The sequence below is a fragment of the Cinclus cinclus genome, chromosome 2 (assembly GCF_963662255.1).
Source record: "Cinclus cinclus chromosome 2, bCinCin1.1, whole genome shotgun sequence".
Classification (NCBI taxonomy): Eukaryota; Metazoa; Chordata; class Aves; order Passeriformes; family Cinclidae; genus Cinclus; species Cinclus cinclus.
Window position 1 is genome coordinate 83,865,094 of NC_085047.1, and position 72,089 is coordinate 83,937,182.

Sequence of the window (72,089 nt, forward strand, 5' to 3'; positions counted from 1 at the left end):
CTCTTTTCAGATGATGTGCTGTAGGTGCCTCCTTGGTCCCTGCGAGGTCAGGGATCTCTGCTCCCTGCTGGCTGCTCAGAGCAGATAACAATCTTCAGAGCAAACCTGTTCTAGATAAACTTTAACAGCTAATCTGTAGCTCTTCTTAGGGTCCTCCAAAGCTTTAGTACCACTGAAAAGCCCTTCCCATGCCTTATACTCTGGCAAAACCCATCAGTCTTCAACACCCTGGAAAACGAAGGATTGTTGTCATCTGTAGAAAATACTTCTTGTGCAGCGCCTTGTGCTGTTTGCACAAAAGCATCCGTTTGTATTTCCTTGATATAATCAGGGGTACAAATCCACCATTATGACTGATGTGTTGTTTTATTTTCTCTGAGAGCAGCATCAGCATAAGGAGATTCTGTTCCCTGCATATTTCTCCTTCACAGTTCTCTGCTCTCATATTCTGATTCCTGCACTGCTCTGTGACTGGTCTAAAATATATGCTGGTTTTAATCTTAATTAAATTGATTCAGTATCTTATTTCAAGGTCAAGACAAAACTGTTGAAAGTATTTTTGATTTTACTATATTTTGTGCAAGAATTAAATTCAAGAGAATTAAAATGTATTTAAACAGTTATTGCAATCTAGAATATTTTTAGGACAGTGCCAACAACAGTGGTGGAATGTGGAGTTTTCAGGAGCAGAAAGTTAATGAGAGATTTAATCTGTAATGAAAATAAGAATGAACTGTTCAGTGCATCACAGGTTCAAGCCTCAATACTATCTCAGTAGATCTTCCTGTGACTGAATTTAGGCATGTTAGAGGTGAAAAGTGATGATTCTCAGTCAAAGTCCATGTGGGATAAGAATTGTAATGATATAAGAAAGCCAGTAAAAATTCTCAATAATACCAATGGAGATCAGGTCCACTTCAAAAATTAAATCCTATATTCCTTGCTCAGTAGTTTCAAAATAATGGAATTTTTAATATGCTGTAATTTTTGGGCAGCTATTTCTCACTTAAAAAAAATACAGAAGTCAATGCAATAAACTGTCTGAGGAATGAAATGAGTGCGGTACCGGTGTCTTTCAAAACAAATACCTGAGACAAGGATTAAAATGCTTTTCATAGATAAGAATCTGCAGTCATCTCAGTACATCCTGAGATTATTGACTACTGCATTATTTCACACCGTTATGTTCTTAAAAAAAAAATAAATAAAATGTTTTCTTCCTGATGCCACAAGTTTTTGCTGTTGAGCACAGACAGCATTTAGCCTGTTTCAACACACCCACCACCTGTCAAACTTCTGAAATACCAACATATCAACAATGGGGAAAATCTGATGGTGTTCAGCTTTTTCAAGGCTGTGTCAGAGCACGTTGAAATTAACATCTTGCTGAAAGGCTGTGAGCATTGATTTGCTGGTGCTGTAGCTTGCATGACTGTAGTCATACAAGAGGCTGCAGAAACAGCCTGTCACTTTTCCAATGAATATCCCAAAAAGTTGTAAACAATGAAAAAGATCTACTTCAATAATCTGACTCACAATGTTAAATTCAGCACTCAACAGCAGAAAAATCCAACAGCAGCATTTAGTCATAGTGTGAAAGTAACTGCATTCATAAGAAACTAGAAGTAGTATGGAAAAAAATCATTCTTAATGTCCTTATCTTACTTTTGGTATCTGCTATGCAACTGCATATGCAGATGCTTCTCCGGAAGAGCTCTTAAACTCAATCCTTATCTCCTCCCCATCACTTGTCTGCAGCAGTCAGGGGAGGAGGGGGAAGGAAGGCGGCTGGAAATCCCAAGGTGCATCTCATGGAGTTTCCCGACCATTTGGAACTCAGCAATATGTGCAGGAGCCTTCAACATCTTCAGCGAACATAAGCATGAAATCAGTGCCTGCCTGGTGCCCCACCTTCTCTGTGCCCTAGAGGTGGTGTACATGTTGCAGGCAAAACCCTTTTGGTTGTCACCTGCTTTCCTTGCAGTCTTATTCCTCACATGTCACCCTTGGGGACTGTATCTGTTCTCTACAAACACAGAAACAAATCAAGACCAATCTTATTCATTTCTTCCCATACCCCTTCTAATATCTTAGCTTTCAGTGGACTCAAGTTTCACACGAGCTTGCTACATGAGAACACAATGCCACTACGGACTCCAGGAACTGAAAAGGTGACATAGTCATGAATATCTGCAATAGATAGGTCAGTGTGGGATATCAAAGTTGATTTTCAGAAACATTGTTATTTCTCTCATGATTTTAAAGGCAGGCCAGGATTTCCATAGTGCAGCCCCAGTTGATAAGTAACTTATGGGAGAGGCTATGATCCAGTTTTGAAATGGTTATTTAACTATCAAATCTCCATTCATGCTGTGATTCCTAAGAGGTGTTTCACCATTTTACCTTGTGTGTTTTGTTGGATGTATTCCAAAGGAGTTCAAACTCAGAAAGATTAAAAAATGCTCAGACATACTCCTGATGTGGTCTCCTGCCCACTGCACACAGCAAGTGAGAAATGAGATACACGGGATGAAATAACTTTATGGTGGGAGAAGGGAAGATTACCGGTTTTATACCGGCTCCATTATATATTCTTTCTTTTTAGCCATGGAAAGACCAGTGACTAGTTTCAAGCTTCCTCTTGTCTCCTGTATTACTTGTTATTTAATGTGGGAAAGATACCTAAATAGAAGGATGTACTTTAGTAAAATAGAAATGTATTCCAAAATACAAATATTCCAGAATGAGTATTTAGTTATTTTTTTCTGTCTAATCCACCAATTTCCTACCTATTACAGCTTATATATTCTTTAATGCCAGACCTTTTTCCCATATATATATATATATTCATGATCACTTCCCGTTGCATCTCTCTCAGCTTCTTTACCACTTTAGGGAACAGGAATAAATCCCCTCACCTGCAATGCAAATTGTTGCAGGATGGCAGCAGCCCAGCCCTTTACCAGGATGGCAGATGTGCTGGGTGTTTTGAAAAGGAATGTGCCAGATTGGAAATCTCAAAAATAGGCCAAAATATTTCATCATGGCAGATGGAAAACAGCAGACTTCTTCAAAGAAGAGTAACTCACAGAAATTATATTTTGCCTCTAATTTTTCCTAGCATCACAGGACTGCAATACTGCAATTATATAATTACATGGTCTTATTTATTAATAATGCATATTAAGGTATATTAAATCAAGAGATTCCTAATCTTATATAATCTTATGGGCTATGCAATCAAAAGGTCTTCATAAATTTACTTGCACACAACTACTCTGTCCTCTACAGATTGTTTTAGAAACTGTATGGTAAAATTTACTTTGGACATTTTGACTTTTAATTGAATGACCCAACATGTGACATTGACATAAACAGATGGGAAAAGAGAAAGAGAATAGAAGAGCAAATGACTGTCAGGTTTCTATTTGATGCAAATCCCAAAATTGAGGATGCATCCCTGAATTTATAACTTCATTATTTTCTTCCCCAGAAAACAAAAGCACAACTTGAAGAACAAAAATGTATTACTTGTTACAAATGTTTTTAAAGATATGCACAGCAAGGATAAAATTCAACAAAGTAATGTAATAAAAAATGGAACTTGAACCGTTAACTGGTATAATGAAAGATTTTTTTCTAAATGAAACAGGCAATCCCATCCAACAAACAAACTGTTGTACACTCCCCATTATTTTTTTTCAATTATATTTCAGTGCTATCTAACTTCAACTGTTCAATTATTAGTTTTGTAGGGGTCCTTACTTGTATCTGATTTTTAAAAAAATATTTGAATTCAGCCAAAAGATTCTTTTCTCTTTTTTAAGTTCAGAATTGACATGAGAGGTTATTTCTTTACTGAGAGGGAAGTCAAACACTTACGGGACTTTTCCTACAAAGAGGTGGTCAATGCCCCAAGCCTGACAGTGTTTAAGAGGCATTTGGACAATGCTCTTAATACCAGGCTTTAATTTCTTGTGGGCCTTGAAGTGGTTAGGTAGTTAAACTAGATGGTCATTCTAACTAGCTAAGTCCCTTCCAACTGAAATATTATATTCTCTTCTATTTTTAAAAACTCGATGGAACATTTACATTGATACATTTTTGGGGGTTTTTTTGTAATGACCAAGCATGCTTATTCTTTTAGGTAAGGATTTGAAATTTATATGGAAGCAGTTAATGTCAGTACCAGACACTGACAAAGAGCAGAACTTCCATTGTGTGGACAAAGGCCCTGCACACCATAGGATACATTCAGCAGCAGGTTTGTGTCTTCCTTAGCCCTCCTTTTACTGTTCATACACATGTGGATGCGTTCTTGTTGCCTTTCACATCCTTTAACAGGTTCACCTCCACACTGGCTTTGACTTTTCTAACCCTGTCCCTGAAAGACCAACCAGATTCCACCTCATGTGTGTGGAATCCATTTCATGTCTGATTTTAGATAGGAGCTCCTTGCTTTCCACATAGCCAGCCTGCCATCTTCATTTGGTTTTTCTCCCTTTCACTTCTTTCCTGTCATTCATGAAAAAGGCTAGGAAAGCCATGATGATACAAGGAGAGACAACCAAAAGTGACACTTTCTGAAGTGACTGCATAAGAGTGTGAATTTTAAAAATTCCAGGAGCACTTGTAGATTGCTCCCCTAGGCTTTTTGTTGTGGGTAGAAGCTGTGCCCAAAGTATACAGTAGAGATCTTTACACATGCACATTAAAACAGGCAATCGGGTTCTCCCATCACAACAATGGGCTGCACTGTCTTAAATTGACTAACCTGATTTGTCACGGAGTGATGGGACTCACTCTTTTATATAAATGATTCACTGTTCCCTTTATCCCACTCACTTAAAGCACACTGAAATCACATCCTGTTAAATGTCAAAAATTAAAAGGGGTCATGTCTGCAAAAAGAGATAATCTTGCTATTCTTCAGGGCTTTATGTGGAGGCTGTGAACAAGGCCATGAATAAATAAGTAACAAATTAATGAAAATTACTCACAGACTATTGATTGTTTTGGCTCTAAGTGAAGGAAAAACTAAACTGGGACAATTTGCTTTGCTGAACTATGGGGTGATCCAAGAACCATTTAACACCACCAATGAAATTACAGAAAGGGGAATAAAAAGAGAGGAAGGAAACTGATGTAAGCTAGCAAGGGTGCTGGAAGTTGCAGCTGGCAAGTGCAGACACCCAAGACCTGCTGCTGTGGGTAGTGGAGCTGGGAGAGGGCCAAGATCTGTTTGCGTGGTTTGATCCAAAATTAAAAATTAAGTCAAAAGGGCTTCTAATTTGCTTGCATTACTTGCATTGTTTTCATCCTCTGTGTGTCTTGCTAAGAATTTTCTCTTCTGGCAGTCAGCATCAGAAGCCCTGGCTGCTACTTTTCAGCTCACCTTCACCATTTGCTTTCCCTATTCCTGCATGAATTTGCAGGGTGAATCTTGTTTTCTCAGGCCAAACAATCCAACACTGCACTGAGTGTGAGCCCTGAAGAGGGGCCACAATGTGACAATGCTCCGTCCTTGTCCTCTTGAGAGTGATGACCCAGAGGACATGAGCAAGGCAACCACGCACACTTCTGCAGGCAGGCAGAGAAAGCCATCCAGGAGAACAGAACCTATGGTATCACTCAGAGTGGGAGGTGGCAAAGCCCTACATCCCTCTAGTGCCTAATCTGGCATTTCTCTCAGCAGTAGCAAAAACAGCTCAACAGTGCATGACCTTCATACAAGTTTTTTTTGATCTAGACATCATTTTTATTCTCCAAGACCTCAGCCCTAGGTTCAGGTTCCACAATAGTAAAAAAGAGAGATTTTGTTTAGCTCATTTTTGTTAGACCTCAGTATATGAAAAATAAGACAAGACTGGTGGAAGGGATAATTACTTGTGGTACCAACACAGAAGGTATAAGGAAAAGGTGAGTGAAAATGTAGTGTTGATTCTTGAGAACTAGACCTTGTTTTAGGTGTAGTGTCTCAAAATCGAAATAATTATAATCCAGAAGGTATTTTGGATAGCTTTCCATTGTTTGTTGTCTTCCTCTACCCCTTTCCTTCTAGCAATGAACTACCTTAGGAACTTTGTAATCCAGTGTATTTTACCTGTGGGAAAAGCAGAAAGGGACAAATTTGGCTCTATCACACTCACATGTTCTCTAAGGACAGGTAAGACTTTTATTTTTTTGGGAAGAAAAATGTGTTTTTAACCCAAATGGGCACATGTGGGAATTGCCATGTCCTGAGTAACCAGAGGATTTTGGACCTTTGCCTTTAGCTCACTGAGTTTTGCAATGCTAACTCTGGAAACCATTATTAGCTTTCCATTAACTATCACCTATGACCTAGTTTAGTGTTTGACTTTCCTGTTACTTGTTACTTTATTTCCAGGAATTAATGGCTCCCTGGAGGAACTTGATCAAAGCAGGGACCAGACAGTTAAGAGGATACTGTATGTATGTCAGACAGTCATGCTGGGGATTCCAAGAATTTCTGAGATTTGAATGGGTTTACTTGGGACACACAAACTTTGATGATGTGACTAAGCTGAAAAAGGTCTCATTGGACAAACAATGCTGTTGGGTTAAAAAGGACAGAGAAATGAAAACAAGCCTTAAAAAAATGCATGGCAGCACTTCTGGGCATATTCCCAGCCATCTGTATCTAGCAGCAGACATCGCAGACAAGCTTCTACTCCTGAGAAATTTGCAGCAAAATGTAATTCAGGGGTCTCAGGCAGCCTGGTGAGTATGTCCAGGGCCCTTCACATGCACCATGACTGACTGGATCATCTGCCCCAGAGAATCCCTGTGTGAGAAGGTTACTGCACATTAAAGCTCAAGACCACCTACGAAAAAATGATCTGAGAACTGTCTGAATGGCAGATCCCAGAGGGTCATAATCAATGGTGCAGGGTCTAGTTGGAGGCCTATCACTGGTGGTGTCCCCCAAGGTTCAAAATATTGTTTAACTAATTTACAAGTGACTTGGATGAAGGGCCAGAGCATTTCCTCAACAAGTTTGCTGAGGAAGTCCTCCACAGCTCCAAGAGAGGGTCAGAGAAGAACTGTCTGGAATTCAACAAAGGCAAATGCAGAGTGCTGCACTTCATGAGGAATAACCCTGGGCACCAGCCCAGGCTGGGGCTGACCTGCTGGGGAGCAGCTCTGCAGGGAAGGACCTGGGGGTCCTGGTGGACAAGAAGCTGTCCCTGAGCCAGCAGTGTGTCCTGGGGCCAGGGCCAGTGGTGTCCCGGGATGGAGGATGGATGATGGATGTCCATAAGGAAGAGCATTGCTAGCAGGTCGAGGGAGGTATCCTGCTCCTCTACTCAGCCCTGGTGAGGTCCCATCTGGAATGTCCAGTTCTGGGGTCTCCAGCCCAAGAGATGTGAAGCTCCTGGAGAGGTTCAGCAGAGGGTGACAAAGAGCATAAGGTGACTGGAGCATCTCTGTTAAGGGGAAAGGCAGAGGGAGCTGGGCCTGTTCAGCATTGAGAAGACATGACTAGGAGGGGACCTCATCAATGTCTGTCAGTATCTGAAGGGATGGTGCAAAGAAGAAGGAGCCAGGTTATTCCTGGAGTGGCAAGCAATAGGACAGGAGACAATGGGCAGAAACTGATGCACAGAAAATTCCACCTGAATATGAGGAAGAACTTTACTGTGCATGTGGCTGCACACTGGAACAGATGGTCCAGAGAGGGTGTGGAGTCCCCCTCACTGGAGAAATTCAAGAACCAGCTGATCACAATCCCGTGCCAGGTGCTCTGGGATGAGTCTGCCTGAACAGGGAGGTTGGACCAGATGACCGACCCACTGTGGTCCCTTCCAACCTTGCCTGTTCTGTGACTGTGATTGATTCTGTGATTCTATGTCACACCTCTGCACAGCTTGTCCTGGTTTGCATCAGGGCAATGGTCTCCTATGATTGATACAGCTGTGAGAAGATAGAGCTGGAAAAAAAGATACTCATATTCTGAGGATTTTTTTTTAACATTGTATGAAGATGGTCCTGCACTTCTGATTTGTTTGTAGCTATAGATAAGCCATTTTTTTATTTCCTGTAGTCATTTCCTCCACTTCCCTCCAGCATCTGGTATAAAGTGATTAAACAGTAAATCCAGAGATTATGATTAATCATTTCTTCACAGTCTGGTGTGTTATGTCAACCATGAGACTCATCTTTCAAGCATATTCAATGGTCTTCATACTGGGTAACCTTGTGGCTTCTCAGTTACAATCTTCTGGTAAGTTCAAATTCCCATATATTTGTTTAGAAGTTGATGTATCAGCTATCAATATTTCTGTGTATATTTCACTTCATGTGTTACAATATTCAGTGCTTTTTTTTGATTAGAAGATTGAACCAAACAAAAATTAACATCTGGCATAAACGAAAGTGGTCACCTAAAAAACAAAAGATTCCTATGGAAGTTTTCTAACAGAGTAGATCGCAGCCAAAAGACTAGCCTTCACTGAACAAAAAAGGATGAAACATTCAAGGTAAGACTTCTGCACTTAGTACTCTGAAAGAATGAACACTATCGGAAAAGATCAGCAATACTTAGCTCCCAAGAAAGCATCAAGATAAAAATACTACTACACAGCAAAATTATTAAAGACCAGTTGTTTGGCTGCCTAAGAGCATCTCTGGTTTAGGTATTCGACTGCTATAGCTTGTCAAAGATAAAAACATTATTACAGAAATCAAATATAAAGCTCAACATCTACATCAAAAATCTAAATTTTGCTCTAGTTATTTCCCCATAAGTTCCCTGTCATTCATTTTATAAGGAAAAATAAATTATCTAAAATGATGATCTCATTCTATTAACCTATATAAGTCAGCTCTCTGTTCTGCCATACCTATGGTAAATATAATTTTTCACAGTGCTGCACCACCTGACTCCCCAGGGTTAATTGTCCCTGTGAGTCACTGGCTGTCCTGTGAGGGGAAGTGACCTCCCTGCCTTGAGATGGCAATCATCTGTAGCCATGCAGTGCTGATGGCATGCCTTTGTGGAACAAAATTTTAAAATTAGAGTTGTGATGCTTATTCTATGCAGTGTTGTGATGTCTGGCAATGGTTAGGGATCTTATGAGAAAAACCCCAAAGCACTCCATTCAGATTCTAAGAATTAGCTGTAAGAATTATACCTAGTCTCAAAATGTCTATAAAGAACTTTCACTTGCTGCCTTTTTTCTCTTCTCGAAAAGATGTCTTCTATTCATTCTCTGCCCTATGCATTCAATTCAGCAGTCTTGTGCACAAATAGTACTTTTGCCTATGTTTGTTCCTCTTAAAAAAATGAAACTCTCGTTCACCGACCAGTAGTATTAAGGGCAACTGAAGACTGTAAGTTCAGATCTGGGTCTTGTTCTCCAGTAGTTTCTGCACAGTGCACTGCAATATGTGGAAGTTCAACATGTGGTTAGTTATCAGGTTTCATCAGTGTAAGAAAATCAAAAGCGGTTTTTCTTCTTTGTTATGCATTGATGAGGTTGCAACTGTTCCAGTACATGCATGTTTCACTCTGTAATCTTTGAAGATTGGTAATTCTGCTTTTCCCTTTCTTTCTGTAAGTTTGTTCCATGACATTTATCCTTTTAACATGTTCCTTTTCAGTAGTATATTTTTCTCAGTAATAAACTCTGAAAAATAGAAAGGAGGTGGAATGCACTTGCTCATATTCTTGCTCATGGTTGTTTCTGCGTAATTTTTTGCTTGAGGAAATTTCTCCGTTTTTCCCAGTACTCCACACAGCATAGTGGTATTTTCCATGCTTCTCTGTCCTGAGATGAATTAGGTGCCTAGCAGGGCCTGTGAGGTTCAAGTCTTGTGCAGAACCTTACCAGTCCCTATCTGGGTTTACAGAAGGTGTAGGCTTGGATAATTCCATCTGAGGCTCTTTCTCCAGTGCACTGGTATGTGTCCTGCAGCACGCTGCATACCTAGGTAGACCTGTAGGTCATCCTCAGACAGAAAGTTGTGCCACCTCTTCTAGCCCTGGGACTGCCTATTCATAACATTTTTGATCCTTTCATCTATCCATTATTATAATAAAGAGAAGAATTATGAATGTGTTGATTTGGTGTATTGTATGCCTCCAAGATCATAATTAGAAGATGGCTTGAAATACTTGGAATTACTATAAGAGAAATGATGTATCAGCTGAAAATTATCTATGACATCACAGCTGAACTCAATAAAATTCCATCATAAATAAAGGGAGAGAAGTGGTCTCCTCTAATTTCTTTCTCTTTCCACTAACAGAAGATGCAAATGATTGTGCCTGCAAAAGTATATTTGCTTAAAACTCAACACCTTTTCATATCCTCAGAGGATTTGATGTCAATTTAACCTAAACTTTAAAGAAACTCGCTTAGGTTATGCATGCCTTCATGTTGAAATTTAAATAATGCAAGATATACATGTTATAATTTGAAAAGATACATGCAAATACCATAATGTACATTTGCAAAAAGTACAACTCATACTACATTCAAAAAGGCTTCACAACTCATGAAATTAGGAAGTACAGAAGAAAATTTCTCTGACTAGAGTTCTGAAAACGAAAGTCTTTTAATGATACAAGGTTGGTAAGATTCTGTCCTACATACCTACTTAATTATGTTGAAATTGATTTCTTACAAAATTCTTTAAAATTGGAGCACAGGAAAGAATATATGTATATATATATTGGTGATATATATCACCAAGTGGTTTATTTCTATTCAATTTCAATCGACTTTCAATAAATAATTTAATTATCGCCTTCCATTTTAGTACACAAATCACTGCACTTGTCGGAGTTTATAATTTTATGCTGAAGTCCCAGCAGTTAAATTCATAATATGTTGGGATTTTTTGCAGAAAGAAGGTTCTGATTAGATATATTTATTTATTTATGTTAAGGTGATACAATCTGACCAATCCTGCTGAAGCCAGCTACTCAAGATTTATGACCACAAATCACTGCAAGACTGGAGTCAAACAGATATTCTTTGTTCACTGCCAAACCCAGGATTTAGCCTTCACCTCTGAACTGCAGCCTCTAATAAGCAGTGCAGAGTTGTAATACATTTGAAAAAAAAGAGAGTAATGCATGCTGTTTTAAGGTTCAGAATTAATTGGGGTCTTTTGTCCTTCCAACAGTCTAGTCAGAACAGACAATTGGTTGTTAATTAGTGTCCGGTAACTTTGTATTGTGTGGAAATATGATGTGGTTCCTCTGGTTTCCTTACTAGTATCCATCCCTAGAGCCAGTCATACCTCAACTGAACCTCTGAGAGTCTGAAGAGATCAAAACTCCTTATTGGAAGAACTCTATGGGATTCAGGGCTTTAATGCTGGTGTCCTTTGCACATTGGTATTGAGGCAAAATGTGGCACCCTGGAAAGAGATTTCAAGAATTCACCTGCAAAGAGATGGAAGGGTAACTTACAGCTTTACCAAATCTTTACTTCTCTGGCATCAGACTGTAGGATATATAATCACAGGTTTAAGGAGATTCCCAAGCATACATCACCTATTTGAGAGGGAAAATCAGTCTAAATTTTGTCACTACATTTATTGTCAGATGTGTAAAAAAAAATTGGATTATCAATTTCTGTGTGCTCTCTCTCTCTCAAAAGTAATGAAAGAGTGCTATGCCTCTTAATTCTAACAATTTCCCCAGAAATATAATTTGCAAAAAAAGAAAAAAAGTTGTTTATATTGCCCAGTAAGATAAAATCAATTCAGAAAGAATAAGCATTATAATATTGTTTTAGCATACTGAACTTGGAGGGATAAAGCTCATTAGCATTGCGATTTTTTTCCTCTTGGAGATATTTAAAACAAACTTTTCCTCTCCTTGCCTCTGTTACTGTGTGTTGTATTTATGTTATAAACTCCTTTTCCCCTCTTCCTTCTTTTGTCTGTATTTGTACAGCCCTTGTGACGTAATTGACTGAACACCTCAAATCAAGTGTGATGGAAAGAGACTTTCTAGAGGGGGCATGTAGTGAAAGGACAAGGGGCAATGGCTTTGAAATGAAAGAGAATAGATTTCCATTAGATATTAGGAAAACATTCTTCCCTGAGAGGGTATTGAGGAACTGGAACAGGTTGCATAGAGAAGCTGCGGATCCCTGGAATTGGTCAAGGCCAGGTTGGATGGGGCTCTGAGCAACCTGCTCTAGTGGAAGAGTCAAAAACATGCCCTACAAACAGCATTTTGCTTTCTGTCATTGTGCCCAACTATTGTACACATAAAAACAGCACCAGAAATTAATTTTGAAATTAATTACCCTCAAGAATATGTAATTAAGAAAGCAAGTACTCTTCATGTTCATATTTTCATAACTGAAGCATTATCATTCGCAGTTCTTCCTCAAAGTGAAAATACAGGAAATTAGACTAATTATCCAAAAATAAAAAGTATGTATTTTTAAGCTTCTAAAGAGAATGGAAAGGATTAATGATATAGTAATAAAAACTATCTCAGGACAGTACAATATTTCTAACATTTATATTTTTTAATGATGTCAAATTTATTTAAGGATGAAGAACATGTAATTGTACACTTAAGACACATAAAACATACCTTAAACTACTTTTATGCAAAGTCTAAGTCCATGAAGTAAAGGTTTTCAGTTACACTGCACAGCACAACCATGCTAAACTAGTCCATAAAATTTAAAATGTGTTAGTGCAATCACAGACCAAGAATCCACTGTTAGGCACTTTGCCTACATATTTCTTAGTGGCTTTAGTAAAACACAAGATCATCTCTTAGACCTGCAGAAGGCAATTACACAGAGCTTGAAATATTATGAAAAATGAGCTACATAGGTACTTTGTTGCAACAGAAATAGAACTGGCTGGATAAACTCCACTTTACTACACCTTTCAAGGTTTTTCACTTCTGGTTTTGCCTCAGCATGTAAACAGGATTTTCTGTTTGAGAAAACAATACAAAACAAGCTTGCAGGCATTAGGTAAAAGATGGGGGAGGCAGTTTCAAGTCCTTTTCTTGAGTAAGAGCAGTAGCTTTTTTCCACAGGTCCATGAGTCACACAGCAGAAACCTGAAGGTGCATCTACCCAGTATGTTCTGGATTTTTGTCATAACTGTCTTGAATGGTTTTGACAAAATTACATGTTACAACACAAATACACCTCCACAAAAATGTTCTAACTCTAATCAGAGGAGTCATAAAGCACCCAGACACAGATAGAGGCATGAACATAGGCAAAATGCTAACTTGAACCTTTTTCTCACATTCTTCGTGTTGATTACAGAGTGTAAGACAGCAAGCATGAGAATAGCTATTCTTGATTCCCATGACATAATCAGAATGACTGATACAATAGAAAGCTCATAAGAAATATTTTGAAATTCTAGAGCCCTTCAAAAATCCAGAGAAGCATAAAATGTACATAGCAATCGGAGCTAACATCCTCTGTACTCCCTCTAGGCAGGAATATTCCAGCAAAGATTCTGAGTGGTAGATGCTTCACAGCTGGAAAGAGAAGTCTGAAAATTTTATCTTCAAGTGGTTTCTTGATGATACATTTTCTTCCTCTTTATTCACCCAAGTAAACACAATTTCACATCTTATAGAATGTAAAATAAATAGGGTTTTTTAATATAGAATGGATTTCTAATCCTTCTGTGTTCTTAATTTCTCCATTTTTCATAATTTCCATAATTTCAACCTAAGTAACTTTATTTTGTTGTATTTTGGATGTTATTGTATCTTCATATTTTATGATCATCTGAGCCTATTGCATATATATTTTAGAAATGCTGATTGCCTACTAATGTCAAGGGATGCTTTTCATACTCACTCCTGAAATCACATTCTCCGTGTATATCCTGAGCAGGTCGGGAAGATGCTGTCAACACCACAATAATCAACTTCAATAATGAGAAGATGCAGATCACGTGGGCAACAAGACAGCTTTTTCCCAATGAGAATGTGTCATTTTTTTACACGTGAGTATTGTCAGTGCCTTTTTTCTCTCTTTAAAGGATTTTCTTAGGGAGAATTAAATATCCACTTGAGTCTCCTGTGAACTGGAAATGCTTAAATATTTATTAATACCCAGCATGAAACCTGTTTATGTTCACAACTTATAGAAGTGTACAAACCAATAAACTTGGTGAGTAAATAGTCACAACATACATGATATGAAAGATTTGCCCTCTTCCATCATTGTGCTAAATGCTAATGCTAATTACACCATTAAAAGTGTTTTTTCCATGAAAGTGTGCATATTTTCCCTATTAACCAACATTGTTTTAATGACTAACAGAAGTGTAATATTTTGGTTAAATACAGTCATAGTGCTTTTCTTTCTGGGTTGCGTATGTGGAAGAACTTTCCACAATACAGTCTTGAAAACAGGCTCATGAGAGCACCTGCTTGAGCAAGTCATTCTCCTGTTAGAAAACAACAGCTTGAATAAAACTTGAGTATTTCAGACTGCATTTGGGACCTAGGGCTGGAGATTTGGTGAAGTTTGGGCAATGAATTGCCTCACACCACTATGAAATTTAACACATTGATAAAAACCATACACAGATTTTCCTCAGTGGATCATTTGAAAAAAAAAAAGAAAAAAAAAAGAGCAGTAAAAAAAAGATTAACTTATGTTAATTTTTAAGTTTTCCATTTACCAATATTATTTCATTTACAGATTTGATGAAGGCAAGCATGAAGTTTGGAAGCCATGTACCACCTATTTATTGGATCAAAATTATAATTCTGGATGTCTTTTTAAGACAGAAGGACCTACCCTTGCCATTTCTATCAGGAGCAGCAACGGAAGTAAAGAGCTTTTTTCTAAAAAATTAAAAGCTGATTTTTACAGTAAGTATGAAAAATCATGACTACTTCAGCAGATTTCCCAGTTCTCCACGTTTGAGGAGAAATCAGTTACATGGTATATATATGTAGGTGCTCTTTGTGTAGTGCCGGCCTGCTGATCAAAAAAATGAATAGTTTTTTTGTCTTAGTGCTGACTGTGTGATCCTTCTCACACTTTCAACCTTAATTCTTTTGCCATTTTTCATGCAATGTGAGGCAGCAAACTGCTTCTTGTCAAAGATGCCGTCACAAAATCATCATTGGATGACAACAGAAATTACCTGAGTGACTATGGTACAGTCTGGCAGAGTAAAAGGAGCACCCTACTACTAGCCGAGAGATGATGTTCCTGTTTTTATTAAATCTTTCCTGTCCCCAAATACGTATTTCACATCTAGTGTGAGATAAGTTTATCACTAACTTACGGAACTTCACATCCTTACATCATTCAAAGTGGAGGAATTTTTTTCTAACAGAAATCACACAGAAGATGTACAATGGAGAATTATCTGAAAAAATATATTCAAAATTTAGTAATAATTTTTTTAGCAAAAGGGATTAGACACAAACCTGTCAAGGCATGAAACTTTGAGAATAATTTTGTATCTCGTAATTTTACCAGTAGCTGTTAAGTTATAGAAAACTGCAGCCTAAATCCTCAAATTTTCCATTGTTAACAAAATTAATTTCAAAAGGGGATAGGTAACAAAGAACAAATATCAAGGATCTGACTCAAGTCTTTAAATTAGGAAGAGCTTTTGTAATCCAAAAGCAATTAGAAGGATCAAGGAAGCAGGTAGCACTCTTTTCACCCGTTTATTTCCCACTGCTGAAGACATATCAGCTGTGTAGATCAAACCACAGAGTTATCTTCAGACCCTCCTCAACAGTGAAGGGCAGATTCAGTTGTGCTTAGGTAGGAACCCAGGGCTTTTGCAGATGCCCCACCATATCCCATGTAACCTCCAGCAGCTGAAAACGTCTTGGAGGTTTTGTGGTACTGAATTTGTCACTTCATTTGCCATGAGAAAGCTTGTTTCTGGATTGCAGGGAAGTGTGAGCAGAATGGAGTCCTTTCCTTAAGTAGCTACAATAGGTTCCTGACGTGAGACAGTTGCTGCTTTGAATGTAGCACTTCAAATGGTGCACAGTGTCAGGGTCTCAAGCTCCATTTAAAGTTTAATAGGGAGGTCAGTTGCAAAACCAAAACCTCCAAGAAAAAAGTCCACCTTCTTCTCTTACTACTCAGTGAAATATTGAGCCATGGAAGGAGAAAGTTATTTTTGCTGTGAAGTGCTTTTTAGGATGCTGTAGAAAAACTTGTTTCTCTTCTTCTCAGTAAAGCCCAGTCCACCAGAAAATGTGACCTTCTTATGGGAAGAGGACACTGTTACTGTAAGCTGTAATAAACCAGAGAGAAATGCATGGTGCTTGAGACTTGAGCTTCAGTACAAAAGCAAGTTTGACAAAGAGTGGCAAGTGAGTTATATGTCACATTTTTAATTGACACTGAAAGCAGTTGGACATCACATTTTCAATCAACACTAGAAGGAATTCGAAGTAGCATATCCATAGAATATAAATTACAGCCATTTCCAAATTTTCTCCCTATTTTTCAAATATATCTGCTACCAAGAAACATCTAGATTTTTAGAACCCTGGGTTTCTGCCATGCCAGAAATAATTTACAAGTTAAAGGCAGTTCCCACCCCAAGAGCTGAAGGCAATCTTAGGAAAAGGCATACATTCAGAATAAAGGAGTTTGTGAAGATAGAAGCAGAAAACAGATTAGGGAGAAGAAGAGAGAAGAAAAAAAGAAAAACTGATGTTAATGGTATAAAAAAAGAAATTACATGGTTTTTTTATTTATTCTAAAATTAGCTGTTAAGTATTTCCAAATATTATTTTACTAACTTAAACATTTCCATTTTCCAGTATATGCAGTGTCTTTGTGTATTGTAAATATGCAACTGTAACATAGTGCACTATGCAATGATTGTTAAGACCTTCCACTCAATACCCTACAAGAAGAAACAGATATGAATAGTCAAAAGTCAATCAAGAAACAGAATTCCTCAAAACTGAGAGAAGTTAACATTTAGTTCTGAGGTTTTGCCTATCCCTAGTCCTAGCTGTGATCATGACTGAGTGCAGCATTTTGAAGCACTATCTTGAAAACAGCAATTAACCATGTTAAACCTTCTTTCTCAGTCCAGAATTTCTAAGTGCTGCCATGTTGGAGACCAAGGCTTTGATCCAAGGAAGTGCTACTCTTTCCGGGTCAGACTGAAGAGGCTAGTACCACACTGCAACGTAGTGAAATACAGCAGTGACTGGGAAGCTGAAACATTCTGGATGAATGGCATGCTATTAGGTAACAGCTAATATATGTATATAAATACATACAGATGTATGTACACACATACATATATACACATACATACATATACATACATATATATGTATTTAGTTTAAGTGCAAAAGAAGAAGGGGTGACTTGGAAAAGAAGCTGAGGACATGCAGCAAATGAATGTTGCACTATTGTTCTTCATCTTGTGTTATCGAAAAAAGTTCATGTGAATGTTTAATTTGGCCTGTTTAATTCAGCTCTGTCCACCTTGTTCCTGATGGCTCCTGAAGCTAGCAATTTGTATCATAATCAACAAAGTTAAGAGTGTTATTATTTATGTTAAAACAGCCATCGAGGATCCCCCAGCAACAGTGATATGATGCATGAGGGCTCTGTGTGTGTGGCTGTTGAAGAGAGGTGCCCACATATGGTACTTGGACATCAAATATGAACTTTTAAGAAAATCCCTGATCTATTTTTGAAAGCAGTGTGTTTTCCAAGTACATCCAGTTGAACTACAGGACAACAGATCACAGAAGTCTGATGCTCAAGGGTGCTGAATGGATCGAAACAAGGATCGGGAAAAGAGGTTGATAGGAATCAAAGCCACTATCCAAGCTTTCCTACTAGACAGTTGCATTTAACTGAGCATGACTGAAATTCATTGGATTGTCAATGTAAACAGCATTCCTACTGCTTATCAAAACCAAGCCCCAGATTTGCTGCAGGAGTATAAAAAAAAAAAAAAACAAAACAAATAAAAACTGTACACCATAACAATACATTTATATTACCTAAGCACAAAATGTCACCCACTAAGCTTTATCAGAATTACAAACACCTTAGTTGCCCAGCGTAACAAGACCCGAGTTCTCTAAAATGCAATAGGCTATCAGCTCACTTGAAGACAATCTATGTACATGAAGCTGAGTTGAAATCCTGGACCACAGGTAGCCTGTGCACCCATGGCCACAATGCTGACCTACAGATAAGACTCTTCCACTATCCAAATTGTGAGCCTGCAAGCATGTCCTCAGGTGTAGCTGGAAAATGCCCTTAAGAAGTAAGAAAGAAGTCTTCCTCTGCACCTCTGACAGCAGACAGCCCTACCTGAACCAGAGGCTACCAGCAGGTAGGACATCACAGGAGAGACAGTCTAAATGGTTAAGACATTCTGTACACCTCTGGATCAGAAGCGACAGCGACACACAGCCCCTTCACTGGGGCAAGCAGTTTTCTTCAGGACTTTAAAGAGTGATTGACTCCAAATCTATAATCAGACAAAACCATTAAGCGTCAAGAAATTTTATAAGCTCTGAAGACCTCACTGAGCAGGGAGTCTTAAGTTTCACTTGTGGCTTCCTGGCATCTAAACAAAACGAAGAGGTGGGAACAGGCTGGAGAATTGCTCCTGTATGAATAATTATCCAGGGTTTTGGCATTTTTGTGGAGACCAGAAGGCCAGTAGTAGGAGGCAGAGGTTTGAAGTTGCCATTACAAAAGCTGCAGAAAGAACACTTGAGAATGCAGAAAAATGCACAGATTCCTGTTAGGTGTTAGCCTGCCACTAGTTACTTTCTGGGTATCAACGCTTGTGATTTGCTGTCTCTTCACTGGGGTTATTTGTTTGGTGTTTTTTTGTTCGTTTGTTTTGTTTTTTTGTGTTTTTTTTTTCCTGGGAGATAAGACATTTGGGCTACATGTAAACTTGCATTTGCAGCTTTAGTAATTTTAAGTAGGTGTATGTAATGCAGATCTTAGCACAAAGTTGCTTTATCACCATAAGTGCAATGTGACGAAGGTGAGTAGAAACACTTAATTCATTCATAATTTATCTACACTGCCTATAATCCTCCTCAGTTGTTGTGTACCAGGTCAATTTAGATAAATAAAAGGATAGTTTTATTTTGTTGCAAGGTTTGGGGAAGTAGAGACTTTCTTTTCAGTCTCAATTGAACAATTAAACTTGTCTTAGTTGTCCTTAAAATTTTTTCTTCCTTTTTTTTTCCCTTTTAAAGAAAAGTCAATGCTTTAGTATTATTAGGAACATTTACAATTAAAGCAAAGAAACAGATTTCTGACATGTTCTTCTTGTGATTATTCTTAGATTCATGTGATGATGATGATGTAACTCCACAATCAAAAACAGTAATTGATTTAAGTTATTCGCTGGCAGTACTCTTAATGGTGCTTATCCTCCTGATTCTTCTGTGTAAATGGCAGAGGTAAATATAGTTTTATTGGTTTTCTACTAAATAGCCATGTCATGAAAATAGAGCTATCATTCTGGATGAAGACTTTTAGTGGTGAAATTCTTACCATCTAAATGAAGTCATGGTGAAGATGTAGAAGTCAGTAACTTAATAGCTGTTTAAGGAATAATACATCGTGGCTTTCCAAACACTCGGGCCTGTAATTTGCAAAATCGGAACAATTCTGGTAAAAGGCAATGTTTCAGGATGAAACTCTGCCTCTTCCACCTAATTTCTTCTATTTTTTGAGAAACCTACTTAAATCCTGAAAGGCAATTTTTCTAGCTTCTTCTCCTGAAAAGACATTCTTTTGGGCAACCTTCATCAATCAACCAAAATGCCTGTTTGCAATAAGATGAAGTAAGCTTGACTGCATTTAACTCTAGTAAGACTACATCAGTATTTAAATTGGCAGTTGAATAATGCTGATGACATTTAGAGTATACAATTTAAAAAAATCCTAAACAACTACCAAAAAACAAGCAAACCTGCAGACGCCCCAATTTTTTTATTTTTTTTTGTGGAAAAAACCCACAAAAATTATGTATATTCAGACATGGAAGTATTTGTGACTCTAGTTATCTTTTCAGTTCATAAATTGAGCTTTTTCTTCCGCACCTCCATGATTCACATTTAAGTTTGTGTTCACTAATTTAACCAATACATCTGGTTGCTACACCATCTTCCCTGTCTAGGGAAAGGTAATCAGAGAAAGCAAACTCTGGACTACTGCATCGAGCGGAGTAGCACATGCTGATTAGCGGGAACTTTGTGTAAAGTCTGGATTTTTCTAGACTGGGGTTGGGTTGAAAATTCGTAAAATAATTGTTGTAGCATGATGGTGTTATGAGACTGTTGCAACTGGTTTTTTACTTTAGAACGCATTTAAAAGAAATCAAGGACAAAGTACCATCATGTAAAATATACATGCGGGTACAGGACTGTGCTGAAGTGACACAGCCCACCAAAGCCCAGGCTAACTCTTTAGAGGTACACCAGTGCCACTCCAGGGGTGGGGAACTGCCCCAGAGCAGGATTTTCTGGAAGCAGAACCTGTACAGCTAGTTGCTCTTCAGTGTGGCCCAGATCTAGGGTTGGGCAAAGCAGACAAAGGAGGCACTCCGCTTCTGAACTCCCAAACAACTTAAGAGGATTGGCACAAGAAGCCCCAATCAGCGCTGTGCTCGGGATTAAATATGGGGGCAGCTCAGGGGGTGGGTACAAACAATTGACCAGTGAGGGATCCTTAGGGCAGGAGTGGAGGGCAGGGTCTGACAGGGTTACAACCCATGAGGGAAACAGGGAGGAGAAAGAGTCATATGGACAAATGGGGTAGGAGTAACAGGGGATTTCCAAAGGGGTGGGACAACTAGGGATGGGCCCAGGGTAGGATTGACAAGGAAAATACTGGGACAAGGGGCAGGGTTACAATGATGGACAGGGAAGGGACTGGAACAAGGGGCGGAGTTACAATGATGGACAAGGAAAATACTGGAACAAGGGGCAGGGTTACAATGATGGACAAGGAAAATACTGGAACAAGGGGCAGGGTTACAATGATGGACAGGGAAGGGACTGGAACAAGGGGCGGGGTTACAATGATGGACAAGGAAAATAATGGAACAAGGGGCAGGGTTACAATGGTGGACAGGGAAGGGACTGGAACAAGGGAAAGGGTTACAATGATGGACAAGGAAAATACTGGAACAAGGGGCAGGGTTACAATGATGGACAAGGAAGGGTCTGGAACAAGGGACAGGGTTACAATGATGGACAAGGAAAATACTGGAACAAGGGGCAGGTTATGCCAAAGGTAGTTTCAGGGGTGGATACAACTTGGGGAGAGACCAGCTGGGGAAAACATTGGGGTAGACAGGAAAAAACCATTATAACAATAAACTGAATAAAATAAACATGCACGACAACACTGAAGGAGATTTTTGTATGAATAACTGTGCTATTACAAAATATAAATTTTTATTTTTTTCCTTTTTGCAGGGTTCAGATGTCAGTCCTGCCTGCTATACCAGACCCAAAATATTCATTTGCTGATCTCCTCAACGATCATAATGGAAACTTACAGGTAAAAAACACCTTCTTAGCACGGCTGTAAACTCCACAACATTGAGAATAATTTGAAAGTAGCTACTGATTCGTTCTTTGCACCAACACTGCCACAAGGAGTCTCTGACCCAAAATAACAGCCCCAAAACTTTTCCCCTTGTACAGCATCACCAAGAGGATCCACAGAGCAAATGCCAGAGCTCATAAAATCAGTGCAGTGCCACTTTGGGACTGAAAATAGACACTTGCTATAGAGACAGGGAAACTGCTGGAGAAGACTTTAAGGGTGTCAAGAGGCACAATATCCACTGAAATGACATTGTGGTGTTTGCATCCTTTCCTGGACTTGATAGGTCAGGGAGCTTGCTTCAGCCTGATCTTGTCCTTTATGTTTGTGAAGTGATGTGAGTGTGAGCGCTGGCACAGTGATGGCACTCACACCTTTGGGGGCATCAGTCACAGTAGGAAACCTCCTCTCTTAGCCAGAGAAGTGCATGTTCACAAAGCCTTTGGACACGGAATGGGTATCAAATGAATAGACTACAGGTTTTGCTTTCATTATCTTGATGTTTTTTATGAGTCCCTAACAGCACATATGTGGTATAGTTTTCTGTATTAGATGTACTAATGTTTACCTTAATTGCTAGTATGTTCCCTCTAAAGGGGAAAGAGGTTAAGTATTTCCATTTTCAAACCCAATGGAATACCAAAAGTCAGTAGTAATTTTTTTCAGTGACAAACTGAGAACTTGTTATATAAAATATAGCTTTAAACTCAATGTGAAGAAAAAGATATAAATTCAAATTGGTACAGAAGCATTAATACAGATATTCTACATTGCCTAAATCTTCATCTAAACTTAGTCTTAATTTAGATGAAATCAGGGCTTGGGTCAAAGAAGGTATGAGTCTATTAAAGAGGGAACACCAAATATTTTACACATCCAAGGTTTTCTAAGGGCCCTAATTAAATACAAAAATGTATTTTATGTGGTCTCAAGAATAAGTAGGATTTTGTATGCAGTTCTGGAATCCTGTCTGCTTTCCTGCCATTCTGTCTTTCTTCTGTTCTGCTATTTTATCTTCTGCTTGTGTGTATTGCTTCCTTTTCATCTGCTCCATTGTGGCTTACCTGGAAAGGTGCCAATATGAAAGGAAAATTGGTAATTGGTACCTGTACAACCAGGTATCCTTTGACAGATATCTCTGCCAACATTAACATTTTAATTTTTCTAGGAATGGCTAGACAAAAATGACCATGTGGTGTTGCAAACCAGGCTAGAATATGAAGAACCAGAGTCCATCACTGAAGCAGAAAGCCAGCAAGAAGATCTGAAGAACAGTGGCACACAGGGGCCTTTGGAAAAAATCTTCACTTTTTCAGGAGCAGCTGAAAATAATGACATCAAAGCAGCTGAGATTGCCTGCCTGATACCAGCATCCAACACTACTGCTCCTTTTGCTGGCTTACATATTTTAATGAATGATGACATGTACGTGATGTTATAATGCAGAAGGTGTTAGGAAATTCCCTAAAAATCCTGATGAGTTTGGGAGAGGACTGAATAGAAAAGGTCAACATGATAAGATTCACATCAAGAAAGACAGTGGGCTGTGTTTTTAGATCTGTACTTTCCCAGCAGTTAGGCTCTCTTAGGCAGACTCAAGTGTTTGAAACAAAACTCCTGATAATTTATAGAGTTAGGATTTCTCTTCTAATTGGGGTTTATCCCTAAGCCTCATTTTCTTGCTATGGACAGGAGAGCACAGGAACTCTTCCATAATATATGTCAGCAGGGCTGAGTTTAGTCCTTCTCCTTATGGAGTGTGTAGAGCAGGGCAAAAGAACCATTGTTCTTCCCAAATGAAGAGATTTTGCTGTCTCATGTAAAGAGATTTTTGTTGCCTAACTTTGGATTTCATGGCACACCTTAAAAGTTTTATACAGAAGGAATAGGGCTCATGTCTAAGAAGAGAAGAGTGAGGATGCACACTATTGAATCACATTTTAGCCTGCAGATACTTCTGTATAGGCAGCTTCTTCCAGAACAGCAAGGCTTCAGGTGTTTCCTCCAAAGGTCATGTCCTCTCTATCTTGCAGTCTGAATAGTCAGCATCTTACAGCCTTTATTTTAGAAAGCTGAAGTTCATTATGAATGGTATTTATGTTTAACTGGGTTTCATTTATTTCAAACTGGGGTTTAGTGCAATCAGCAGCTGTAGACACAAATTGGGACTTCTTTTTCATGTTGCATATATAGTCTTGCTTTTCTCTAGAAAATGGGGGCTTTGGGTTTTTTGAACAAGCTTAAGAAATAAGTTTAGAACAATATTCTAAAGTTTTCTAAACATACCATCTTTTAAAATACATTTTAAATCAAATTTAAAATGCAATATACTAAGCAATCAGACTTGAGAAAAAATAATCTTGACTATTCTGAGTTTCTCCATATCACTTATGTTACGCGCTATTTGAAAGCAAATTCTGTAAAAAAATTTAAGTGTCAAAAGTCTATCATCTAAGCAGATGTAGTGTGATTATATGCAGAATTAGTTTCAGTTATTCACCTGCATATCAGTCAGTCATTAAATGGTTTTATCAGTTGACTAACCTTAGCCAATTGCACACTTTCATTATGCAAACACTCTAAAGTGCAAATTGGAAATTGCAGTATCAGAAAATTACAGTGGTAAGTAAAATATTTTAATTCAGTGCTTTAAAAACTTGTAAACTGAGTTTAAAAACTCAGGTCTTTTCAAGAATAGTAAATAATAATATGGATAATTAAGTTTCAAAATCTTTGTCTAGGTGTTCCAGTTTAATTTACAAGGGAAAATGCAGAAATTTTCTGGCCAGTAAGTGGGAAACTTAATTGGAAGGACTGTTCAGCCACATTCCCCAAGGTTTTTTTAACATTGCCACAGATTTGACTGTTCACTAACAAGATTAACATGCTAGCAAAGGATTTCCCATAATCCTGAAAACAATTTTGCCCTGTGTGCAAGTTTTGGGGGTGATTTTTGTACACTGCACAGTTCTGGAAATTTTTGTGAAAGGTACGAAATTTCAATAGCACTGTAAGTATGCATTGAATTTTAAGCTAATTCAATTTTTGTAAAATTTGATGTGCAGAAACTGTCTCAGCTCAGCTCTTTGTACATGATATAAATTGTCATTATTGACTAAGAACCAAAGAAATTATAGCGAAATACAACACACAAGAACCTGCTCCAGTAATAATTCTATGAATAAAGAGGGAAGTAAAGCACAGAATATAGAATACATCGCTTAGTTGCTTCCTCTTCAACCCACATAATATGGTTGCCTGTAAAGCTAGTACTTCAATTAAACCACTTTCTGTTGGGTAAATAGTTATCTGTCTGCATTCAAAATGCCTTAGTTTGTTTTCCTGAAATTTTACAGTTAAAAAAGAGAAGAAAATAATGTTGAATTGTTCTGTTTGAGCAGCTGTCCTGAAATGTTATAATCATGGAAGGTTTTAGTACAAACTATATGTCATATTGTGTTTTGTAGATAGAAAGGGATTTTTCGTGTATCTGTGCAATCACACTTACATTGTATATAACATATTAGAAATAAAACAAATAAAACACTCTCATACCTCAAATATTTATCAAAAAAATGTCCTCCAGGAAGAAAATAAAATGTAGGGAATTATTTGCATTCGAAACAAAGCTTCTTTCTCCCCCTCTCAGAAAAAAGAAAAAAAGAAAAAAAGAAAGCCTTCCACTCCCACTCCTTAGAAACAGTACAAGAATATCTACAGAGTGATAAAATACACAGTTTAACGAACAGGAAAGGCCTTCCCCCAGGTACTAATGATAATTCTATCAAACACAGTGGAAGTCACATGCCAGATTAACCATGCTCACTGTTAGAAGGGTCTTGGAGTCTTCCCTAATCACCGCTTTCCATCTGCCAGTTTCCACCATTTTACCATCCGCCCTCTCCCTCTCCCTCTCCCTCTCCTCTCCTCATGCAATTTATGTGCTAGTTATAGCAGTACCAGGCCAATTTATATTGATAGATTCTATTTATTTGGAAATATGCTTTGCTCAAATATCAAATGCATAATTTTGAACAGAGAACGGCAGCTTCTTTTGCAATAAACCTAGAATCTTCAATCTTCGTAGTGTGTTTTTAGCAAAGCTTTCAAAACTCTTTTTGGAGGGTTTTTTGGGTTTTTTTTGTTATTTTACTTTTTTATTGTTTATTTTACTTTCCTCTTTTTCTGAAAACAATGCAAACTGCAAAGAAAAAACTGGAGGGTCATGCCCACTAAATTCTTGAAAGACTGGCCTATATAAAATCTTTCTTTCTTTCTTCTTTTTTTTTTTTTTAAAGCCATACAGGCCTAAATTTGTCAAAATACCAAGGGCAAGAAGTCATCATTTTCTGTGGGGAAAAAAAAGACATGACCCTAATTGATTTTTTGTCACTGAATATCTAAGTACAGATCTATCACTGACTAATCTAGTGGCTGAAACAGCAGCATTGTGCAACAAGAGATGAAATGCAATAATAACTCCTCTCCTGGAAATTTCTTGTAACCCTTACGATTTGAGAGCTGGGTTAACGCTTGCTGCATGGCTTGCTCTTGCCTGGTTTCTTGCTGGAAACTGCTGGCACAAGATTTTGTGGGTGGGAAATAGCAGCTGTACACTCACCCTGAGCAACAAAGGGTCCCTGCATGCATCCACACATGCCATATTGCAAGCTGGAGAGGAGCCCAACTTGTAACTCTAAACTTGAGAAGTTGCATCTGTTTGGGGTTCCTTTCTCCTCCTTACTGGGGTGAGGAGCCCAACTTGTAACTCTAAACTTGAGAAGTTGCATCTGTTTGGGGTTCCTTTCTCCTCCTTACTGGGGTGCATTAAGGGCAGGGGCAGAGGCAGATCCTATCTTCCCTTCATGCCCTGCAGCTCTGAAGGAAATGCTCTATGATGGGTGGCACACAAAGGAACCCTGCTTCCCTTCCATAGTGAAATTACACAATTTCTTTTTCAAGTCAAAAATCACCTGGTTTAGTCATAGGTTTTGTGTTTACCTGCTCTTTGTCTGGGGCTTCTGATTTCCTAGTCTTAGAAGATAAATGTGAAAAAGAAACGATATGCACCACATTAAAAAAAATCTCCTGACATATATATATATATATCTAGGCAGGCTAGAAATGTTGCCAGAAGATGGGACAAAGAATATCTTCATATTTCCGAAGTACTAGAAATTATAATTGTATTGAATAAAAGAGAAAAAAAATCCACTGTCTCATTACTATTTTATTACTTTTTCTGTTTTCTTTGTGTCAGTATGCTGCAGTATCACCCTTTTTTGATAAATGTTTTCCTGTCCCATATTGGCCTACAAAAGTCTTCTGTTAAAAGACAGCATTTATCACTGTGTTCCTGGAAGGTTGTTAAAGGTAAGAGCATATTCAGTTTCAGGTTTTTGATAAGAAAGCTAGATGGCTTGATAAATTTTAGGCAATAGGTCTTGCAGAGTCTACAGAGAGAATGAGCTCTCTGCATTAACTCACTGCACTGTTAGGAAATTTTATAAAGAGGAAGCATTTCAGACCAACCCTTTAAAGGAGAAGATATCCCTATAACAGTTAGGAAGTGCCATTAGCATATCTCTTAACTAAAGAGGAGGTTAAAGTCACTAACAGTAAGAGATGGGGAGGGACATATATTACCTTGCTGCTGTGTGTGGCACAAACAGCTCTGCTTTGTCCAGTGATTCTTTTAGTGTGATGAAGTTCATGGAAAAAGCATCAATCCCCTTTTTGGTAGGCACCTGCATCCCTGGGCTGTGGAGTCATATATATTTTCTTACCTCTCTGAGCCAGTTTGGAAAAGGGGTTTTTTTTGCCTGTGAAAGAGCTGAGTTTCCAAAGAAGGGTGGGAACAGCATAAATAAATGCACCATAGTTTTTAATGGGTATAGGAGGCCCTTCTTACTAAAAAGAGCAGTGAGAGCCTGACTTCTACACACCCTGTAAATTCTTTAAATGTTGAGCTATAAGGCTAAGCAGGGAGAGAGAGAGGGAGAGGGAGAGGGAGAGGGAGAGGGAGAGGGAGAGGGAGAGGGAGAGGGAGAGGGAGAGGGAGAGGGAGAGGGAGAGGGAGAGGGAGAGGGAGAGGGAGAGGGAGAGGGGAAGCCCTGGTGAGATGAAGGGAAAATTTCAGTGTGCAGTAACAATAAATAATGCTTTCTGCCCAAAATTCTTAATACATTCATAGATGCAGTGGGAAACCACACAGGTTACACAGCCATTGCCCAGAATCTCTCCAATATCTAAGAGAAATACAGACCATGACAGTAGACCAGGCATACTGGTCTGCTAGGCAAACAAGCACATTTCCAATGCATTAAATTATCACAGACCAGATGAAACTAATCAATACAGACCTCTCAAGTTCATCTCTACTTTACAGTAAATCTTGCCATGAGCAGTGCTGTTACCATTAGAAAATGGATGTGTTTTGGGATTTCTCTCTCTTTAGGTAGCTCAGCTTTAATTTCCATATGAAAGACTCTTCATCCAGAAGTTAGGAAGTTGATTCAGGCTTACTGTGGGCCTACTAATACCTGCTTCACTTTTAAGTATGTTACCTTTGTGTATTGAGTTTGCCTGGGGTTTTTACATAATAAACAAGGAGATAACGCCCCAAACAGCCCAGCTTCAGGTTTGTGTATGAATCAATAGAAAAGCAGAATACAGCAAAGCCACTGGAAACAGATGTTTTTGTTTCCTATCATATTCTGCAGATGTTGTTCATAAAGAAACTAAAGCTGAGTTGGGGAGTTACTTGTGCAGTTTTCCCCCATTCACTGAAAATATTTGAACTTTAGGACAAAGAAAGACAGCAAACAAAGGGTCTAGCAGATGGCTGATACTGGAGTTATCACTCATGGTATCTCAGTGTGTGCAAATATCTCCTGTCTCTTGCATGCTATTTTGCAGAAGTAGTAGGTGTTAGATTGCAATCAACAGAGCAAAGGATTTAAACACCCAGGTACTGGAGAAAATCTCCACATCAGAAAGGCTCAGGGGTTACCATCCCCCAGACTAAAACAGGTAGCACAAGTAGTATGCTATAGATTAAAAACAAGAGGTAAAAGAGGCAGCCAGAAAAGAGTCTATATTTCCTCTCAATTTTGATTACACAAGAACTGTGAAGTTGTTCTACATCTTGGGTTGAGCTGAATCGAGAGCTGTTTTCAACTTTTATCACCCTGGCTCACCCTGGAGCAGAGGTGCTCCTTCTGCTGCCATGGCACTCAGTGGGAAGACTGTCCTCAGCAATGAACTCAAGGGAATGAGGACAAAGTGGGAGCATTTAAATGTCATAGCATTGGCAAAGCTTAGACAACTGAACGATGTAAAAGCCTTTTCTGGCACCTTTGGTTTGATGTGAATAGCTGTTTAAAGAGACTATGCAAAATATTTTGCAAGACACCCATAAATCTATTTCACTATTAATGGGCTCAGTTGTATGTCAAGGAGGAATTTGGTATCATTTCCCCATATTCTGCTTGGCAGTTGGCAGAATCTGATATCTGATGAATGCAGAAAGAAAATCCAGTTGTTAATTATTCTATGACAAGATATTTTGATGTGGCTCTTTGAAGATGAGGAACCAAACAAATTGGAAGACAGAAAACCTAAGTAACCATTTGTTCATATTGATTATACAGTAACAGGGAAATTAATAGAAAAATTAAATTAGTCCTTTAAGAAAAGGAAGAGCAATTCTAATAGAAGGACACTTTTGAAAATCATGACTAGATGTCTTGATTATATGAGGGTTTTTTGTGATTTTGTATTTCAGGTACATTAACTGCACCACAGTCAGAAAATTTATAACCAGTGCACTATAGACATCCTCCATTAGCTGTTTTAGTCCAAATTTTACTCCAGATATTGTTTGAGAATGTTGTGGTTTAACCCCAGACAGTAACTAAGTACCATGCAGCCATTCACTAACGCCTATACCCCACACTCCCTGGTGGAGTGGGGAGGAGAATGAAAAAAAATGGGTAAAACCTGTAGTTTGAGAAAAGATAAAATTAGTAGTTGAGTTAAAATATTATAATAATAATAATAATAATAATAATAATAATAATAATAATAATAGTAATAGAAATTATCAGAATAATAAATGAGTACAACAAAAAGAGAAATAGGAATAAAACCCAAAAAAGAAAAGTGATGCACAGCAGGGTTGCTCAGCACCCACTGACCAGTGCCCAGCCCAGTCCAGGACAGTGATTGGTCCCTATCAGCCAATTCCCCCAGCTGATAAACTGAGCATGGCATTCCAGGTTATGGACTATCCCTTTGGCCAGTTCTGGTCAGCTGTCCTGGCCATGCTTCTTCCCAACTTCCCATGCACCTGCTCACTGGCAGAACATGGGAAACTTAAAAGTCCTTGACTTAGGGTAAACACTAAGAACAGCTAAAACCTTGGTGTATTTTCTACATTATTCTCATGCTAAATCAAAAACACAGCACTGGACTAGCTGCTAGGGAGAAAATTAGCTGTATTGCAGCTGAAACCATGGCAAAAAAAAAAAAATAGTTATTCCTAGAGTTGAGCAGAATGACCACTTACTTCTATGTTCTAGCAAAATTCTGTCTAATGCAGCCCAGCATGTCACTGGCCTTTTTTCCTGCAAGGCTGCATTGCAGGCTCGTGATCAATCAGCTTGTTTTGTACTAGCTTTGCCTTCCCTGCAAAGCTGCTTTCCAGTGGTCATCCCCAAGCCTATGCTGCTCCTCAGGTACAAGACTTTGCATTTCTTTTTGCTGGACTTCACGTTCCCATCACTCCATTTCTCTAGCCTTTCAAGATCACTGTCTAAAGATACACATTTTATTTGGCACTGGTGACACTTCTATGTCAATGTCAAAGGTATGGCTCATCCACTGTGATCAGCAGTGGTGTTAGAAGTAGTACATTGTGGAGGGTGGTGGTTGATAACACCCATTGTTATAAAAACAGCATAATAGATTATTGTTTTTCCTGATTAATCAGGGAGTATTTAAAGAAAACTGTTATAACAGAAACCGTGCAAAGAATGCACAGAATTATAGACAACATCTACAGAGAAGAAAAACTGAACTAAAAAAGAAGCTAAAAAGGTGACGAAAGGATAGCACACATTGTAGTAAACTTAGCTCTCAAACAGTAGACAACAAATCTTTTTGATGTCTTGATGTGATTTTACTCCTATGGCTTTAAAAGAAACATGAGTTGAAGATGAAATACAAATGCTCTGACATCATTCACACATTCTCTCAATATTTACATTGGTGTTTGCAGCTCAGTCTTTGAAGACACAAAAGAAATTTTGCAAGCAACGTCAGCCTTAGGGGCAAAATTATTTAGTGAATCTAATAAAAATAAATCCTCTAGGACACAGATAAGCTATTGGACCACACACCAATATAGAATGCATCTTACTAGGATCAGATGTGTTTCTGCTCTTGTCATACTCTGACAATACAGTCAGCTGCCTCTGGGTATTTTGGAAAAATACTATGATCACAACGTCCTTACTTATTTTGAATAGAAGTCAGTTAAATCCTTCAGCATATTGACTTTGAAGTGCAAGAAGCCTTAAAGGTTCTTATAGGCTAGATAATCATGCAGATCATACTGAGGAGGCCCATAAAAAGTGTTAGAGAGCTGAAGACAACCTTGCTGGTCAGAAAAACTGACACACCAAGTTACTGTGGTTAATAAAGATAAGGGGGGTAATTTGATTTCTGTAGCTTTTTGCTTTAAAAATCAATTCAATGACCAACTTGCACATCTAATATTCTTAGAATATTGTTTCCACTCTGGTTACATAATGAGAATATTTTGAAGCAGTCAGTATTTCTTCCACCAAACCCTGTTTAATCACTCAAGACACTTTCATTCAGAACAGGTGATTCTCCAGGGTGGAACAATCCCACCAAGTACAATGAAATCTTCAGGGATAAAAATTTTCATGCTGCTTATGTTTGCAGTCCAGTGGAACATGTAAACAAGAGTATTATCTTTCAATTTTCTGCCTGGCAAAATGCTATATACAAGCCATATTACATGTGAAAGGCTGTCAAAAGTAATCAGAATATTTTCTCTAGAGAAATAATGAAAAAAATAAGGCAAAATAATCTTTCAGGTGTTTACAAATAAGAGAACATGTGCTCTCCATTTAGTATAGCCTTACTTTGAACTTTCTAAAAGGAGAGAACTATGTTTTCACTGTTATTCCATGTACAATATAGATGAGTATAGCACACTTTAGGAGAACATTTTTTACTTCTGGCTCTCTAGTATTTATTTTCTTTTCCAAAGTCTCCAGTAAAGAGGTCTCACTGAAATTATCATAGTATGTGTAAATAGAATGACTAGTTTAAGAAATTGAAAGCATATAAATTAAATTTCCACTGCCTATTCTAAGTTTAGATTAAAGCCTGTGTGCTACCATAACAGTACCCCATTAGTCTACTTGGAAGGTTTTCTTCACCTTTTTTTTATATACTGGTAATGGTAGAGCAGGATAGCATTTTTTTTTGTTTGATTCAGCATGATAATTCCTATCTTCTTGTTTCCCTTTAACACTGAAGTTTAGAGAGGTTCAAATACCCCTATGGACATTCATCAGTCTTACATACCATACCATGAGCAATGAGGTTTCTTGTTCATTTGAAACTGCCATCATCTGAACACAAGATAAAGAAATCTGATTGAGGGGAATTACAAAAAGATTCATGAGGATTCTCTTGCTCTTACAGGTGAGTACATACACAATCAAGGGTGAGGGAGAATAAATAGTGACAAAAGGTAACAACTGTTACTTGAATTAGATCCTCCCTGGAGAGATTTAGGAGTGGGCAAATAGAGTGAGCCCAGCATTTTTGCTAAGGCAATATTATAACTTAAGTCTGAAGAGACAAGACAGCTGTCACAGCCTCCCTTCACCTCTTTCAGGATTAGTGATGCCCCTGTCCAGCAGGCTTTGTATCAGACCCCTTTGCAGAGGGCTACTGGCTGGGTGATGGTCACAGTCTGTGTGGTTCATACAGCAGAAACATCAGCTCTAGTACAGACGTCACCTCAGAGCTAGTCACCCTACATTCCCTTCATAGCCACTATAGAAAAGCCACCACTTTCAGGGGACTATTAATTTCATCCTAAAGAAAATATAAATAGTTGGCCATGTGAATTATACACCAAAGTCCTTCCTTTCTCTGATGATATCAATGTAGGCTTAGGATGATTAAGTTAGATGTGAATATGCATTTAAACTGAGTTGGGATGAGCTATTCCTGCAGTTTCTTTTAGTATAGTATCCTTTTTCAGTGATGGCTGAGTGTTTCAGTGGATACATATCCCACAGAATCAACAATTAAATGACAAAGGAAGTTTCTTCCTTTAAGCCAAGCGAGCAGTGTAGGTCAGATTGAGCATCAAACTGCAAGTAGTTAAATGTGAGTATCTGAATGCAGAGATTGGGTTTAATTGTACACACATAGGCATCTGGCATCACCAAAAATGCTCATAATGTTATCCTGTTCTCCAACGGTCATACCAGACCTCACAGCTTTTCAACAAGGAAGAAATATTCTGTCTAATGAAAAATGTCAGTAACTGCCCATGAGCTGCAGTAAGATGGGTCTTTGGGTAGCACTTTCACCTAGGTGTCCAGGAGCAATATTCTACACAAACAGTGTGACATCCTTAGCAGTCTCTCCAAAAGCAAATTGGTATGAAAGCATGACATCTATCTTGCTGAGTTGACCAAATGTCGGTTGCCTCATATCCAGTCAAGGAGATTGTCGAGTGATATCCCCATGGAAAGCAACAGATATCTGTAGGGAGCAGTCCACATCATCTGAGATACCCACCAGGTTGAATAACTTCTGGGGCTTCCTGTTTTCTTTCCACTGACTAGAGTGTTGCTAAAGCAACCAGCTCCTGCCTGAATCTTCAGAAGTTCAGCTGTCACTGGTTATTGTGGTTTGCTTTTTACGTAGGAGGCACTGAAACCTTATATACTCAGGTTAACTACTTCTTGAAAATGGACCTTTCTAAACTAAGAGGTTATCAGAGGCTTCTAAGGAATATGTACAATGAATGACTATAGCCATTGCACAAATGTTTCAAAAAAACGTTTCTGTACACAACAGCTACTCATTAAAGAGCATTTTCCTACACTCATAGGCAAAATAGCAAAGAAAGCATATGGAGATGTCAAATTGCCCCAGGTCTGTCATCAGGTTTGTCCATTAGAAACAAAACTTCTTTCCAGAGGTCACATGAAAGGAGTCCCCAAGTAATCATTCACACATAGAGTATGTTTTGCCTCTAACCCATCTTCAAAGCATACCCTGGTGGTCCATTCATAGGTATGAGATAAGTCTTTTTCTTCTGCCCCCACTTAAAAGACAGTCCTCCATCTCAACCAATAGTTTCCATGTGAATATGGGATTTGCCATGGAGAGTACTAACAGGAAAATAAAACAAGTTTTGATTTTCCAATAAGATAATATGAGACCACACGGACAGTTGTCCCTATGAAATATTAAATGCAGATTCTTTTGATCTCAAGGAATAAGATGCTAAAATAATTTAATAAAATTCTTTGAAAAAAGAAAATAAATACTAGTGTATGGAAACATACCAAATATTAATATTTTTAATATGGATACAGACATTCCACATTATTTTTTTCTTGTGTTCTTTTGAGATAGAAGTGTTTTGATCTAAGCTATTAAAATATTTTTATCTAAATAATTTATCCTTTCAAAGCTTTTATAACCATTCAGAAAATTTTAAAAGCTGAATATCTTCTGTCTCCACATATGGATATCTAAAACTAGGTCCATAATATGAGAACTGAAATATTATTCAAGTTTCTTAAGAGCATTGCTGGCCAAAACTAAGATTATTAACTCTATAAATCTCACTTGTGTGACAGAACCTCTCAGACAAGCATGGTCGTAAGTGACATTTATATGTTGATTATACTATTTCACTTACTTTATCATGTTGCTGTGACAAAGGAACCAACATGGTTTGTTTTGATGAGGACATGGAGCATTTTGCCAAATACAGTTTTAAACATAGGAATCGAGAACATGCCATCAGTGGATAGGTCTTCACCAAGTAGTTCACCCAGTAGTTATTTAAGCAAATATCTGTCACTGATATTATAGCATGATTTGTGGTAACTTGCAAAATAAAATTGAAAATGCTTTTTTAGTTTCCATTGAGAGCCTGGTAGTATTCAGAATGGGTTTATAGTGCAGGAAGTTTACAACATAAATGATGTCAGCTAAAATTCATATCACTATACAGTTTGGAACTCAATAAATGTTTAAAGCTTGGCAAACTTCAACTATAGAGCTGAAAAATCTCAAGCCATAGAAATCCACTGATGGAAGGTTTTGCTTCTGTTATGATTTTTGGTTTTAAGGTTTTAGTAACAGAGTTTATTTTCTTCTTCAGTATAAATGGTGTAGCCACTTCTGAGAATGATGCCCAAATTTGCCCACATCTGGCCAATTATAAATTTGTGAAAAATTGTATACTTCCAAACCTCTCTGAAAAGTCTTGCCAGTCTCACAACCACATGGGATGCTGCTTGATCATAGAATCATAGAACCACTTAGTTGGAAAAGATCTCTGAAACCACCAAGTCCAGCAATAACCCAGCACTACCAAGTCATCCATTAAAACATGTTCCCAAGGGCCACATCTACACATTTTTTGAACACTCAGGGATTGTGATTCCACCACTTCCCTGGGCAGCCTGTTCACATGTCTAACCATCCTTATGTTGAAGAAATTTTTCTTGATATCCAATATAAACCTTCTCTGGCCCAACTTGAGGTCATTTCCTTTTGTCCTTGAGGGATAGAGAAGAACACTTCTTGTGCTCCATATCCTTTATCCAGCTGTATAGAACATGCGCGGAGCAAAAGGTTGGTGCTGCAGATTTCCTACTGCTCTCCAACATATCTACGCCTCTTAACAAATCTGCCAATGTAAACTCAACAGCTTTTGAATCTCAATATTTCTGCTGTGTTGTGAGGCTTCAGAGTCACTGGTCAAATATGTTCCTCCATCCCCCTCTAGTGGGAGGTCCACACAGCAAGTGTTTCCTCCCTCTCCCACTTTCCACCTTGCTTTGAAGAATGAAAGGCTCCTCTTCCCACCCGACAACCCCAACTCTGCTTCAATAGTTTTGCTTGTGTGGGGACACATGCTTACATGTTCAATTTACCACATTTTTTTTACCACATTCTCTATGTTCAAATTAATTAGTTCTAAGCCACGAGGCTACATTGAAATAATCTTTAAACTGCAAAAATTCCCCAGCAGTCCAACATTGCGAAGACTTCACAAAAAGTTAAGTTTAATTCATCACTATATGAATATGTGTTTTGCCTAAGGATTAAAATTAAAGATCATAAGACTCCCACTTCATTAAAAATATAGGATGAACAGTGCTTGGACATGAATCAGTTTTGTTTCCTGACTGAAGATCACTTGATGCTTTGGAGACGGGCACTGCATGAGGCAGCTGAACAAAAGACGTTTTGATAAAAGTCACTGAATACTCCTAGAAAACCAGTTGCTTCCTGTCTTTGATAGCTTTTCTTTAAAATAATATAAATTCTATATTCTCCCATTTTGGACTTACAACTTGTCATTTTGAAATATTTTTTTGTTTGAACAATTGCTGAGCTTTTGCAGCAGCCTACTAAGATAAATAGGAGCACTACCCTGAGCATACATGCTGCTACATAGTCTGAGAAATCAGACCTCAGGCATCTTGAATTAACACCCCAAATTAGCTGGCACTTTCCACAATTCCCTGTCTATAAAATGGGGAGGAAAATACCACAGGGACATTATGAAGATGAATTAATTAATTTCTGTTAATAAGCAGGGTACTATTAAAAAAAAAAAGCACCAGGGAAAAGCCCATTAGGAAATGAATAATTATGTATTCAGTGCAAGGTTTGGGTGGTGTGCAGAAAATTAGGCATAGGGACATACATTAAGTGATGAGATAAGAAAGGAATATTGCATGGCTGATCATTCTGGGGACATAGTTTGCCTTTTGAACTGAGCGAAGCAGGACCCCTGTGAATGGACATGACCGTGCAGTTAATGACTGCATTAACACAGGCCACTGTGATTTTCTTCCTTCTCTGTCTGTGACTTTGTAAAATTTCTTTACTAAGTATATGATGGGATGATAAACATATATTTAAAATATTAAATAAATTATTTGGCATGACTTTTACTTCTTGTTAAGTGGAAACAAATATACTTTTATCTACAGATGAATGTGTGTGAATATATGTGTGCATATGTGTGTGTGTACACACAGTACATATAAAAAGCTTAATTTCATCTAGTAACTTATTGGTTAATCATCAAGCTTTATAAAGATAATGCCATGGATGCTGAAAACTGGCCTTTATTAGTATAATAGTAACCAAGTTGTTCTGGAAATTTGGACAGCACTAGACTTCATCATAATATATTTAAGACTATATAAGCCTGACAAGGTCCAGTTTTAGCTAAAATGCAGAAAGGTTGCAATATGGAATTACAGGCACAAATTTTACAACATAAATTGAACATTTCTGCATTGAACCTCCTGATTAATTAAGTCAGCACCAAAGCAATTTGCCAAGAAATATGCAGGGGAAGACATTGTTTTGTTGTTAAGATTATTTCTGATATTTCTTTATATTTGATAAAATAGGGACTTCTGTTTTATGTGAGGTTTCACCCTGTAAACAAGTCCATGTAGCAATTCTCAGCTGAGTAGCTACTGTCTCTTGAACGATCTACTTTTCTAATGTGACATGGTGCAAGTGATTTTTTTTGTCTTTGACAGGAGGCTAAATAGTGATGGTCATTGGTGCTTCATCCTACAATGTTAATTCAGCAGAAAGAAATAAGACAAAACTTTTGCTCTGTGTACAAGGCTGCATAATCAGTTGAACTGCTGCACTGAGTCACAGGAACAAGGATAAAACCAATGGCTGTGATGAATGTAGTGACAAAAGAATCTAACCAAATAAGGGGCCTGTTCAGGAAAAATCAGGCTCCAGCACTATTAATGTTTATTAGGCTCAGATCGGCATCTCCAATCTCAGTAACCATCACTGCTGTGAAGGAAGAAAGGAAGGAGGAGGAAACTGGGTTCTGTTACTTTGGGGTGAGGGAATTGGGGTAGCAATCCTAATGGATACAGTTGCCAGGATGAGAACCCCAATTTGATGGGGGAAGAGTAAGGAGGTGCTTGAGACTGTGCTGTACTTACAGACATGGTGAGTTACACTGCCTTGGAAACACCAGCTTGGCATTTCTACACATGATGAATCAACCAGTGTTGCTAAAGCACCTTGACACATGTTTAATCAGAATAGGTATGGCAAGGGATGAGAAAATGAGAGCCACAATGCATGTATGAAGCAAAGGTGGCCTTTCAGCCCTTCCTGCTCTTGCCTGATGCAGTGCTTGGAGTGTTAGACTTGTTCCAAAAGGACCACTGGAAGTGAGGTGTGCCATCTAGGAGAGGTGTAGTGGTACCTACTGCAGAGGAAATATAGGACATTGGAGTTCTAATGGTCAGCAGGACCACACATGTAATTGATGTGGCATTTCCTGTCAGTCCCTCTGACCGTTCAGATTGGCCCCTTTAGATCTCTCTTTCAGTGTTACCATTTTCTGTTCAGTTGATACCACCTGCAGCTTGGTCGGCTGTCGCTGTTGGGGGGGACACAACATACGAAGGGACACGATACACTTCAGAAGGCTAATTTCTGTTTATTATAACAGCAGGCTGCCTTTTATACACTCTACAAAGTACACTTTATTCACTGGTTACCATAAATTAACATAACGTTCATTGGTGCAAAGCAGTCTCCACCACTGTTTTCAACTAATTTTCACAAAACTTTTCTAAATATACTTTTCCCAGCTGCAGATTTCTTTTTGCTTATCATCTTTTCCTTCTTCTCTTCTCAGTCTCCATACCAACGGCCTTGGTAAAATTCCTTTCAGAAGTAAACCATATCAGATAATCAGGCTGTAAGCCTCTTCCACAGCTGGCTACTCATTACATTCTAGGGTTGGTTTCTACAGGCTCTGAGCATTGTGTGGTTGCTTGGAGATAACTTTTTATTTCCTACAAGATTTGTAGGAAATCATGTCTCATGATTTTATTACAACTCTGAATACTAATAGTCATCAGTCATTGCATTTATACTTTAAATAATGCAGTAAATGTGATTTTAATGACTTCTATATATTTATGAAGAGAGAAGAAATAAATAATTCCTTGACAGAGTAGTAATGAAATTAAAATTTCAGTAGTTGTATTCTAATATCAAAATGTTAATAGTGAATTAATAGCATTATTTTAAAAAATGTAAAATGGGCAAAAATCCAGAACACCATATTACAGGCATTGATACTCAAACTAAACCAGAAGATACATGCATTCAGAAAATATCTATTTTCTCAAAATTAATATTAGTCCCAAAATCATCCTTTATCCTCCTTCATATCATTTGGTCCTTTACATTTTTCTTCCAGATTTTTGGAATAAAAATTGCCTGTTGAGCTTCCTTGGCGATATTTAGCAAGGAAAAGTTTCTCATCTGAGAGGGTGATTGGTCACTGGAAGTGGTCATAGAACCAAGCCTGCCAGAGTTTGGGGAGGATATAGACTGTGCTCATAAGTTACATGGTTTAGTTTTAGTTAATCCTGTGAGGAGCAGGGAGTTGAACTTGATGGTTCTTATGGATCCCTTCCAGCTCCATATGTTCTATGACCCCATTATTCTTATAAACATCCATGAATTGCACATGGATATAAAGAATATATAGTTGCTTTTCAGCACAGGCAATTTCCAAAGCTGCTCATTTATTTTGAAGCTATGGATTCTGAGAGATACATATCTTGCTTGGGAAGGAAAATTTTTTCTTAGACCATCAGCTTTCTCACCAGTTTGTAAAATTTTGTTATCATGCTTCTCTTCAGTTTCCTAATAAGTCTGTCCAGTGTAATGCACTTCTGCAGAAAGTCTCTATTTTTATTTTTATAGCTGCTGAAGCAGGTATAGAACAAGACGACCTCTTCCCTCAGCCCCTATCTTTGAAAATTTAATATACACAGAGATGCTCAAAAATACAGTCTTTTTTGAACTGCATGCTAATGTCTTACTATCTCTAATTAAAATGATTGCTAAACCAGGCATTTTCTCTGAAGCCCTCTTGTTACAGATCTGCCTGTCCTTTGTCACATTTTTATGTCTTTACTGTATCTTAAAGTTTGTTCCATTTTACTAATTTGCAGGATGTCCAATTTCTTCTCACTTTCACCAATTTGGTATAATTGTTGAACTTTCTAAATTTATTCTTATTCCAGGATTCTGACAGATATTGTTTCTTCTTAGTTCTTGTTCTCTTTTTTAAAGCTGTATAACTTCAATAACAAAGATATTCTCTCATTACAGTTTGCCAGCAACACACAACATTTTAAAATCTACTCCATCTTTAGTATTTTCTTTTGGAAATTTCAAGAAGCACCTGTAAAATTCTTGTACTTTTATGAGGTCACAGAGTATAATTCTGCTCAGACTTTGTTTGTAGTACTTGCTTTTTGATTACCAGCATATTAACTCCAATTGTAAGTGATGGTGACAACTGATTGTTGAGAAGAATTTGGGGGAGAAGATATCTATATATTCTCTATTGTGGCAGTGAACAATATGTGTGAGTTCTAATTTCAAAGTCAATAATTTTCCAAATACTGTTCATTTTTATAACAATTTACTAGCTCTTTTTGTCACTTCCTTTGCCCAGTTCTCTACTCCCTTGACCTAGAGGGGCAGTTTATGGCATTTCAGCAGTCCCTTGCTCTCTGAATTTATTAAGATACCTTAAGAGCAATAAAAAGAAAAAAAAAGATTCTGCCTATGGGCTCATAGGAAAATTATTACTTTTCATTCCTCTTTTAATCTGCCTCTTTGTTCTTCCAACTCTATCCTAAAACCACAGTGACTTGTAACTAATAAAGTGACTTTCATTTTCTCAGTTACTTCTTGTAGAGAACAATGTGCTGTGTATGTTGTTCCTAGTTATTTTTTTGTATCCCCAGCTTACCTGTATTGCCTGTAAACCTTGTTTTTCTTGACAGGGCCATTTGTATCTTTAACTTTTATAAATGTAATTTCCACAGTTTATCAGCACATATTCTCTTAAACATTTTGTCTTGACAGTGTAATTCCAACCCTGTCAGACTAAGACCTGCCAATATAGTATTAAGCTGTAACACTGAGTATATAGTTAAAAACTGTCTTTCACTTTTTTACAATAAATATATATTTCCTGGTAATTTATTATTCTCCCATTATATATGGTTTTCTATTTTTATCTTCTTTCATCATTGTATAAAAACTACCTCTAAAACTTAACTTTTTAACCATGGTCCCAAACAGATAAATATGTCTTCTCAGACAATTCCTCAGGCTCTGCTTCTTCCTTATTTCAAATGCCCATCTATGTGGATCCCCAAATAATCCTCTCCACAAACCTATTTTCTTTTATCTTTAGCCATAGACACTCACCCCCACCCTGGAATGGTGAAGAACAACCATCCTCCCTTATTCTTCCAGAAGAAGTCCCACCTGGAGGGTTTCAGTCTCTCACCTGGGTGAAGAAGCAGTATTGTATAAAGACACTATTTGGGAAGAACTGGGACTGTATTTCTCCTTGTTGCAGGTCATCCGCCCTCTCATTTCCTGTGTAAATCTATTCGTATCCCTCTATTCTTTCTTCTTGGGTTTAGAATGGTGCTTTACAACACCCATGTTTCTTCATATGTCTGTGTTGTGGTTCAGGAATTCTTTTATCCAATTTCCTGTTCCCACTGAAACCATGCTCTACTTGCTCACTTCCTCCTTCCCTCCTCTCTGGCAAGAGCTGGAGAGGAGAACTGGAGGCACAAAAGGTGAAAACCATGGGGTGAGATAAGACCAATTTACTGGAAACAGCAATGAGATAAGAAAATGAACAGTAACAGCAGCAATATTAATGACAAAGTGTACAAGAGAGAAGTGATCGATTCACGTGCATTCACAGGATTGCCATCCTGAGGTGGTACAGAATAACCTCTGGGTCCTATCCATGCTCTCTCCTGGCTACTGCAAAAATTAACCCTGTCCTGGCAGGAACCAGGACAGTCTGTTACCAACAACATTTCTTTAACTGTTTTACATATTATCTCTTACTTAAATTCCCTCAACCAACCATAATTTCATTCCTTTTGTTTTCCACTTTTCCTTTCTTTGCTATGGATGACATCTTTGTTTTGGATAAAAAAATCCCCTTCTCTAAAATGGTGAAGCTTTTCACTTTCTAACAAATTTGGCCCATAATATTCCTAAACTAAATTCAGTTTCTGTAGAGCTGCATTCCTTTCTTTTTACTCCTTTTTGATGTGCTACTGTTCTTGATATGCAAAATACATTACCATACAAACAGCTTTGAAACAAAAGTGGTCTCTCTTTTTCCCTTACAATTTTAAAATGGGCAGTAGTCTCATTCAGTTCTTTTTTTTTATTTTCCTCCTAGTAGCCCCTGTGCATTGTTGGAAACAGCTAATTTTTTAGCTTATTTCTTGAGGTGCTAAATTTAGAACAAATTAGAACAGAAGATTTCATCTTCCAGATTCATATAGTTTTTAGTTTTATTCAGAATTTGTAGATCACCAATCCTATTTCCAGTTCCTTCTAGTTGATTTTAAACCTATGAAATTCTGATTGCACTGGCAATTTAGGTATCAGATTACTGAAGTTAAGCCAGAGAGGAGAGGATAGCTCATTTTTCCTGGGATATTCATGTTAAGGAGTTTCCATTTGGGCATATTTCTTCAGGTTTCAGTCACAATATATTTGCTTAGGTTATGTGAAGTCAAAGATGCTAATTTTCATATAATTCTGACTGTATTTTTCATTTTGTAGAGAAAGTAGAGGCTATTAAAACAGCCTGTTTTGTTCATTACACTCCCCATGATTTTGTTTACAGCTCAGCAACAAATCAGAGAGAGAAGGACTGGAAAGTGAGCACAAGAGAGAGAATACAGATTGTTTTATAAATTGCAAGACATACAAATAAAAATCTTGGTAACTGCAGTTCTAGTTTGACCAAACAGAAAAATATTTTGCACAAATTACCTGGAAATGGGTGTGTACATTAAATATTGCAAAATAGCTTGATATTATCTGAGAAATACTTGCAACTGTCTCAACTATACTCCGTATTTTCCAGTCTGGGTACTTAAAGTTTCAGTCAATACAGTATTTTCTACCTCTTTTATTCTTTTTGCACAAATGGAAAATATTTCTCTTTTCCTGAGCCCCAGAGCCTGAGGCAGAATTCATCTGACTGAGTGAAGAGCTGTTTGACTGGATTAATAAACTCCTTGAAAAGCTGATGCGGGTAAACAAGGATTTCTAGGACATGATTCTTCTTTGCTTCATGAAGATAGCTATAGTGAGCCAGGTGAATTATGTTTGAAGCAGCCCACATATCTCTGTTAATTTTAAGGAAAATCCAGGATACAAGAAGAATCCCCCATATGTCCAGCTGTACTTATATACATGATCAATTATATTATCTACTGGCCAATGTGCATGTTCTTGAAATTGAAAAGAATCACTGCAATCACATAATCTGATTTCCTGAAAAACAAAGACCTGTTAACTTACATTATAATCTTTTCACGAGCCAAATAAATTGTAACCCAATGAATAAAGTCCATTTTTCCTTATCTGCCTTTTTCTTCTTATGGGATAAAACTCTTAGACCATCTTAAAATTTAAAGCCAAAATCTAATGTTCAAAAGCTATTGACTTGAGTCTGGAGCATTTCCACAACCCAATTAGTAGGTTTGTTTTCAGCCCCTCACCCAAAAATATGAATTTCCTACTTACTTTACAGCCCTGTTTGTAAAACAGTACAGCCCAGTACTCAATGCCTTGAAAATCACTTCATATTTTCAAACTTATGGTGAAAGTAAGATTGTTTGGGGTTTAGAGTCACTTTATTTTTAGTATTTTATATACATTTCATTATATCATGAAACTGCTTTTGTTTTGTCTTTTTATTGTAGTGCTAAATTTGACTGTAGATTTTAATAACTGTGTAGTGCTTTGAGACCATGCTGAAAGGTATTTTATCAATTTATTCTGTTATTACTCTGCCCAAAGGCTCACCTCATTTTCAGCAAAGGCCACTTATTTTTTGTGGAGTCATCACTTTTCCCCTCTATTCATTCATCCTCCCCTTTCCCCAGACTTTTCTTTCTCATTGAGAAGAACAGTTATTTCTAAAGCATGGCTCTATCTGGTAGGATAATTCTACATTGCAATTTGCCTGGTGCCAACCTCCTCAGGAGCCAAAGGTACCAGGAATCACATCAGGTGTACCCTGACACTAGGAAAGAGGAGTATAAGAGACATATGAAGGACCACAGCTGGGAATTCATATTGGGTTCAGAAGAACCCAAAATATATATCCAGGATTTGAAAACTTTCATCTCTGCTTTCATAACTCTCCCAGTTACTAAAGCTAGATTTGAGGAGATGGGAGTGTGTTTAATCTAGCAGTGACAGATTAATTTCTTACATGTTATTTGTGTTAAGGGAAGGAAAATCTCAGCAAACCACAAATCTCTTAAGTTTTTCATGTGACAGGAGACCTTTTCAAGCCTCCCTTTGAGGCTTTCAGCTAAACTCTTATGTTCACCTCTGGGCCTATAAATTGGGAGCTCTTCTGTGTTGACTGAGGATGCATCTTTTTAGAGTGAAGATGAAAACTGCAGGAACAGAGAAACTCAGTTTTGGCCTGGACAGTATGAGGCATATATGACTCCATGGTTTCATTCTGGATTTGTGTCACTGTCAGCCTTGCTGAGGGCATGCTGTCCCATCATCCACATCACCAATGAAGACACTAAACAGGGCTGACCCCTGTACTGATCCCTGGCCTACACCACTGGTTACTGGCCTCTGACTAGCACTGCCCTTTGGGTTAGCCCATTCAGACGATTTTCAGTCCACATCACCTGTCATCCAGCCACCCTGTGGCTTCATCAGCCTCCCCGTGAGAATTTTATAGGAGACAGTATTGAAAGTCTTTTAGGCAAGGTAAATAACATCCACTGCTCTCTCTACCAAAGAGAGAAAAAGGACTTTCGGAAAGTCTTTGTCCGAGTCTCTGAGGGAAGCAAGTCCATCAAATAAGATGGTTTATGATGTGCAATTAAAAAAAAAATCATAAATTATCCTTTACTGCTGCCAATAGAATAGTCCTTCTCTTCCTTTTTTACAGAAGGGAGGATAAAGGTAGACCCTTCCAAGGTGGGCTCTGTATAGATTGCAAATAGGACACTTAGATTGGATTGCTTCTATCTTTCTACAACTGCTTTTCTTTCCACAACAAGCCTAGAATACGGTTATATATTTGGACCTCAGCTAATTTCTTAAAGCCAGATTGGCTGAAATCAGGCTACACTTTATAGTGCATTTTTCAGCACTGCATACCTTAGCATTTTGCTGCCTCGGTGTGTTTGAGTAGAACTGCTTAACATAATTGCTAGTCATTTAGCTAGGATGCTGAGTACTGAGATGGTAATATTTGCAGATGATGCATTTACTTAAATGACCAGGGCTGAATTATCTGTCACTACCCTTTCTTGGAACAAAATATGAATTATGTAGAATGCTGATCAGACTTGGTATTTCCTGTACAGCATACTCCCTGCCTGATGCCTATACTGAGCCTTTATCACTCTTGACTAAAATCCATAAAACCCACCAGCAATAGCAGCAGAAAACTCTCCAGTGGATTTCACACATCGCTCTCTTTTATGGAATCAAAGTCCTGCTGAAAAGGAGACAGAAGTCTGGGGTAATTTGGGGCATTTAGGGGTTGAGAAAAGACATATACAGACATATTATTAACCCGACTTCTGCTCAAAACATTTGGGATATTTTTCAGAGGAAACTTTTCAAAAGTTTCCTGATCTTTGTTGGAACATTGTTCTACAGCAAAATCCCTTAGCTGCATTCTCTCAGCCAAGAAACGTTTATTCCCAGTTTTCACACATTTTGCTCGGGATTCCTGGCTCAGAGAAAGAAAGGAAAAGAGGCTCAGCGACTAAATTTTTTCCAAGGAAGATGACAATATTGTCTTGCAGCCTCTCAAAACCTGTGCGCTTAGTGCCAGCCAGAACACAGAACAGAAAAAGCACACAGACACTTATCAGTTTTGAAAATTATTCTTTTTGTGTTTTCTTTTTTTTTTTTTTCCAAATGCTTGAGTTTATGAAAGTACTCTTATTTTAGTCACATAAATTTTCAACAAACAAAATTAGCTGGCAAGTCAAGAGCTTTGCAAACACCGGACAATTTTTTTCTTTGCTTCAACTCCAAAACACAGTAGGACGAGAAAAGAATACTTCTTACTCTCCATGGCTTAAAGACAGGTCTATATTTGGCATGGATCAAGCATGGAGTAACTTTAATAACAACACATGACACAGTACTATAACACAGGTTCATAAGTTTCTTTTTCGTTGCTTCAACAAAACCACTACTTAAATCAAACGCTCCTTAAGAAATGCTGATCTGCAGAATATTACCAGATGGGTCTCCTACCTTCTGAAGAAAGGGGGAAATGAGAGAGCCTCATGTTTAACGGCATATGAAAGAAGAAATACAATGTGTAAACTTTCCACTGACGGATATAATAGTGTTCTCACTTTTAAAGAAAAACAGTACTTCCTAGCAGGAGGCCTGCAAGAAATTTAACAATTACTCAAGATTTAGTTGTACACCATGGCATTTTCAAACATGTGCAGAGTATGTTATTTTTTGTAATTAAATTAATTTAAATAATAAATAATGTAATTAAAATACATTTGGACTCTGCAATCCCTAGAGCTTGAACGGTGTGCAGAGAAGTGATGCATATTCAATGTGAAGTTTAATGAGTAAGAAAATGCAGAATCCTGGAAATCTGGTAATGCACAATATATTTTTGGCACTCCCCCCCCATCTCCCCCATTCCTTTTCAGAGCAAAATAGGGCTCAATTTACCAAATCGGGCTTTAAATCATTCACAACTCTCTTTTCCTAAAAAGGAAATATTGCTAGTGTTTAGGATTTTCTTAGCACAACATGTGGCTACCCAAATGTTTCCCTACAATAGTTCTAGTGAAAAGTGATAGGAAATTGACTCTGTAACCCTGTAAAAGCAATGTTTACTTTACCATCATCAGAATTTTACAGACTGTAGGAAATCGTTACTTGTCTCTTCGTTTCAAGGCTGACCGTGATTAAAAACTCCTGCTGAGATTTTCAGAAGAGTCTAATACTGTCAGGGCTTTGCTTTTAGGGATCATCACTGGTTTTGATTTTCTAAGGGTGGTTGCTTTCTAAGGAGTGTTTTCTTAATATCAGTCTCTGTGAAGCCCTGCAACAAAACCTGAGGGTCCCCGGCCCCTCTACCTAACTCACTGAAGATGTTTAGTTTTGATGTTCAGTTTTCTTGATGTTGCCAGATAAATACAGTTTTATCTCTGTGGTTTAGGCTGCCGGTTGCATGCAGAAGGACTTGGCTCTTCAAGCATGTTTTTCCCCATGACTGGATCAGGTGCAGAATACAATTCAGTTACCTCTGCCTTTGGGCAAGGGGCAGGGCTGGAGCTAGGAGGTGTGAGGACACAAGGACTTCCAAGGCTTAAGCAGGGGTGTTGCAAGGTGTATTCCTCCCAGGTACCAGTGTTTGTAGCTTTGCAAAAGGACGACAGGAGCCTTACTGTCTGGTGGTCACATCAGGATGGCAAACATCTTGTCAGCCCGAGCAGTCAGCCTGAATCAGGGCTGCCCTCACCACCAGCATAGGGCAGTACCCATGAAAAAATGTCAGCCTGACCAGGCTCTGATATTCTGTATATTTTCTGATTTCATAGTCATTCAGTATTTAACATTTTCACTGAGTTTTCTTTGTGTGTGTGTGTGGCTTTTGCCCCTTTTCAAGCCCCAGTTCTTGCAGCAGGAGAAGCTGATTTTCTCCTAAAAACTGTCTGCCAGGATGATTGACGAAAATTTAAAACACAGGATTGTAAAGATTCAAAAACCAGATGAATAAATAAAACAAAATTTAAGAAAGCTCCTTACATTTTTATTCTTGTCTTAGCACTGATGATTGTAAGGCCTGTCTAATGGTTTCAGGAGGCCTGAGTCAGGGGTTTGAAATCATTAGTAATATTGATGCCTCTACGAAGTGAATGCTTAATATTGTCTTTCTTCTGGCTGGGCAAATTGCTGTTCAGCCTGCTACTTTGATTATAGACAAAAGAGCCTTTGTTTCAAGTGCTAAAGTTCAGGGAGTTGGTGCTGAAGACCCAGGCAAAATGTCCTGACATATGAATATGGTGTACACATGTGTATGTGGCCACTTTCTATTATATTTAGCTATTATCAGTATTTACATACCAGAGTAATTTAAGGTTTGAAATAAGTGATTACAGAGCAGCCAAGGGATAGCTCCCCTGAGCACTTTAAAGATTCCATCAATGGGAATAGGCTGTGTGCACGTCCTTTTCCATCTCTGACATGTCAAAGATTCAAAATTATAAACTTAAGACCTTCTTAAGAAATTAAAGTAGTGACTGGTTTAAAGTTATTGTGATTGTTCAGAGTAAGGTGAATTCTGTGTCTATTTCCAGTTTGGGGCATTCTATAGAAAAGTATTTCCACTTCTAACACTGACTGAATTCACTGGAAATTTTGTGTACCTACACTAGAGCTGGGCATGTGACTGTTTGCTATAGTATATGCATACGAGTGGGACCCCTTCAATAAATATTTCCTTCAATATTGCATTAACTTCAACGTTTTAATGTATTTATGAAAACTAATAATATAATATCCAGCTGCAGATGGCAGAAGGATATCTTCACCATTCAGTGAAATGCAGCCACTTCTGTTCCACGGCGCTGTTCGCAGTATTGAGGACATGGAAGGTTTTCTGAGTTATCAGAAGGTGGCAGCAGATCTCTGTTTCATTTCACATGAGGTGCCCTCGAGCCCAGAGAGAAAAGAAGAAAGGAAAGAATAAAGTTTTAAATTAACTTAAAGAAGAAAAATGCTATCTCAACTTTAATGCCACAGGTAGCTATGACAGGACTGTCTCTCACCTCTGCTGATCACATTGCACTAATTCAATAGTAGGTCCCTCACCAAATGCCTTGAAAATTCAGCAGAAAAGGGGAAGTATCCCCAGTGTGAATGGGAGCCTGGGAAGTGGCCAGACAGTGTCTGGCCTCACTTAATGTGCAACCAAGAGCAGAAGTGGTCTCGGCTCTCACACCAAACTCACCAGAATTGTATCTTTACTAACACTGGACAAATAAAATTATACACAAGCTTTATGCATTTATAGTTGAGCCAAGGGGCTGGGTAATGCAGCTATCATCCCTTCCAGGACCAAAACCATTTGCCTTTCCACCCCTCTGGGAGTAATGTCTGGACAGATGTAGAGGGAGGGCTTCTTTTATACAAAGAGAAAAGTTGCTTCTTTTTATTGTGAACTGTGTTCAGGGAAGTCTGTAGGAGGGTCACCATGGATCCTTCTTGGATGGGGAGCCTTCCCTCTGCACAGGAGTCCCCAGGTAGTGTCCAGGCCACATGAGTCAGGAACAGGAGCATATGCCCATGGCACCCCATCATGCTTGCTTTGGGTGTTCGCCTGCTGGACAGATGCCTGCAGCTTTCTCACCTTCCCTAACAAGTTAGACACTGACAGGATTTAAAATCGTACATTTCTGTGAATCATGATGAATGTGTGTGCAGAGGCACCCCAAAACAATCCCAGTTCATAATAGGGGCAAACAAAGAGGAATTATTGATTATTGATCCCTGTCCATGACCTGCCTCTTCCTGTTTTTGCTGCATTGTCCTTTTCGGTGAACTTATTTTTTTCATTTTTGATCTGTGGATACTACTTACAGATTGCAACTGCTCCAGTCTATGAGCCACTGACACAGAAGGTTCACTGTTAAAAAGGAAAATAATTTAAAGGGGAAGAAGGGAACTGCTTAATAACAGCACTAAAAAGGTCATAATTAATGATTTAGCTGTAAAGGTGAGAAGCTGAAGCCCAACATTTACTAAATAGTGTATTGTTTAAAAGGGAAACTCCATCTGTGTTAATATTTTTAAGCAGGTGAGGTGGAGCTTACCAATGAAGGGGAGCTTTCTTTCTCTAGGTTGATCTCAGGTGTCAAAACACATTTTAAATGAACTTATTTCCACCGGGGCAAGACAGGCAGCTTTGTTTGTTCAAGGACTGTCTCTGATTGTTTAATGTAGTTCCTCTGGAAATAAACCAAAGCACTAGGTCTGATTCATGGACACCTAAATCCAAAGAAGAGTGGCATGAGCCTCTCACCTGACCACAACATGAGCCACACTCTTTTACTGCACCAAATCCAGCAGTGTGGGTGGTTAATTTAAAATATATCTCTTATGAAAATAACTGGGTTTGACTTAAGGACTGTATGGGAGGTAGTGGAGAAATCCTGATGATTAGTTATCAGCACAGTTAAACATCGTGCCTAATTTCCAGGCTGGATGTTCCTAAGTGATACAGGAAAGGAAGCAGCTACAGAGTCACAAGGACAGTTAATAAATTCATACACTCACAGAGACTTGGTCAAAAAGTTATCAGATATCTAGAATCAGAAATGGGAAATCTTGTCCGTCTGTCCATGAAGATTTGCACTGCACCATGCACTCCACAGTTTTCTTGTGTCTGCAGTTTGCATCCACCAGCAGGGTGTTCTCAACTTGTCAGTATTCAGAACTTGGCTTCAGATAAGAATGTATTCCACAGGACAATGTTAAAGAAATAAATCATAATGTACAGATCCGACTGATAGTTCACTTTTTCTTGATCAGCTTCTCATGTTAAGGACTCCCCACCTCCCCTTCTCTGATTTTCAGTGGGTACTAGTGAGCTCAGCTCTAGTACTGTCACTGAAGTTTTGCTACATGTCTCTCCATTCACATAACTAAAAGCAGAAGCTAGCTTGAAAGTCTTTTAATTCAGTTTAATGAAAATGCTAATTTTTATGATAGTTATTTTAATTTACTGTGAGTATAATTAAAATATACTTTTTAGAAATTATAATAAAAATTACTTTTCTTCCTTCCTAGAAGAGGGAGAGAGTTCAGAATGACTATTTCTAGCAGATGCTTTTTAAAACATCATTTCAGTTGAAATGAAGGATTACGCACAAAAGGCCCAACCACTGGCATGAAAAGAAAAAGAAGAAAATAATGAGATAAGCAGTTCTTAGTAAAGGCTTCAAAGGGTGATGCTGTTTGGTGGAGCTATGCCAGATTAGTATTACAAAATCCTTCAGGATAATTTGCAGGAAGAAGTTCATTTTTTAGGAAGGGGTTGTGTCTAGTAGAAACAGTGCCAGTATTGTTAAAAAAGGTGGTTTTGGAAAGGAGGGTGGAATCTAATAATTCAGAACCTTGAGGTAAGAAGAATAAATGAAAGAGATTTGGAATAGTTTTGTGCCAAACTAGTCAACAGATGGCTCAGGGCCAGGACTCAGCCTGTAAGGACATTTTTCTACCTTGGGGAACACTGGCCAGCCAGCAATGGGCCTGTTTCTGTACTATATTGAAGGAGGGAGAAGGCACAGATCTGTGTTTGGTTTGGTCAACTGGAGCAGCACTGTAGCAGTATATCTATATCTGTTTGGCCTCATTACACTTGTGTGGGAATAAAAATAGCTTTTAGAATATAAAATCTGGCTATCCATGCTGTAGAGGATGAAAGAAACTCCAAGCAAGTGCAAGGGGCAGACATCTGGTCCACCTCTAGTAACTCAAACTGAAACTGGTATGAAGTATGTCCCTCTGGGGCTTAAACCTGATGTAAGAATAAGGACCACTTCTTTCCTAGTGTTTTTTTTCCCAAGCTATTTTGTAAGACTAAAGGATACTGATTTCCTTTGCCTTACAACCATGACATGAAAGCATTTCCATTTGCTGTCTTATTTCTAAAATGGTAGCAACCTGAGCTGATTGTTACTATTATTTATAGATTTAGTTACACTTAAATACTTTCTAAGTTTGACTAAACTCTTGGTTAAATGAATAATAATAATAAAAAGCTTGCCATGATTTTTACAAGTTACAAGGAATGTACTATTACACTCATTGCTCCATAGAGAAAGTAATGGTATGTAAGCCAGTACATGGCTTACATATGCTGGTAGAAACAACTTGTAGGTCAGTCACTTTTTTTGGTGCCATGTTGTCTTTACACATGCATGGCTGCATTGATTTCAGTCACAATTTTTCTGATGTACATTTCTGCTAGAGAATAACTGCAGTTAAAGTTGTGATGGCCCATCAAAAGTTCAAGGTTTGTTTATTTGGAAATAGGGAAAGCAATAAGAAGTCCTTATTACTTCTTTCAAGCTATGACATTTGAGCTACAACCCCATACCATACCAACTGGCAGAAGGCAGAGTTATTTTGCCAAAAGATAGGGAGGATTCTGTTTCCTGCCTTGGTTCATCCTGACCCGATTGCACTCATGTTCAAAAACACACCACAAAGACCATTTTTCCTGAAGTACATTTCCTGGAGAAGAGAGACCATCTGGAGAAAAAAGTGTAGAAATAATTTTGCTCTTGCTTTTCAGCTACTTGTTTTTGTATCTCAGAATTAAATTCTTTAGAAGTGAAACACTAGTTATACAGATGAGGAAAACAACATGAAACTAAGAATGTCATAGTATGTCAGATCAAAGGTCCATTCCATCTAATACCTTCTAAAGGAACCTTTAAAAAGACAAAATTAATCACAATACTTTTGTGAAACACCTTCCCCAGTCTCTACTGATTCATGGCTCAAGAGCTCGTTTTCATGTGATGTTTACATTTAGATGGAAACAACGTTGTACAGCCTGCAGTGGAGGTGTTTAGGGGAGAGGATGGTTACAAACACAGTAGAGGAGTTAAGAGCAGGAGGAGAGGGCAGGCATCTTCTTCCCTGGTTTCAGTGAAATGGGAACACCAGCCTCAAGCACAGGGAAAATGTACTTGTGATCTACTGGTATTTGTTTTCTTACTCATTGCCTTCTGTAGCTCTTGTCATATAAACTCTGGTTAAATCCATGAGGCAATCTGCAGAGTAACAGTATTACCCCCTTGTTGTACCAGGTTCAATAGCTCTCCTAAACAACCTCAACTTTCTCCGAGTCCTATGGATGACGTAGCTTGGACTTTTTCTGATGTCCACTTGAGATTATATGAGCTACAGTGGAAACCTTTTAAATATGCTCTTTTATATACCTACTATTTGCTAGTAGGAGCAATATTTAGAGTAGGGAAGGACTAGTGGTGAAAAGAATGTTTTATTTCACAGTAAAAAGGAAATATTTTAAGGGTACTTTCTATGGCAGTAAAGCAGGGACTATTTAAACATGACATCCATATTTATAATGAGTGCACTTTGATCTGTAAACAATCCTTAAAATTTAAGTAGGGATATTGGTTTTGCTAGTCCTGACCTACAGGTGTGCACAAAGAAAGCATGTTTCCTACTGCAGTCAATTGACCTCCCCTGATTTACAACGTTTGCACTCCCTGTTCCATGTGCTTCAGAGGTTTGAGTTCCATTTTTCTATCTGGACCTGACCTGGATTTATTTTATTTTATTTTATTTTATTTTATTCCCCAGCTACTCCAGGCAGCAAGATAAGAATTACTTTCACACATGGCTCTTTGTTTGCATAACACTTGCTTCCACTTAGTAAGAAATACATGACTATTTCAAGTTACATTTCCTTTGAAAAACAATGGTTTAATTTGAGCCGTGAAATGTTCTTTTACACTCCTTTTTTTTCCCAACCTTTTTCAATATGAAGCTTCAATTAAAATCTAAAAGGCTGACTCAAGTTTTATACCCAGCTGTTTGTGCACTTGAGGTTTCTCCTGAAGTTTGTACTAAATGATTATTTTAGAGACACATTTCATTCAAAATTCAGTAACTCTGTGAGAGAGTCATGCATCATTTCTGTGTGCTGTCATTCCCCCAGGGACTTTCCAGGTGTGAATTTCTGTACTTTGGATGGGTAGGAGGAAGGATGAGAAGGTGGGAAACATAGACCATCCCTCTTAGCCAGCAGAAACACACTGATAAAGAAGCTGTGATGAAATTGTTGTGACATCTACTTTACTCTTCTGAGAGAGGACTCGGGCAACTAGGTACTGATAATTCAGTTTGTCTGTGCAATCACAGAGAACAAATGATTATGAGAAAGTGAAGGGGATCCACCTTATCAGCTATTGTCCACAATACATCCTAGGCAAAATAGGCAACTTTCTGTGGCTCCTCACTTTTTTTCAATACTGTTAACTTTACATTTTTAGCTCCTGAAAGAAGAAGTTCTGGCAAACCCCACAAAAGAAACCTAGGAAAATGTGGTTCATTATGGCACACATTTCTCCAGAATGAAGTATGAGAGTGTTCTTGTTAAAAAAATCAGGGTTCAGGAATTACTCTGCAGCCCCACAGCCAGCAACCTCAAGCAAAGCTGTTGACAGCCCACTGCTCGCAGAAGGTCCCTTCTCTTAATCTGAAATCCAAATACAAAAACACCAAAATCCAATGTAATGACTTCGATATATAAGGGTTTCATTCAACCATTCAACCAGGTTATTTCATTGTCAGCTGTTGTGAAGGTAAGGAGCTCAGCATAGATGCCATGCTATCCAAATGATTTTATGCCCTCAGCTGATGAATCCCATATGAACACACGTGTGGTACTGTTGGGGCAGTAGGAAGTTAAAGCCACTTCAGTTACACCTGCACCACATCCTTGGGTGCAGTGTCTGTGTGCAGTGCTCCTCCTGGGTGCTGTTCCTGCTGGCACTGACATTTCATACTGTCCGTGATGACAGTCTGTGTCCTGCACCTACAGGTTCTTTTCTGAGGCTCCCAATACACTCTTTAAATACAAGGTCTCAACAGGACAAGCTGTTCATACCTGAGTGTAAAATCACCTACAGCCCAAGGTTCTTCACTCCTCTGACTGAAAGAGAAGATGAGCCTGATATCAGTGATAATCTCACTAATTTAGGTAAACAGTTGGAACTGGCCTCATTTTTGCTGTAAATGAGATTACTTTTATGTGACACACAACTTGTTTGCTTGGTTTGCCATGTGTGACACAAGCTCTTTGCAGAGGGTTGAGTGAATATGGCACTTGAAAACTTGTGAGGAATAACAAACTTTAAAAAATCTTTCAGTGCAGCAGCATTAGAATCAAGAAATATATACACTATTTATAAAATCACAGAAAACAAAAGATGACAGGTGTCTCATTTTTATTTTTCATAAAAGTATTTCAGGAGCGGAAAACAGAATCACAACTATGGGAAACCCCAACCAACCTTCTTCTATTAATAACAGGAATTATTTAGAATGCTACTCTTCTAAATTAAAAAGTGCTTCAGCAATTCTTTTTAATTATTAGGAAGTAATTTTTTGTTGAATTTATCTTTCTTGCATATTTGTCCATGCCCACTGAATTTTTTCCCGGCATCAACATAGAACATTTTGTATAGGCCTGGTCTGCATTCACATCAGTACAGACATGGATGTAGGTGTTTGGTTTCTTTCTGAAAAAGTGAAACTGGTATAAGTGTTATAGTGGACTGTTACCCCAGGGTGGAGACACTTTATCTTGATTTCACTATGGCAGCAGAAATTGTTGCATTAGATAAGACCTCGATATGTGTAGTAAAAATGAGATGCTGATCCTAATCAGCCTATTAAGAACAGTCTGTTCTTCCCTTTGATTACTTAATTGTATTTTACTATAGGAGAATCTCTCCTGCCAAAGTCAAAAACAATAGAAAGAACAAGTATTTGTAAGCTACCGACTGAACCTTGAGGGACGTCCTGGAGCCAAAAAGGGAAGTATAATGAGGAAAAAACAGATTAATTTTTTTTGTCACTTATCATAAACATCAGAAGAAAAAGAAGTTAAAAACTCTGAAACCTAAAGCAATTGCTAGTATCCATGCTTTTGGATAATTCAGGTTGTTTGTTCTTCATTTCAATTTTAATGGCTCACTAAGGTGTGTGACTACCATTGGCTATTATCCTTTTAGTCATGATGTTTCCAAGACAATACTTGAATTTAGTGCTCTCATAATGTAAGTATAAGATTTTTGTTATGCTTTTCACAGTTTTATCTAGATGAATATATATATATATGTGCATTCAGTATCAGCCTGATCATAACATACCTTTGCCACCTTTTCTCAGAGGGATGCTATTTGCTTCCCTGCAGGAATACATTCAAAATAGACACTTTGAAACACAATCACCCAGATTTGCAAATTTATTCATCTCCCAGAAAGAAATCTTGAAGAAAAATTGGACAAAAAGCACTTAATCCAATGCATGCAGAATTGGTTGTCTTACAGTGTGAATACAAACACTCAGTGTATTAGAGCTAACTCATAGATGAGATGGAACTGGTTGAAGGGAAATGGAAGGAGGAGGAAAGAGAGATTAAGAGAAAGAGAGAGAATTAATAGAAAATCTCAGACTCCAGTCAGAACATCAAAAGCCTTTCCTTTGTGTTTTGTTCAACTATTGCTTGATATAAAGGTGTATTTATAGGGATTATTTATCTGTTTTATCTGAAACTGTCATTGTATAAAATACATAAACACGGCACTGCTAGAAGAAATTGAGATGTGGACGTTTGAATCCTGTCAAACAGAAAAGAGTAAATGTGGGCCTCCATGACCTGGTCAAATACTCTGTAGCTATCACTTTGATATACAATGAGCTTGCACAAACAATCTCCTGCTATGGTCCCTCTGTGATCTGTTGTGAGATTTTCTATATGCAAGGACTTGTGTCCAAATGCTTTTGGTGTGGTTTTAGAGCACAAGCTTGCTTGGCAGCTTCAGGGGCCTTGGCAGAGGAAGACTGCCCTCTGAATCCTCCTCAGATTTTGCTGTGAGATAGAGCCCAGGTAAACTGTAGTTCTTAGCATGGACACAGATTTTGTTTCCTGGGAGCCTTCAGCAAGGAAAAAGTTGTGACATCTTCACAGCTGGGGGCAGCTCCATTAGCATTTTCAATCATCTTTCATTTTCCTTTATGCGACTATTGCCTCGTTTTGGAACCCGATTTGAAGTGCTATGCACCCTTAATTTGGACAAAGGATACCATGCTGAGAGTCATAAATCTGAGAATCAAATAGAGAAAGAAAATGTGAGTGTTAGGTAATAAACACAGAGCTAATAGATAACATTAGGTGCATTTCAGCTCATAAGTTATGGTTTAACTGTTTTGTGTAAGCCATCAATTCTAAATATTCCTTTGCACACATTATGTTCGAGACAAAAAACCTCACAATTTGCCCAGGCTACTAAACTGCATCTAGAAAGGAACAAGGAAAATAATAGGATGTTGGGTTTCTTCAATACAATCCACGCACAGCTGTAAGCCATTCTCTTTGCAACTTTGACAGAACATCAACTACAGCCATTCTGTAGCTTTAGGATGATAAATCAGAGGGGCCTATGGAAGGAATGGACATCAGTAAGATGCAGAAAATAACAAATGAGTTAACTTTCATGTTAACTTTGAACTTTCATGTTGAAATGTTCAGGGTCTTGCATCCCAAAGCTATAAAATAAGGAAAACAAACTTTCAAAGAGCTTTCAAAATTTGCAAGGATCACCTCTGTGTATTCCCAGCCGGCGATAAAGCTACAAGTGCTATAGAACACGTGGTTGACTTATAAAGAAAAAATAATGAAATTTAGAATATCTTGTCTCCTAGCAGACTATAGAACCACATAAACCTGACACTTACACTCCTGACTGGCATTTTATGTGTAAGAGTGATTTGTGTAATAGAAGCTTGGGAGTCAGAATCAAAAAATGTCTGGTTTGTTAAAAGGGTTAGTCCTCTGTCAAGGAAATTACTGATGGCAATAAAATTTAGGGCTTTTTTTTTTTTTTTTTTGGTAAGGTAAGTCTCAGTCAGGTAGAATCATTCCTCATAGTCCCTTACCCCACCCAACCACATATTTCCACCCTAAAAGGGAACCCATATCATATTTTCTTCTACTTTCATCATTTCATCTATAGATAATGTATTTTCTACCATCCAAAGTAAAGTCCATTCTGTCTTTGGGTGGTCTCAAGTTTACTACTTGAGTATCTGATTTTTATTTCTTCCAACATTCTGAGACAGTGTTTTTTTTTTTATCTTGTAATCAATTAAATGAACCAATCAATTTATTCTCAATATAAAACAATATAGGAACAAAATATCATAGGGTGGTGCCCAAAAGACCCAATGACATAATCTTTCTCATACACAAAGAAGAAGACTAAGAAGACAAAGAAGAAGTAATGTGCTACTTGTGCTACTCACTTAAATCTTAAATGCCATTCTAAAACCTCGGCAGCATTTTTTCTTCCTCATATGGAATACCTGCCTTTGGCATTACAATATTTGTATCAGTTTTCTCAGACTGATCCTCAATTAATTTTGTATTGTCCATAAGATTCATCCTCTCTTTATTTTTCCTTTATTGTTTGCACCTTCTTTCCAATTTAGCATTAACTGTGAATTTAATTAAACTGTGGTCATTAATATTCATTTTATATGCCTCGCTAACTGAATCCCTCTTCTAGTTCTTAAAGACACTTAAATAAATAAAACCTAATAGAGATCCCTATGGTACCTCACTAGACACTTTAACCTAGTTTGGTACTTGCTACTTAACTGTTTACCAAGCTCCTTTGAACACTCTTCAAACCACAGAAGACCGTGTATATTCAAACCAAACTGAATTAATTTTTTAGTCCAATTTTCATGAGACTCCATATTGAATGCTTTAGCTGAATGCAAATTGCTTACATGTCTCACTTTCCCTTTTATCTGTGGAGGTGCTGATTCTTCAACACTTATGATCATACTTAATTTTAAGCATGTGTTTAGAGTAAATGAAAGTAAACACTACTTGCAGTTAAATGAGTCACGCATGTGCTTGCAAGATGGTGGCTTATTTTCCTGCCTCAAAAATGGTTACTGTAAATATGGGGTCTTATTGTATTTCACATCATTATCTCCCCCCAAATACAATCCCCCCAAAAGTAAAGAGCTATATATCATGCCTAAATTCTCAGTGACAGATAAGTCTCAATTTTGTTTAGTAATATATTTAAGGGGAAAACAATCAGAAATAGTGCAACAATAAAGGATAAAACAATAAACTCACACATCAATAACCAAAGATTTTACAAAAACTCATGAAGAAATGAGAAGTTGAATAGCATGTACAATTATTCCCATCCAAACTAAAGATTAAAATTGATGTTCTCCTATCAGAACATGCAGCTGTGTTCTTGCCAACATTAGTGCTGAAGCTGTCAAAAGTAAGGCCAAACCCTTAAAAGATATATGACAGTGTCAGGCAGGCTTATGGTTTCCTGTAGACTTCTATAAAGATATTTCCAATTTCTATAGTACTGATTTCTCAGCCCTTTCAATTACAGCATCATAAGAAAAAAATATTACATGCTTGAACAGGAATTCAAAATAATAAAATTCCTTTAAATTTAAAATGTGAGAGTAAACTAAAATGTCCAGATTGGATAAAATGAGCTCTCCTTTCAAAGGCAAAATTAGGGGAAAAAAACAGGATCAAAAGAGGAAATCATCAACCAATTTACAGGTGACTTTGTCTGTAGCCCCTGACATCTTTCCATTTCAAAAAGCAAAGTCTAAATAATCCTTGTTCTCCAGCAGTGGATCTGACATCTTCTGCACCAGGACAGACTGATGATGAGCCGTGTCATGAAGACAGCACCTTTTGCTGCAATAAATGGCTCATGGCAGGGATGCTGGCTTGGATGACAGGTCCCCTTGTGTCCTATCCAACAGGAGGACTGGTACAGAGCTTCTGAAGTGAATGGAATGCTCACAGAAATGGGTAAAGTGTTTAGAGATGGTCAAACAAACGTAAGAATGAGCACAAAGAACATCTGGTGAGAGACACTTTAAAAATCATGTCCTCAAAATCTTAAGTTGCCTGATGAGAAATACTGACTGCATGATACATTTATATAGACATCTGGGAGAAATATATTTTACTCTAACAGAGGTGAGTAGAGGGCCAGTGGTTCTTCGAACCAAACATGTTGAGAAGGAAATTCACTTTTAATTTGGAGACTGGCAAAGACATTTTCTCACTTAAAGTCTTTACTTTGAGAAAAATTAGACAATTAAAAAAAATCAATGAGGAAGAAAGCAGGAAAGATTGTATTACTTTCATCATAATGTCAGAAGTTACTTTTTGTCTGTTCACAAGTACCAATTTAATTTCAGATAGACACATACATCTGTTTATATAAATATGTGCATATAATTTCATTTGCAGTTGTCTATATTATAAGTAGATCATACATTGAAAAGCAAATACTATGCTATTTTATTTTAAATTAAATAGGTAACTTCCTAGATATATAATGTTTATTTTTTTAATGTAAAATGTTTTAAATAAATTAATGTTACTCAATTCAAGTGAGCAGAATAAGCAACAAAACAGGTTTTATTTAAAATCAACAAACAAGGGGACCAGAGAAAATTACTCTCAGTGCAAGTGGCAGACTGGAGAACTGAAGCCAGAAGTGCTAAGTGATGCCAACAGTGATTAGATTGCCTCTGAGTATCAAATAATGAGCAAAACTCTTGGGACATAAATATGAGGAAGGAAACTCTCTAAGATCTTCCTCCCTTAGATCTCTTTTGTGCCTACAGTCCTGCTCCCATCGAGTGTTTCAGCAGCTCCTGTGTCAGCTCTGCTAAGCCATCTTCAAGGGTCTTTAAATTTTACCCTGGTACATTTTACTTGAGTAACTCTGCTGCTCAGCTCCATTGAGATCAAAATGAAGCAGCCTGGAAAAAAATCAAAAATCCGTATCAAACAAATAAATTATGATTCTCTGCCCTGTAAACCTGCTCACAACCTCCTGAGAGGATTGTTTCCATTGAGGTCAAACAACTCCTTCCAAACATTTCAATGGGACAGGAAAAGCTAAAATTTACAGAGGAATAAAAGTAAACAATATTTTTTTGTAGCAAGAACATGATATTATTCAATTTGGTCTTAATTTTTGTCCTGTGCACCATGAGCTGAAAATCTTACTCTATCCTTTGAGAACCCTATTTTGTGTGTATATAAAATATGAACCTAACCATCCTATCGAGCAATGGAGTTTAATGCAAAATATAAAGCTGAGTTGGGTTGAACTCCCTCTGTATTTTGGGCAACATTATTCACATGAAATCAAATTAATTAGTTCAAGTGAATTAAGAATTTTTTCACCTTTATGACCATCCTGTATTCTCTTTATATTGTATTTTCTTCATTGTTTGAGTGAGAAAATATAAGAAATATTTGCAATAAATGTTTCAATTTTTCTATTGCAAATAAATAAAATACATATGTAATAGATAATAATATAGTATAAATATTAAAATATCTAAATGCAGATGTTTCTATGCTTATTTCATCTACATAAAAAAGAACATTCTTTTCATTCTTAAAAAAATAAGATAGATATATTTGCTAAAATTGCTAACTGCTTGCACATGGGATTACCAATTTAGTTTGATTTTTTCTTTTGACTTTTTTTCTTTTCAGTTTTTCCAGTGGGAAAGTGGTTCTAAGTACCACCTTTTTCATGCTAAAACTTCTGTTTTTCATCCTTCTTTTTTTTTTAAGGGAAAATGTGGCGTTATCATATCTGATTTTTCCAGCTTTAAATTTTACTTATGAGATTGCCTGTATGTCATGCTGGGTTATCAATAACCCTTCAAGACGAGACCAGTCTACACCAATGAAGACTGCATATGTTACAATCCAATCCCTTTATATTGTATTTCATTTACTGCACAAACTTAATTATCTGGACTGGCCTATTATCGAATCAGCCCCAAAAGGCCAATTTCCCATGTCTTACACATATTTATAGGACTTGAAGACTTCCTGAATGTTGTATTATAATGCTAATTAGTGTAGTGTTTGATTGTTTAAACAAATCACTTACCCTTCGCTGACAGTTAGTATGGCTAATGAACCCGTAATTTTATAATTTTAGGAGGCTCCTTTCCTAAAGTGTGCTCAAACATCAGAGATTATACAAAAGTATTTCCAAAGGTCTCTTATCCCAGCAGATAGGACTGCCTGTATGCTTTGAACAGTGACTGTATTGACACATGCTTAATCTTTCAAAGAGGCCTTGCTTATCAGCAAAGAGCTTGTAGAGACAATAGACTAATTCTACTCTATTCCGTGTCAGATGTCACAGAACAGCAACACTTAGGGAATTCAGATCTTAATACAGACCTTTGGTCAACAGCTACCCTTAATTCTGTCTACCTCATGCAAATAATTATGCTGACCAGAAATAAAATAATGTAATTTATCAGTGTAGTATCTCTGTTCCACGTGCACCTGCATTTTTTCATCATGGTAAAAGCATGCATTTTTAAATTTTTAGATGGCCGAAAGGGGTCTCATCTTCTCCCAAGATCTGGAAAAAAAAGCATTTGCCACATTTTTACCACATAAAGTGTAGCATTTTAGGACCAAATACCAAGAAAGCAGACATTGGGATAAAACGTTTCCTTCCATAGATATATATTATTAACATGAGAGTAAAAGTACCAAACTGAAAGTGCAAACAAATGCTGTCCAGAGCCAATATGGAAAGGCAAGGTTTTCCACACAGTGCTTTTTTTTTTTTCCTCCTGTGAGTAATTAACCTACCAGAGCATCTAAACACAATTCTCTCTGTTTTCCCAGACTAAGTAACAATTTTCACTATCTCCATTGGAAACCTTGCAAAAGAAACAATACATTCCCTCCAAAGCATTTATAAACATTGAAGTAATCCTGTTCAGCCCTGCTACAAGACTCTCAGCTAGGCAGCCATGGTAACATCTTTTTGGTATCTGAAGAATAAGCACACCTTCCTTCTAGGCAGTTCCCTACCAACTCGGTTCCATGCCTCCAGCATCTTTCTACACTGCAGAGTCTTTGAGTCTCCATTCTTCTCCTTTGCTTGTGGCACATGGCTTGGAGAGGTCTTCTGAGAAGTCACAAGGTCTTTATAGTCTCAATAGCCTAACACTTGACCCCTCAGGAATGCTTCTGCTTTCAAGTCTTCTGCAAGATGAGTGGAAGGAGAAAGGGAAAGCTCAGGGAAACTGGCTCAGGGAAAGCCTGGGCGCAGCACCTTTTCCTATTGTTGTTAAACCACCACTTCCCAAAAGATAGCATCAGAATAAAGTATTGTTCTCTGTTATTGCACTGGAGTCCTGCTACAACAGGGTTTTTTTTGGAGTGGATGATCAAGATTCCTGATTTTAATGGCTGTTGAAGAAGCTTTGAATCATAAAGCAGAGGCCCAAAACACATTGATCAGGTTCTCTTGAAAGGCTTTGGGTTTGGATTTTGGCTTTTCTTTTTTTCTTTTCTTTTTGTAATTTAAACAACAAAGGCAGAAGCTGAGATGCTGGATTCTGAGATGCTCTCAAATGCTATCTTTTTATTAAAATGAGATAAAAAGCAAAATGTTGTCACGGAAAGACACAAGTAAAAGAGTAATTCTTAGAGAAAAAATGTTTTAAGAACAGCTCATGGGACTCTGAAAGATTCTGCCTATCCAATTTTTTTTTTCTGTTTTACAATTTATACATTCTTTATTTTAATTTTATTCATCTTTGTTTTACCAGGACATTTGGTAAACTAACTATGCTCAAAACCTTATCACATCAAGAGGAAGTCAGTATATGAAATAAAAATATATTATTTTTCCATATTGTAATAACAAATTATTAACAAACTGTTAGTGCATATTTCTTTTTCTCATAAACATGATCCTCAAATACTTTACTTGAGGTCTTTGTCCATCTTCTGCTGAGATTAATGCTCATAACTATTATTTTTATGCTTCCTGAAACTATAATGTGCAGCTTGCTTCCTTAGGGAAGAGGTGAGCATGGCTTATTTTTGCATTGCAGTATCTATTCCTGTTTTGAGGACAAAAGTGCTGCATGGCACAACCAGTCACTCTGGTCACTGTCCAGGACAGGAAAACCATCATGTCTCTTTTTCATTCTGCATTATGGCATTGGTTTAGCTTTTCTCATGAGTAAAATAAAAAATCCAAACAAGCAAGCAACCAAGCAAACAGAAAGTCTGCCAAAGTTCAGGAGGGGATGATGTGCAGCTGGGTATCATTCTAACCTGAAATGGTGGATGATTTTGAGTGTGATTCTTGGAACATAGCTGAGAAGCATCACTGGACCACAGTTTGGGCACAGAATGCAGAGGTTTACACTCTGGCAGTTTGACACCTTAAGATGCTATGCTGCCATGCTGTGCTATTCTAGATAAATATTCCCCAAGTAATTAAAGTATAATACTACCTAATTTTGGGCTCAAAACAAAAAGAGAAATAATTTTAAACCCACCTTCACTTTGCAAGGAATGATGGCACCTAACGTCAATCTGCTTCCTGCCTTATCTGGCAAAACATAAAAGCTAAAATGTAAATCAATCAGGAACAACCATGGAAGGAATTCAAAGAGCTACTTGTAGTCCAAAACAGAAGTCTGCTAATCATCTTGGGCTGGATAGGTTGTCCAATTTCATTTTGTGGTTGTTGTTTGGAAGTTGCTCAAGAAATATTATTTAGTACAAGGCAAACTGTGTCAACATCTTGACAGTGTATAAGACTGCATTTTAGAGCTATGAAATTTTACAGACACCATCTAATTTATTAGAACATGTGCACCTACTTTCTCCTTTCTTTTCCAACAGGAATAATCTTCCCCCTACTGCCAACAGGACTGTTGAGACATTGTTTCCTGAGGTTGCAGCCTCTCTCATGGGCAAAAATGTTTAATACCACCCAGAAAAACTGATTTTCCTATGGTAGAAGGAGCGTCTGTTTCATTGTCCACCAGAGGCATAGTCAAGCTGTGAATTTGTACCACATATAGCACTTGGGAAGTTATAGGATGACCTACCTAAAGAGTTGCACCATACAATGGGTGTCAGGGCATTCTAGTCTCAGATGACTTCACAGTCCAGTCAGATTTCACTATTGGATATCTTTCCTACACTACTCTTTATAAATTCTAATTGAGGCTGAGGATATGCAAGAGAAATGGCCAGTGACTTGCCAAAACCATGATGGCTTTCTAATTTCATATCTTCCATACAGACTTTTGCTGGTCTTTTGCTTTTTGAACCAGGCAGGCAAAATGTAGAATTATATACTCTAACAATAATGAAATTTTGGAGTTATTTCATTTTGCTACTGCATTTATTTCCATCACAGTACTGGCAGGAAGTTCCAGTCAAGAGCAGGATCACAATGTGCTAAACTTACGTTAGCACCTAAGTAGAAAGATGTAGATTCTGTTTGTATTGTAGATTGTCGAAGAGCCATCCTGGGAAAAACTTATAATGTATAGGAAAAGTAGACCTAGTAAGCTGTGTACAGCCAACAAGGTGAAAAATTGGAACCAGTCCTCAGGATAGCACTGGTTGATGGTACCTCTTGAGAGGAAACCATGGCTGGCAGTTCAGACATCCTGCTTACTGCAGTGTGAACTGCAGACTGATGCTGCAGAAAGGTTCTGTTCAAAGCCAGCCCCCAGACATTGCACCAAACACTCTGAATGGATCAAATGCTTATTGGAAAGAGTGCACCTTCTACTTCATTTACCTCTAAGCTGAGAAAGAAGAGTATAATTGAACATGCTTCCCTCTTTAGAGCAATTTGCTCATGAATTTGTTCATGTTCATTGTTACCCTGAAAGCAAGCGGGCATAAAAATAACTCCTTCCTCAACTGGGGAAAGAATGTGAGCACATTCTTACACAGCCTGTGTACAGGAAATCATTCACAAACCTTCAAAGGCATTGATGGGGGAAGGGAGGAGGCTGAAATGGAATTCCTTGGGCAAGAGCACATGAAAGTCTGGTTGGATTAGTGTAATATATTACACAAATGTGACACAAAAATGTTCATGGATTACACTTCCTTCACTGTATCATATTAGCACCTCATCATCCCAGCCTACCACAAACAGATGCTAACAAGATATGAGAAGAGAGCTAGAATATGCTGAGGTTTCTGTCTCACATTAGTAGTGTGCATAATACACTGTGATTCTGCTTGCCAACATGTGATGCACAAATTACTAATGCATAATCTTTGAAAAGAACCGAAACAAAACAAGGCATTAGTATGAAAAGTGTGTTTACAATGTGCTGCAAAAATGAAAACGTGTGCTCTGTGTGGAGAAAATATATCCCACCTCCTTCAAGTTCACAAAGATAGAATGGAGCGTGTTAAAGTCCCTAACTGGTACTCACAAGAAATGCACGGTTCCCTTCCAGTAAGTTTCTTAAGATACTTTTGAGAAAGTCTTAAGGCATTAATTTACTCAAATTGTATTATTTTAGCAGGGTTCATATGGTTTTTATTTAACTGGATCTTTTCTTTGCAAGTAAAGTTGGCCATGGTGTTGAATCTGAGGATACAGAAAAACATCAGTCACGTGCCAATCCAAGCTCCAGCAAAGCCTCTGGGAGATCTCAACTCAATAGGCTTTCTTCCTCACAATCAGTCCTACGATTCATTGCATATGATGATATTACACATAGACAACAGCCTTAATATAATGGCTAATTTCCTTTTAAAGGGCCAGAAGGCTACGCAGACGCACATGCTCACATTTATACAGCAAAAAGTACTTTTGCCCCATGCAGCCTCACTTGCCATTCAGAGATAAAATCCATTAATTATTCCTGTGCATATTTGAAGATGCCTTTTTTTATGACCAACAGATGAAATTTGCAGCTGGTGAAAAAACAGCCTTCCAGATTCCCATCTCAAGCGCTTTAACTGCACACGAGTATGTGGGAAAATAATATTATTATTATTATTAATAACAATAAAGAGTGAAATGCACACTATATAAACTGGGTTAAGCTGTGCATCAAAAGTTTATTTTTGTTTGGTTTTAATATATTTACATGGGGGAAATAAATATGACAGATAAAATCTCCTTGGCTTTCTCTCTTGCAATGGTAATTATGCCAGGCCTTCAGTGCAGTAAGGTTACAATTATACAACCCTGTTTCTGGTTTCCTCTAGACATATGTGCAATATATACATTGCACATAAATTGGCTCAGCCTAATTATTTTTAAATAACATGTATGCTTTTAAAAATAGCAAGCAAAAATGGAACTGCCTAAATCTATTGTGGGTCATGTTTTGTTTTTCCCCAGGCATTAAAACCTGTGTCTGATCTTTTCTTGAAAACATTTTTGAGGGGGGCAGGTTAGGGGGAAGATTTCCTCTCAGGTTAAAAACCAGATATGTGTTGCCCTGTTCTGTGTCCATCACAGCCACAGCGCTCCGGCTTGAAAAGAATCTCATCTGTTAGAACTCAAAGATGAAGTTGTAGCTGAAAAGGATTTTTTTTTTTTTTCACTCACGTGATTGTAAATAAGGGTTTATAAGGCGTGTTTGGAAACAAACCTGTTCTTATTACTTTGGAAAAAGCTTGCTTGTCAAACAGCTGAAATACAAGCTTTCAAATTTTCTTTACTTGTAACATAACCCATAGCACATTATTTCACAATGCATATCAAGCAAGTTGTGGGAGGAAAACTGTAGCTGCTGGTGGCATAACAGTGAATGGGCACAGTGGTGGCAGTTCAAGTCCTGATAGGCATTTTTGTCAGGGACATCAAAGACGCTGGCAATAGCAAAGTTACTCCAATCATGCAGAAGTGCTGGGAAAGGGATTAAACACTGATGTCTTAGCACCACTGTCAGCTGCCTGCAGGGATCTGATGCTCCCTAGTGTTTCAAGGAGTGGCTGGACTCCTTCCATGGGTTCTCTAATGCCATTACTAAGGTGCATCTGCCTTTTCCTCAGCTGATTTCACTGTTTATAGCACCCTGTAGCATTGAGAGAAGCTCGAAGAGCACACACTAGCAAAAGAACTATACAGGTAATTGCTAAGAAACAATGAGCCCAGCATGGTGAAATTTGCACATCTAACCATTTGGGCTAAGTAGTTACCCCACCCCGTGTCAAGGTCTAAAAGAAGCCAGAAATCCTAGTTCCCAGTTCTCTCTCCAACCCCAGAGGTCTAATCACTTCACAGACTCCTTTTTGTACTTGGTCTGTATCTCACATGTAACATATCTGAAATAGAGACAAAAAAATTGGTACATTTATGGTTCTTAGATTACATGAACATTAAATAAAAACTGAGAGGGTTGATCACTGTGATTCGGGCTCCATTCTCCCTGTCACCCAACGAAAACTGGGGAGCAAGGAGCTCAAAGCACATTGCTAAGTGTGCTCACACTCAAAAGGCTTTTTCCTACAGAGAGTTGGATAGGAGGAGTCTGAGCTTTCTTCACGTTATTTGCTTATTTGACTATCATGGGTTGACATTATGTCAGCTAGTTAACGAATGAATCTGGTTTTATAGCTTTTGCACTAGTGTCTGGAGGTCACCCTACACATATTTTCACAAATTAGAAAAATAAATTAATTAATTAAAGTTATTTTCTACTGGGAAACTGCACACCTGAAATAACAACTATTTTCTCCAATGTATTTAGTTGTGCTCTGCCAGAAGGCATTTCTTCCCTCCTCCTTGGCCAAAAAGCCCTCCTAGCCAGTAGGTTGCAACCAGGCACTGTTCAGTAAAAATGACTTTACAAACTCTCATATACACAGCTAGCCCAAACTTATCAGTTACTTCCAAACAACACATTTTAATTCTCTAGCTGAATGAGACTTCTTTTTCCCCTCATGTTATGCATACGTTTTGCAGATGATGTTCATCTGCCTGAATTCAGGCCACCCGGGCAGGTACAGAAAGAAAGAAGCTCACCTCCCATGCAGAGTTTCTCCTGTCCTGTTGCCTTCTCACTTGAGGCCCCTTGACTGGGGCAGGAAGATGGGCAATGGTGGCCATCAGTGTGAGATTTGGAGACTTAATTTTCCAGGGGTTAGGGAGAGTAATGATTAAAGCCCCATTTCCTAAGTTTATTTTTGATTTAGGAAAAATCCCAACACCTAGACCACCTACTTATGGAGATAAATGTGAAAAAAAGTAACAAAAAAGTGATAAACATATATTTCCTATAAATCAGAAACCATTTTGAAGAGTTTTCCATTCATCAAATTTTCCAAGATACTTCTCTTGAGACTTTTCCTCCATTCCTCTACATCATTCTCAAAACAATCATGCCCAAGATGATAATGCAGCAAATACCTTTCTAATAAGTAAGACAACACCTCTTTTGACTTACATATGATATTCATGTCAGAAGTGAAAATCAACCTAGGATTTGGTTGGGGTTTTGTACCCTCACACAGCCTCATATTGATTTTGCATATCAGTTTGGTCACTTTTTACAGACAACTGTATGTGAAACTTATATACTGTACAATAAAATCAACTTTGTATATTGTTTTCTTTATATTTTCTGAAGGAACTCAGTTATTTTTAAAACTGAGAATTTTGTGCATGCTGTGTATGTACTCAGCTACACCCTGAGTGAAAGAACACAGTGAGAAATCTTCTCCTAGCTCCCTTATATTTTTTTAGCTTTCTAATTTGCCTTTTGCATTCTCTCTGACAGATTTTAAAATCACAATGATTTATCCAAACGTGTAGTTCGGTCTGGGAAGGAAGAGGACCCACAGTACATTCCAGAGGTGAACAATCATCCAAGATGAAATCCCAATGAATCCAAATACTGAGAATTAAAACAAGGAGTTAGGAAAATGCATTGTCCTAAATATCAGATCTCTTTCTTAATTAAATTCAAAACATACTTTTGAAAAATCTCAAAAATTCTACTAATTTGTATAATCTGATATTGTTTCATAGATCAATTTATGAAAAAGCAAAGTGACCTATAAGCACAAGCTGAAATTGGGATCTTTCTTACAGATGGAGAGAAGGTAACTACATGTAGTTTTTTGCCTACTTTTCAAATTTCCTGGAAATATTTATTATTATTTTTAGCACTATATTTATTTAGTCTCCTTCTGAATAATTGTTCAACAAGGAAATTTTATAAGCTATAGATTAGAGCCAGATGAAAAATGGCACTTCCTTAATGTTGATGATTGTTTTGTAGAATTCCTTTAAAAGTGTACTCCTATGCGATTTTTCTTGCTTTCCTTCCTTCCTTCCTTTTTAAATACTTTAAAAAAATCTTTAAGTATATTTGTTACTACCAAGGGACTTTCATGATTAATTCACATTATTCATATTCCCTAAACACAGATTTGAATAATATGCTCTATACTCGCTGCCATCACACTTGTAAATGTACATTAACTGAATGCAATTTAAAAGAAAAATAATCCTAATCTTTTCAATAAAAGAGGGAAAAGAGGGAATAACTGGTAATAATGGCAGTATTTTTCTACACGCAGAGTTTCCATACCCTATTATTTTGGCAGTTCTGTTAAATAACTTTCATAAACTTTGTTTGATTCATGACGTAGTAGTATTCATTTGCACCGTGGCATATCTGAACAATGTCATTACTGATTACTGGTCTTTTACATGACACTACTTTTGTCCTGTCACTACATTACTCTTGAGCTAACAGAAATGAAATTAATTTTCCATTGTATTGAAACACACTAGCTTTTCTCTTTTTTTTTTCCTTTTCATGAGCAAACTAAGCTGTACAAATGTTCACATAAAGCCAAGGCAATAGGGGGATAAAAGCAGATGAAGACAATTCATTTGAAAATCAAAGCAGTGCTCACAGAAACATCTTGGCAGGATTCACCCAGCTCTCAGAGTTGTTTAAGCACTGTATAGAGCAGAAGAGGAACGGGAGTAATGGTTTCTCCTGGAATCAGTTCAATCAATCAATTAATCTCTTTTTTTTCCCCTCGATCATTTAATTACCACTGCAAAAAAAGCAGGGGGAATTAAGTCACAAAACAACCATTCATATAGCGTGATGGATCTAATTGAAGCCTTTGTAAGTGATCAGATCCTGGGGTAAGCCTGAACCAGCCTCATCCCACCCAGTTGTATGTTGGCAGGGTGCACTGCACTGGCTGCCGACTTTGCACGAGAGTTTCCGCACACAGACTGAATTTTCTTGCCTATGTGGCTAAAACCAGACATCCTGCAGTGAGCTTTGGCCATGGTGGCTGGGTGTCCTGCAGAGGAAGGGGCAGCCCCACGCTGGGAAGGAGGCCCAGGCCAAGTCGGTGCCCTCGGCACGGCTGTGCGTGGTGCCAGAGGAGAACCTGAGCCCACCTGCAGCCGGGGAGTGCTTCCCCACTGGAAACACACACTTACCTGTTTTTCTTTCCCTGTTTCTTGCTGCTGCACGGTCCCCGTTCCAACCTGGCAGCAGGCTGCAGCCCCCTTTCCTGCAGGAGGCAGAAGGCACTCAAAGACCAGCTTCTCCCAGGCTGGGCTTTATTTTTGTGGGGGAATCACGGCCCTCCCAGCGCCCTCTGGCATTTTCCTCCCCCTGGGTTAGAGTAGAGGGAAGGAAAGGTGTCAGGAGCGAACGCAGTAGCAGGGCAGGGTGGGCAGCACCGTACCACGTGCAGGTCTCCCACAGCCACCTTTCCTGCCCTTCACCACGGGCAGCAGCCCGCCCTGTCATGAAAGACACGGTATGAAACTCAGGGGCGCTGTCAAATCGTCAGTCCCGGGCCAGAGCAGACGCACAGAGCGGTGTGTGCTGCACGAAGCCGGGTTGGCCTTCGCGGGGCTGGACGGGGGCAGGTGCCTGCCGGGGGCCGTGCTGGGCAATGCCAGCAGCAGCAGCGGGAAAGGGGAGCTCCGTGCGCTCTCCTCCGCCTCGCTCGCTAAAGCAGCTCAGCTGCGAGCCGCGCTGCTCTCCTTCCTGGCTGCGGCATTTGTTAAGAGTATTGTCTGTTCTTCTCTCCCACTAGACCTTGGTGTGAAGTAGGTGTAGGTAAAATGGGTCATGCTAATTATTCAGCGGCGAGGCACTGGACCAAGTTGCCCAGAGAAGATGTGGATGCCCCATCCCGGCACGCCAGGCTGGATGGGGCTTCGGGCAACCTGGCCTAAGGGGAGTGGGGGGGAGGATATCCTTTCCCAGCGCGTTTTCCCGCACCGAAGGCGCCCGGGCGGCGCTGGCGCTGGCGCTGGCGGGGCCGAGCTCCGCATGCCCGGCAGAGGGCGGCCGGCCCCCGCCGATACCGCCCGGACCGGGGCCCCGACCGCCGCCGGAGAGCCCTCCGCC

General features: G+C 38.2%; 1 protein-coding gene across 1 annotated transcript; it reads left to right on the forward strand.

Moving 5' to 3' along the window:
- Positions 1-8,127: 8,127 nt before the first annotated feature.
- Positions 8,128-23,028, forward strand: CRLF2 (cytokine receptor like factor 2). The gene is made up of 8 exons (XM_062515003.1): positions 8,128-8,245; positions 13,869-13,980; positions 14,685-14,857; positions 16,194-16,333; positions 17,066-17,228; positions 19,312-19,429; positions 21,455-21,539; positions 22,756-23,028. Exons 1-8 carry the CDS (start codon positions 8,128-8,130, stop codon positions 23,026-23,028), a joined length of 1,182 nt encoding a protein of 393 aa, XP_062370987.1.
- The last annotated feature ends 49,061 nt before the right edge of the window (positions 23,029-72,089 follow it).

Coding starts and splice junctions, on each gene's coding strand:
- CRLF2 (XM_062515003.1), top strand. CDS start 8,128: ATGATTAATCATTTCTTCACAGTCTGGTGTGTTATGTCAACCATGAGA. Junction 14,858..16,193: donor ATTAAAAGCTGATTTTTACA/GTAAGTATGAAA, acceptor TCTTCTTCTCAG/TAAAGCCCAGTCCACCAGAA. Junction 17,229..19,311: donor GATGAATGGCATGCTATTAG/GTAACAGCTAAT, acceptor GATTATTCTTAG/ATTCATGTGATGATGATGAT.